Here is a 72,089-nt window from a genome sequence, read left to right on the forward strand (position 1 = left end):
CATCTGGTGGGTTTCTGCAGACAATACCCTGCCCAGTTACTGTGAATGGAGCATTGCTTGTTGGGGAAGAAAATCAATTATCAGTTTCTTTTTCTCTTTCAATTGGAGGCGGGATTGCTCTGTTCCATTCAAGAAACCTTCCAGTGGACTATGCTGTAGCTTCCATTATATAAAGCTTTTTATAAGACTTAAGCTCTAACGCCTCAGCTTTCCTCATTCGATGCTGTCTTCATTCTATTTGCTCCTCTTGTACACTGCTGTGCAATATTTCTTCAACATGTTAGGTGCTTTCCTTGTTTCTTTTTGTCTAGAAACACTAAATCATGTGTTAACATTTTATCACAAACTTCTCTTTTCTCCTTTGAAGCAATAACTACAAAAAATTCCTCCTCACCCCTACCCACACATACCAAGTTTTGTCAGGGTTTTTATGTGCATGGGTGGTAAGGGAGGTCTTAATGACCAAAGTGCACTATCCCATCGGAGTCTTATATCATGTTCTTAATGGTATTCTCTTTGTTCATGACAAGAATGAGTGTGTGTAACCAACTTGGTTCATTAAATTCCAGCTGTCAGTCTATGCCTATGGACTGACCAGAGAGAATGGTTTCTCTGATGGCTGCCTTTGATCTAAGGGCTGGATTTCAAGAGATAGTTCCACCCTGAACATTGCAGCAGAGGGAAGAAGCTGAATGACTGGGAAACTTGGAGATGGTCCTGATATTTTCTCAGCAGAAACCTTGCTATTTTACAGCTAAGTGCTTTTATCCCAGCCTGAACTGCTGCTCTCTAATTTGACTTTAAAAAGAAAGGAATCTATGCTTAATGGGTATGAATTTTTCTTTTAAGATGATGAAGCTCTAGAACTAGATAGTAGTGTTGGTTGCACAACATTGTGAATGTACTAAACACCATTGAATTTTACACTTTGAAATGGTGAATTTCATGTTGTATATTTCACAACAATTAAAAAAAAGAAAAGAATCTGGAAAACAAAAACAGGAGAAAAATTACAAAGTAGACCAAGTCATCCTTGGTGACTCACAATTGCCCTTTTCCAACTCATCTGCCAACTTCCAGTCTACCTTTCCCTAATTGTATGATGATTCTTGGTATGCTCTGTCTACCCAGAGCTACATTTTTCTGCCTCTTTTAGGTCTGGTCTTGCTGAGTCAGCGCTGCATGTCACTCAGTTGACACCTGCATTATCTCCTCAACCTTGCCAATAATCACGTAAGTCCTCATTCTGCTTACAGCTGGATGAAAATGTTCCTGCTGAAATTGTTCTGTGTTTCCCAGAAAGATATCAGTATGGAACACCATAGTGTAAATCAGCAGAATTAGGACACAGCATGCTGTAAAGAAGCATGGGGTTTAGGTGACTGGATAAAGATATATATATATATATATATATATATATATATATATGTCTTTATATTTATAGAAAGTATGTCTCATATATATGTCATATATATATGACATATATATAGAGACAAGTACTGTGGATTCTAAAAAACAAAACAACAAAACAAAATGAAAACAAACTCACAGGTACAGAGAACAAAAGCGTGGTTGCCAGAAGGGAGAGGGGTGGTGGGGTAAAATAGGTGAAGGGGATGAAGAAGTACAAACCTCCAGTTATAAAATAAATAAGCCACAGGGAGGTAATATACAGCATAAGGAATATGGTCAATAATATTGTAATAACTTTGTATAGGGGCAGATGGTTACTAGACTTATCATGGTGATCATTGCATAATGTATGTAAATGTTAAGTCACTATATAGTACACCTGAAACTCATGTAATATTGTGCATCAATTATATTTCAGTTTTAAAAATCATACAAATGTTAATTTTGTTAGCTTTTCAGCCTTTTTCATATAACTAATTATTTCTGGATATGTGATTTCTGGATAAGGGAGAATACTGTAATTATAATATAAATAGAGGTAACTTATTTTTGCCATTCTACCTGGTCTGTTACCTTAATTTGCCAAATAATCATAATTGTAAAATATTACTGGCTCTACAATGCAGCGCCTGGTTTATTTAGTTCTAGTTTTGCTATTTAATTGAAAATAAAGCATTGTGGGGAAGAAAACATGGGGTTTGAAATCAAATAGATCAACATTCCACAACTTACTATATGGCATAGGAAAAGTGCATTATCCTAAGCCTCAATATTTTGTCTATAAAAATGGGATAGCATCTATCATGTAGTGGAGTTGTGACATTTAAATAGAAATATGTGTAAAGTGTTGTCACATACAAGACACATTCGATAAATATTATCCCTAATTGTCTAGTTCTGGCACTAACTAAATGTAGAATTTTCATCAAGTCTTTTAATCCTTTTAGCTTCCATTTCTTCTGAGTAAAATGAGGAAGAAGATCAATGGAGCATTATTATTCAAAAGTAAGGCAGAAGATTGGGCAGATCTTGAACAAAAAAAGAACTTTATCTCTGTAAATTTCCTCTGGGTTATTTTTATTTTAGATAATGCAGGATGCAGTAGTGTACAGACCCAAATCCTTATGGTTTAATGGAGAGTGGGTTCATTATGTAATTTTGTTTTATTTTATAAAAAGGCAACCTGGAATTTCCAAAATTCACATAGAATCATATGCTATGACCTTGAATTATAAAAGCAAATCTATTGTGCACATACTTTTCTTACAATAACCAAACAGATAGATGGAGCTTCTAAAATGTTTGGAATTTTTCTTGTCCAAGTAAGCATACAAAAACTCATCTAAAGAGTCTTTCATCAAAACTAGTTTACTCAATTTTTTGTCCCACTAACTTGAGAGAAAATGCATAATTTTACCATTATGTATTATGAAATACTTGGAATAAAAATATGTACGGTTACCATTTAATCCTTCATATGTAAATATTTTTGTACCAGTAATATACACTACTAATCTTAATGAGTTACTGAAAAGTTCATTTTTCTTGTCTATTCAACCGCTCATGTAGAAAAATTGAATCAACTAAAAATGTACTGAGTTCCTATGATATTCCAGGTATCATGTTTCCCTGCCATCATGGACTTGGTGGTCTAATAGGGCACGTAGATATTAATCAAAGTGCCATTCAAATTAATATGAAATTACACTTTAAGACATGCTACAAGGAAAAGTACAGGGTGCTATGAAACTGTATAATAGGGAGATTAACCTAAAGTCACGGGTGTCAAGAAATGCTTTTTATTACGTTATCTCTTCATAATGACACATAAGTGACACATTAAGCATCACTTAATTTTTATATTCTAAGCTGGATAATGGTATTCCTGTTCATTCAGTCACCTAAACTTGAATTTCACAATCATCATTGATCTAACCTGCTTCCTGGACTTCTCTTACCCCCAATGGAGTCCCTATATCCTATCCTTCTTCAGAGCAATATCTCACACATCCTAGCTTTTCTTTACATTTCCATTGTTGCTGCCCAGTTATTGGCTATTGTCTTACAGCTGGACTATTACCTTGGTGTTCAATCTTTGGTCCTGTGTGTACCCTTTCCACTCTCCAATCCTTTCTAATCATTGAGGCCAGAGTAATGTTTCTTAAATTACCTCAGTGTCTACCTTTGCAATCTGTCCCTAACTCCGTGATTTCAACACAGTGGGCCTCGGATCACCTGGGAGACTTTTTCCAATAGAAAACTTTCTGGGATCCCCATCCCAGACCTCTTGAATCAAAAACTCTTAGGGTGGGGCCCAGGAATTTGATATTACCAAAAGCTCTCCAGAAGATTTTGATGTGCAGAGTTGTTTGAAAACCATCTTCTCAACACACCTTCCCAGTCCTATCTCCCTCTGCTGCACTACACATAAACAAGACTATAGCAATTCCTTAAATACCATCTGCCTTTCCTGTTTATTTGTATATACTGTACTGTTCTCTCTGCTTAGAATGCATTCGCCTCACACGTCTGCCAATTACAATCCTTGTTTTTGAAGGTTTTATTCCAAGGCCACTTCCTCCATTGGGCTTTGGGACTTCTCCTAAGCTGGAATTGATTTCCCACTCTCTTGAGAGCTCCAGAAACATTTTGTTTATAGCACTTATGCATTGTATTAGAATGTCTTGTCTCCCCTACTAGACCATAATTGCATAAAGTCTTTTTCTAAGACAATCTGTAACCACCATAATGCTTAGCTTAGTTCTTTGGGTAAAGCAAGTGATACAGGGTATATTTGCTGAAAAAATGAAACAACTTTTACTATTCTGCAAAGAGTAAGATTACCTGTGAATATACTGCTATCAGAACATCTCTCCTCCTTAACTACAAAAGCTATTAAAATATACATTGCCAACAAATGTTTTCCATAAAAGTAAATATAGCTATAGGTATTAGACATATGGATATATGAACTCATATAGCTTCAATATACACTATTTTCATTAATTAAAAAATCCCAAGTCCTTTTTGTCATTCACTCAATTTTACCTCACAGTCTGACTTCTAATTCATCCATTTTTCAAATAGCAAACGAGATGATATGCCTTCTCCAGAAGCAATGCTGCTGATGCCATGCTGTGAATCATTGAGAAAACAGGATTGGAGCAGAAACTTCTTGGCACTTCCTTCCAGAGGTCACAGCCAAAGTTTGGTTATTTTTAACTTGTGTTCTCATCCAACGAATTAATTCACATTGCGGACTAAAACTCAAAAAAGAGAAAATAAATGGCCCTGCTATACAATTAGTGGAATGATTATTAAAACTTCAGAAAGATTTTTATTTATACAAAGACATAGGTCTCATTGACTGGATGAAATCAAGTACCTTTTCATAAGTGGGCTCAAAGCCAATGGGTTTTCAGGAATAAGGCTTTTGAGTAGAATATGTCTTAGATTTATGTACCAGAAGTTATCAGGCATTTTATGCTTTGTAGGATGAACGTGAACTAATATGTAAATTTGCTCATGGTTCCAAGGCCTCTAGGATGTTTTACTAGCCTTGAAGAAATTGTTCTTTTGAACTGATAAAGATTTAAATAAAAATGAAAATTGTCCCTGTAGCACTTGGAGCACTCTGTCATTCTCACTGTTTTTTCTTTTTCTTTCTTCAGTTTACCAATTCTCTTTGTCCTGAAGGATACATTCCTTTAGGGGTTGGGAAATAGGTTGCATGTCCCTTCTGCAACCCTCTTTCTGTCTTCTCTCCTTGGTATTTGTCTTCCTGCTATCATCTGAATGTTCACTCCCTCTACTATGGTAATCATCTTCTTTCCTGCCCAGACTTGAACCACTTTCTCATCTCAAAAGGTATCCCATTTCTCCAGAAGTCATTCAGATAAGTGATTCTCAAACTTTAATGTGCATATGACTCACTGGTTTCTTGTTATAATGCTAATTCTTATACAGTAGGGCTGGGTTGGGGCCTACATTTCTAACGAGCTCCTTGGTGAAGCCCACACCTGCTAGTTTGGGGACGGCACTCTGAATATCAAGGTTTTAGGGGACAGAAAAAATTTTTCATCAACTTTTACTACCTAATAATGGCCTCAGAATTTTACCTTGTTCAGAAAAATGTACATTTTAAAATAAACCTTCAATAGCTTGTATGTAAATATAATATGGAAATTTTAAATACTAAGCCTATATCCATGGAAGAAATATTTAGGGATAATTATCATTGAATCCCTCAAATCATGTGACAAACTAGACAGATGCTTTACTTATAAAAAGAGCCAGGCCTACCACTCTCACCACTATTATTCAACATAGTTTTGGAAGTTTTAGCCACAGCAATCAGAGAAGAAAAAGAAATAAAAGGAATCCAAATTGTAAAAGAAGAAGTAAATGGTCACTGTTTGCAAATGACATGATACTATACATAGAGAATCCTAAAGAGGCTACCAGAAACCTACTAGAGCTAATCAATGAATTTGGTAAAGTAGCAGGAAACAAAATTAATGCACAGAAATATCTTGCATTCCTATATATTAATGATGAAAAATCTGAAAGAGAAATTAAGGAAACACCCCCATTTACCATTGCAAAAAAAAAAAAAAGAATAAAATACCTAGGAATAAACCTACCTAAGGAGACAAAAGACCTGTATGCAGAAAAGTGTAAGACACTGAAGAAAGAAATTAAAGATGATACAAACAGATGGAGAGATATACCATGTTCTTGGATTGGAAGAATCAACATTGTGGAAATGACTCTACTACCCAAAGCAATCTACAGGTTCAATGCAATCCCTATCAAACTACCAATGGCATTTTTCACAGAACTAGAACAAAAAAATTTCACAATTTGTATGGAGACACAAAAGACCCCAAATAGCCAAAGTAATCTTGAGAAAGACAAACAGAGCTGGAGGAATCAGGCTCCTGGACTTCAGACTATACTACAAAGCTACAGTAATCAAGACAGTATGGTACTGGCACAAAAACAGAAATATAGATCAGTGGAACAGGATAGAAAGCCCAGAGATAAACCCACACATATATGGTCACCTTATCTTTGATAAAGGAGGCAAGAATATACAGTGGAGAAAAGACAACCTCTTCAATAAGTGGTGCTAGGAAAACTGGACAGCTACATGTTAAAGAATGAAATTAGAACACTTCCTAACGCCATACACAAAAATAAATCCAAATAGATTAAAGACCTAAATGTAAGGCCAGACACTATTAAACTCTTAGAGGAAAACCTAGGCAGAACACTCTATGACATAAATCACAGCAAGATCCTTTTTGACCCACCTCCTAGAGAAATGGAAATAAAAACAAAAATAAACACATGGGACCTAATGAAACTTAAAAGCTTTTACACAGCAAAGGAAACCATAAACAAGATGAAAAGACAACCCTCAGAATGGGAGAAACTATTTGCAAACAAAGCAACTGGCAGGGCTTCCCTGGTGGCACAGTGGTTGAGAATCCACCTGCCAATGCAGGGGACACGGGTTCGAGCCCCAGTCCAGGAAGATCCCACATGCCGCGGAGCACCTGGGCCCATGAGCCACAACTACTGAGCCTGCGCGTCTGGAGCCCGTGCTCCGCAACGAGAGAGGCCGTGATAGTGAGAGGCCCGCGCACCGCGATGAAGAGTGGCCCCCGCTTGCCACAGCTAGAGAAAGCCCTCGTGCAGAAATGAAGACCCAACACAGCCAAACATAAATAAATAAATTTTAAAAAAAGCAACTGGCAAAGGATTAATCTTCAAAATATACAAGCAACTCATGCAACTCAATATCAAGAAAACAAACAACCTAATCCAAAAATGGGCAGAAGACCAAAACAGACATTTCTCCAAAGAAGATATACAGATTGCCAGCAAACACATGAAAGAATGCTCAACATCAGTAATCATTAGAGAAATGCAAATCCAAACTACATTAAGGTATCACCTCACACCAGTCAGAATGCCCATCATCAAAAAATCTAGAAACAATAAATGCTGGAGAGGGTGTGGAGAAAAGGGAACCCTCTTGCACTGTTGGTGGGAATGTGAATTGATACAGCCACTATGGAGAACAGTATGGAGCTTCCTTTAAAAACTAAAAACAGAACTACCATATGACCCAGCAATCCCACTACTGGGCATGTACCCAGAGAAAAACATAATTCAAAAAAAGTCATGTACCACAATGTTCATTGCAGCTCTATTTACAATAGCCAGGACATGGAAATAACCTAAGTGTTCATCGACAGATGAATGGATAAAGAAGATGTGGCACATATATACAATGGAATATTACTCAGCCATAAAAGGAAACGAAATAAAGTTATTTGTAGTGAGGTGGATGGACCTAGAGACTGTCATACAGAGTGAAGTAAGTCAGAAAGGGAATAACAAATACCATATGCTAACACATATATATGGAATCTGCAAAAAAAAAAAAAGGTTCTGAAGAACCTAAGGACAGGACAGGAATAAAGACGCAGACATAGAGAATGGGCTTGAGGACACAGGGAGGGGGAAGGGTAAGCTGGAACGAAGTGAGATAGTGGCATGTACATATATACACTACCAAATGTAAAATAGATAGCTAGTGGGAAGCAGCTGCATAGCACAAGGAGATCAGCTTGGTGCTTGGTGTCCACCTAGAGGGGTGGGAGGGAGATGCAAGAGGCAGGAGATATGGGAATATATGTATATGAATGTGTATAGTTGATTCACTATGTTATACAGCAGAAACTAACACACCATTGTAAAGCAATTATACTCCAATAAAGATGTTTTAAAAAAATGCCCAGGCCTAATTACAGGACTGTCAGCAGAAGTTAAAATTCTCCCACTTTATGGATGTGGAAATTGAGTTCTAGTGATATGAAATAATTGGCCTCAGGTTATGAAGATTATAATTGAAACAAAGAGGATTTGAATACTAATTTTCTGACTAGAAAAATCTATTCTCTTTCTACAATGTAACTGTTCCTACCTGAGAACTAGAGAAATATGTAGAGTCACAGATAGGCTGAAAAGTCCTTCAGGGAGGTTAAAATTTTTTAAATTTAACTATCAAGTCAATGAGACTAGATTCTGGGGGGAGGAGAAAGGGCATTTGTTATTTCTAATGTACACACAAGTGCACATAATATTACTAAAAGCAAAAACTTAAAATTGTATATTCAAATACATCTCTAAACTTTGGTAAAGTTGATTCAAAAAAGGTAGCAATTGGGCTTCCCTGGTGGCGCAGTGGTTGAGAATCTGCCTGCTAATGCAGGGGACACGGGTTCGAGCCTTGGTCTGGGAAGATCCCACATGCCACGGAGCAACTAGGTCCATGAGCCACAACTACTGAGCCTGCGTGTCTGGAGCCTGTGCTCTGCAACAAGAGGCTGCCATAGTGAGAGGCGCCTGCGCACCGCGATGAAGAGTGGCCCCCGCTTGCCACAACTAGAGAAAGCCCTCGCACAGAAACGAAGACGCAACACAGCAAAAATAAATAAATTAAATTAATAAAAACTCCTACCCCCAACATCTTCAAAAAAAAAAAAAAAGTAGCAATGAACAGTCAAATCTCATAGGTGAATTTAAGTAATAACCTGCTAAAAGGATAGTTTTGTTACTATCTTTGGAGGCTTATAGATTTTTGTTCAGCATTCAATCTCACCATATTTTCTTATCAATTTGTAGAATTTCATCCACTCTTTATTTCTTAAAACTTGACTACTCTTTTTTTTGAGTACAATTTTAATACACTTTCTACTGAATTATTACAATATAATTTAGAGTAAAATTCAAGGAACAAAAATAACAGTAGGATACCAAGTCCAGTGTACTATAGACTGATATTAAAATAGAGTCCAGAATAAAAGTCCCCATTACCAGCTTTAGTACTAAAAGAGACCAGGAAATAAATATGATGTAATGGGAAAGAAAAAGTCTAGCTTATTTTAAGGTGCAATTCCTATTTCTCTGTATACAGTTGGCCACAGTTATTTCCTGAAGCTGAATAAATAAAGCAAAACATAAGAACTGGCATCTAAAAACAGATATAAAATTCAGTAATAATCATAAGCAGGAATATTTTTTCAATAGAAATGACTTCAATTTAGTTGAAATAGTTTTTCAGGGCTTTCCTGGTGGTGCAGTGGTTAAGAATCTGCCTGCCAATGCAGGGGACACAGGTTTGATCCCTGGTCTGGGAAGATCCCACATGCCTCAGAGCAACTAGCCCGTGCACCACAACAACTGAGCCTGTGTGCCACAACTACTGAAGCTCTCATGCCTAGAGCCTGTGCTCCACAACAAGAGAAGCCACCGCAATGAGAAGCACGTGCACCGCAAAGAAGAGTAGCGCCCCACTCACTGCAATTAGAGAAAGCCCATGAGCAGCAACAAAGACCCAACACAGCCAAAAATAAATAAATAAATAAAGTCATAAAATTAAAAAAAAAAGAGTTTTTCTCCTCAGTCAAAAACTGTTGGTGGTGGGCCTCCCTGGTGGCGCAGTGGTTAAGAGTACGCCTGCCGATGCAGGGGATACGGGTTCGTGCCCCGGTCTGGGAGGATCCCATATGCCGCGGAGCGGCTGGGCCCGTGAGCCATGGCCACTGGGCCTGCGCATCCGGAGCCTGTGCTCCGCAACGGGAGAGGCCACAACAGTGAGAGGCCTGCATACCGCAAAAAGAAAAAAAAAAAAAAAAAAAAACTGTTGGTGGGAATGTAAATTGATACAGCCACTATGGAGAACAGTATGGAGGTTCCTTAAAAAACTAAAAATATGGGCTTCCCTGGTGGCGCAGTGGTTGAGAGTCCGCCTGCCAATGCAGGGGACACAGGTTCATGCCCCGGTCCGGGAAGATCCCACATGCCGCAGAGCGGCTGGGCCCATGAGCCATGGCCACTGAGCCTGCGCGTCCGGAGCCTGTGCTCCACAACAGGAGAGGCCACAACAGTGGCCGCACACCGCCAAAAAAAAAAAAAAAAAAAACTAAAAATAGAATTACCATATGACCCAGCAATCCCACTACTGGGCATGTACCCAGAGAAAACCATAATTCAAAAAGACACATGCACCCCAATGTTCATTGCAGCACTATTTACAATAGTAGCCAGGTCATGGAAGCAACCTAAATGCCCATCGACATAAGAATGGATAAAGAAGGTACATATATACAATGGAATATTACTCAGTCATAAAAAGAAATGAAATTGAATTATTTGTAGAGACGGGGATGGACCTAGAGACTGTCATACAGAGTGAAGTAAGTCAGAAAGGGAAAAACAAATATTGTATATTAACGCATATATTTGGAATCTAGAAAAATGGTACAGATGAACCGGTGTGCAAGGCAGAAATAGAGACACAGATGTAGAGAACAAACGTATGGACACCAAGGGGGGAAAGTGGGGTGGTGGTGGTGGTGGTGGTGGTGGGATGAATTGGGAGATTGGGATTGACATGTATACACTAATATGTGTAAAATAGATAACTAATAAGAACCTGCTGTATAAAACAAAATATTCTAAAAAAAATGGACAAAAAATCAAACAAAAAATACCTATATTTTAAACCACTTTTCACATTCAGTCTATCTTCCAATAGTTACCGGGCTAGATTAATGTGGAGACTAGAGGACAGCAGTTCCTTTCAAATTTATGTGTCTTCGGTCAGGGCTTTCACCATATCTTCATTGGATCCACCTTAACCTCTTCTGTCCAGAGCAGGCTTTCATGGAAAAAATAATGAACTGTGCAAAACCTGTAGAATGTATGTGTCTAAAGCATCATCTGACATTTTGTAGAGACTGTGCTTCCCAGACAATAGAAACAGTGGGCTCTGATCCTCATCTTAGAACCTAACTACTACACTAAGGCACCACAGAAAAAAAATGTGGCCCGACCCCTACCCATGATGGCAAAGGCCAAATGGGGAACCTAGACATCTATGCTCACAAGGCTGTAATAAGGCTCTCCAACACCCTTGATTAGGTGGCTCAGAGAAAGTCAAATAGAAAACAGGGACTTTCAACACCAATCCCTGCAACGAATCCCATCCCCATGGTGTCAGTGGATACTACATGGGGGTCCTGAGCTTACTTCCCGCCCACCATTAATGAGGCGCTGTATTCCCTCCCTGCTGAGGTTGTGTCAAAGGAGGTCTAGTGGAGAGTCAGGACTTTTACCATTACAGAGAGGCAGTGAAGTCACCCCTACCACGGTGTCAGTGGAGACCATGTGGGGAGCTGGAAGTCCACTCCTAACAGCAGAAATGAGTTCACCCTTCTTCAACACTCAGATGTCAATGGAAGCCAAGTTGGGAATCTTTACTTCTTCTCAAACTGACAGTAATGAGGCAGCATCTCTTCTTTCACTGCCAGAGCATTGTCAGAGAAAGGAGAAAATCAGCAAAAAATCCTGAAGGTTTCAGTGCTATCCAGAATCTCATAATATGAAAATGTCCAAATTTCAATAGAAAGTCACTCATCATACTAAGAAGCTGGATGATCCCAAACAGAACAAGAATAGACAATCAGTAAATGCCAAGTCCAAGAGGATAGACAGAGATGTTGAATTAACTAAAAGGAAAAAATTGGCAACCCCATAAATGTATATCCAGCAAAAATACCCTTCAGTAATAAAGGGAAAATCAAGACATTCTCAGATGAGAGAAAAACTAAGAGAATTTCTTGCCAACAAACATACTGTAAAAGAATGGCTAAAAGGGTTCCTCTAAACCAAAGGGAAATGATAAAAGAAAGAACCTTGGAATATCAGGAAGTAAGAAAGAGCATGGCAAGCAAAAATATTGGTGAATACAATGTGCTTTTCTTCTCCTGAGTTTTCTAAATTATATTTGATGGTTTAAAAAAAAAGTAAAACTGTTTGATGTGGTTATAAATGTATGTAGAAGAAATATTTAAGACAACTATATTAAAAAACAGGGAGAGAAAAGGGACATAAAGGGAGGTACTATTTCAATATTTCACTCAGAATGGTAAAATAAGGACACCAGTAGAAACCGCAATTAAGGGACATTCTACAAAATACCTGAGAGCCTAGAGGAGCGTAAGGAGACATGATAGCTAAATGTATTGTATTTCCTGGATGTGATTCTAGAATAGAAAAAGAACATTAGATTAAAAAAATTGAGGAAATCTGAATAAAGTATGGAGTTTAGTTTAAAATAATGTACCAATATTAGTTCATTGATTGTGGCAGATTTACCATACTAATGTAAGATGTTAATAATAGAGGTATGGATATATGTGAACTCTTTGTACTAGCTTTGCAATTTTTCTATGAATGTATAGCTATTCTAAAGTTTAAAGTTTCCTTTAAAAAATTACTATGCCATAAAGAAAACCTATGCTAAATGACTGATTTCATTCTCCAAACACAATACAGTAATAGAACAATAGAAAAGCGACTATAAATATCTAAAATGATTATAGAGATTATAGAAATAAATGAAAACCATGCTGAAAGCATGGATTTGTAAAAAAAAAAAGAACATTTTTTCTTAATCAGTGGTTCAAAGAAGAAATCATAAAGGAAATGGTTATATATTTAGAATTAAATAATCACAAAAATACTACATGTGAGAATTTACTCTACAACTATAGTAATTAAAACAGCATGATACTGATGGAGCCTTCAGACTAATGAAACTGAAATGAAGCCAAGTGTATATGCATACATTTGTACATATATGAAAATTTAGCATATAATAGAGATGATGTTAAAATTAGAATACAAGCTTTCCAATAAATGGTGTTGGTTCAATTGAGTATATATGAAGAAAAGTAAAATTGGAACCCAACATCACATAATAATAAAAATCAATTCCAAGTGGATGTAAAAACCAAATATGAAAAAAAAACTATTGGAGAAAATATAGAGGACTATCTGTATGACTTGTGGGTGTCAATGGCTTTCTCATACAAGAACCCAAAGCTAAAACTATACAGTAAAATATCAAAATTTGAGTATGCAATAATTTAAATTTTTCCATATGACAAAAGACAAGGTAAAATTAGAAGATACAACTGGGAGGAGACGTTTCCAACACGTATAACCAAAACCGGGTAGGCAGGGGTCAAGAATCCACAAAGAACTCCTATATATTTGTTTTTTTAAAAAACTTGTTAAAAGATGGTCAAAGAATATGGACAAGTAATTCACAGAGGAGGAATATGAATAGTCAATAAACATATGAAAGGATCATATAATACCTCTAGTCTTAATTTTTTGAGGACCCTCCATACTGTTTCCCATAGTGTCTGCACCAATTTACATTCTTATCAACAGTGCGTGAGGGTTCCCTTCTCTCCAATTCTTGCCAGTATTTGTTATTTGTTGTTTCTTTGATGATAGCCATTCTGACAGATATGAGGTGATATCTCATTGTGGGTTTGATTTGCAATATGCACCCCTATGTTTATTGCAGCATTATATACAATAGCCAAGATATGAAAACAACCATAATGGAAAAAGAAGAATGAGTATCCACATTTATCGTCGAGGATTAGTTTCTTTAAAATATTAGTCAAATATCAATATATACACCTCACTTTAACTTTTATTTCTTTGATTGCTAATTAGACTGAGCATTATTATTATTATAATTTTTTGTCAATTGTTTTACTTCTTTTTTTATGTTCTTACCAATTTTCTACTAGAATATTCATCTGTGTTCTGAGATTTCCAGTCTCTTTCCATGTCGAAATATTCCCGTTCTAACACCACATTGTTTCAAAAAGTGTTTCTTTAATACATTTTTATATAAGCAAGTATCTTCTCTTTATTTTTGTTCTTCAAAAATTTTTTGGCTGTCTTATATTTTAAAACTTCCAGATGAATGTTAAAAGCATTTTCTCAAGTTTCAAAAATCCTCTTGAGATCTTGATTTGAATTACAGTAAAATTACATCTGAATTTTTGAAAACTTGGCATGTTTATATTGTTTAGTCTTCCTATCCAGGAACATGTTATTATTCTACATTTATGTAAATCTTGTATCTCTCCCAGTAAAGTTTTGTAATTTTCTTCAGCCAATTTTTTTCTCTGGGTATTTTGGATATTATATTGTCATTGTAAGTGGTCTTGTTTTCCTACTATATTTTCTAACTCGTTATTACCAGTATATAAGAAAGCTCTTTAATCTGTTCATTTACTTTGCATCCAGGCACTTTACTAAACTCATTAGATCTAAGATTTTTTATGTAGAATCTTTTAGATTTTCTATGCAGATATTTCTTACTGCATTCACTGGAATTTCTATACCATTATTAAATGATTATAGTGATGGAGCACAGTTGTCTTTTTCTTCATGTTGATTATAATGTCTCCAGTGTGTCGCTGTTACAGATGTTGTTGGTTATTGCTTTCACCTCAATATCATAATATTAAGGACCTATTCTTTCATGCCCAGGCTTTTAAAAAAATAATGTTTAGTTTTGTTAATCCAGAAATGGGTGTTGAAATTTAGTAAATGCCTCTTTTGGACGTCTATTGAGATAGTCTTATAATATCATCTTTTTTTTTTTTACCTGTGGAAATGATATACTAAAAGATTTCCTAATGTTGTCATCCTAACATTCTGAAATAAATTATATTTGGTATATTTTTTAATATTGTCCATATTTTATTTGCTTAGTGCTTTATTTTAGATTTTTTTCATTTTAAGAGAATCAGTCTTTAAATTCTCTGTGCTATATTTGGCAAGATTTTATGTCAGGGTTATGTTAGCTTCAAAAAATGCTTTAGGGAGCCTTCCCTCTTTTGCCAAGATCTGACTTTTTAAATTACTGGCTAATTAAATATTACATGAAAATCTGAAAAAAAACCCATAAATAATCAGTCTGGGAGTTTGAATATAGCTTCCCAATAGAATATAAGTTGCAAGGAGGATTTTTGTCTGTTTTGTCCACAGCTGTATCTCTACTGTTCTAGAACAGTACCTGGTATTCAGTAAACGTTTGTTGAATAAATGGAAAGTAATGAATAGTCTCCTGGACCTTTGGTAGAGTTGTTTGGAAGGTTTCTTTTTCCTGATTTATCCCGTGTTTTGCTCTATAAAACTCTTCTAGGGCGTCACTTACACACACACACATACCACCCCTCAAAAAAAAACACTGGTTTATTTTAGACAACTCAAGTATATGTATTACTAGAAAAATCATGTATTGTACTTAAATTTCCCACTGACATTAAGAACAATGATCATATTTTCCATTATTACAAGTTATTAAAAAAGCTGCATATTATATTTTAATAAAATTTTCAGGTTGGCATTTCAAAGTTTCAGTGACAAACATAATGAATTGTTAAAATCTCAATTTGAGATGGACATTGTAGCTCATTCTCTTAGTAAAAAAGCTAAAAGCAATTTTTCTTCCAAGTCCCATAATACTTTCCAGAACATATTACAGCTCTAAAGGTCACTTAAAATAAGCTCTAAATGTCACTTAAAGTAAAACAGTGCTGGGCTTCCCTGGTGGTGCAGTGGTTGAGAGTCCGCCTGCTGATGCAGGGGACATGGGTTCGTGCCCCGATCCGGGAAGATCCCACGTGCCGTGGAGCGGCTGGGCCCGTGAGCCATGGCTGCTGAGCCTGCGCGTCCGGAGCAAAAGTAAAACAGTGCCACTGAAAATAAAATACCAGATTTAAGCATTATCATTCATTTAATATAATCTTTTTATTTTGCCTATATTATACAACATCAGATGTGATATGGGGGTAGAGGAACAAAAAATGTCTCAGGTTAGGGTTGATCATAACATACACAGTCTTTATCCTTTTTCTTTTCAAATAAAAGAAATATGGTCTAGTAATTTTAACTCAAATATGATTAATTTGAAAGGACGTGTTCTCAGCAAAATTCTATGGCAATTTATATGTAGTGAAGTCTGGATTATGGTGTCACAGATCAATGATCTGTGCTATATTTAACAAATACAACATATCACTTATTTATTTGGCCCTGGATAATATGGTGCAATTCCAAATGAAAGGAAGCTGTAATTGAAAAGTACAGAGCAACCAAAAAAATGAAATAAACCTACAATGCCCTCTGTTGATGAAATATGTGACTAGAGAATGCATGATCAGAAAGAAAAAATTCAGCATATGTTTCTTAGATTATTTTGGTTTAGTTTCTCTAAAATATGTCCTAATTGAATTTCATAAAATAAACATTTTATGTTCTTCTGTTTTTACAGCAATCAGCACAAAATTATGTCCGTTAATGGGAAAAAGTATCAACATATAAATGGTTAGTGCAGTAGGTCCAGTCACATGGCCTTGAATAGGTGTGATCTACTTGGCACTTGTTCTCGAAGAACAACAAATTGGAAGGGAAGAACCATTTTTAGACAATTTCAATTCAAGCAAGGTGGAAGACGTAGATGGGTGGAATTCTGAACAAGTCAGATTGCTGTCCTCCCCCCTTGTTTTCCCTAATCTTCAAATATCAGCCAAGTCCTTACAAATGATGGAGTTCATGTGTGTCTTATGGGTGCAAGGATGGTTGGTATCCTGAGATAAATTCTAAATCCCCTCCTCTAGAAGATGTCACAGAAATTCATAGCCATCCTTCAATAATTCCTCATCCTCTCTTTCTCAGTAGCATAACCATAAATTTTGATTGGGCTTATCAGTACCCAGAATAAATACTGTATTTCTTGGCCTCCTTTGCAGCTAAATTTGGCCATGTATCTACATTCTGGCCAGTAAAATGAGAGTGGTAGTATCATGTGCAACTTTGGGGAAATGTCCTTAAAAGAAAGGAGGCACGTCCTTCTTCACGTTTTCCACCAGCCTGGTAACGGAACAGTTCAGCAACAACTTGGACCACGAGGTGGAAGATGCACGTTGAAGATGACAAAGCGACAGAGTATAACAAACCAGGGTTCCCAATACGTTTATGAATCTCCCGTGCCCACACTGAATTGCTTGTCTTTTAATCAGTTCTTTTTGTTTAAGTTATTGTTGCAGTGAAATATTATTCAGCTTTAAGAGGAAGGAAATTCTGACAAGGGCTACAACATGGATGAACCTTGAAGACATTATGCTAAGTGAAATAAACCAGTCACAACACAACAAATATTGTGTAATTCCACTTATATAAGGTACGTAGTATAGTCAAATTCATAGAGACAGACAGTAGAATGGTGGTTTCCAGGGCATGTGTGGAGGGGAGAATAGGAAGCTAGTGTTTAATGAGTACAGATTTTCAGTTGGGAAAGATGAAAAAGTTTTGGAGATTGATGGTGGTGATGGCTGCACAACAATGTGAATGTACCTACTGCCACAGAACTGTACACTTAAAATTGGTTAAAATGTTAAGTTGTATATTTTATATACTTTATGACAATTTAAAAAATGCCAGAAAAAGTCAATGTTAGCAACAGTCAATGTGCATGATGAGAATATTTTCCAAAATCTTTGAGGTGCTCCCTTGGATACCAGTAAGATCAAAATTCAAAATGCTATTGTTAGAGACAATGTTACTGGGCTTCTCAATTTTATTTGATGAAATAAGAAATTAAATGTTAATATAACCACAATTACATGCCAAAGGAAGTGTTATCACCCAACTATTAAATATTTAAATCCTTCAATGCTCTATTCTTACTTCTCTTTCAGTTTGTACGCCCTACACTGACATGAGGGAATTTCTTACACATCTAGAGCTTCAATTGTCATTTATATGCAGATGCCTCCCAAATGTATGTTTTCACTTATTTCCCTGAGATCAATTATTTTATGTTTCAAAGTCAAACTCAACATGTCCAACACCAAATTCATGATCAGCACCCCCATACTTGGTTATTTCCCATCCATTCAATTGAGTAGGCCATAAAGCCAGGACCTTCACTCTCCTTTACATTTCATATCCTAGTATAAGCTACTGTGTCATCATGTACTTCTTGTTATCACTTATCTCATTAATACTTTTACATGATTTCTGTGAGTATTTGATTGATTAATGTCTATCTCTCACACTAGAGTGCACATTCCAGGTGAGCAGAGACTTTTTTTTTTTTTTTGGTACGCGGGCTTCTCACCGTTGTGGCATCTCCCGTTGCAGGGCACAGGCTCCGGATGCGCAGGCTCAGCGGCCATGGCTCACGGGCCCAGCCGCTCTGCGGCATCTGGGATCTTCCCGGACCGGGTCACGAACCCGTGTCCCCTGCATCAGCAGACAGACTCTCAACCACTGCGCCACCAGGGAAGCCCCGAGACTTTATTTTTGCTCAAAGTCATATTCCCAGAATACAGCACAGTGCCCACCCTTTATGTGGGTGTTCAATAAATACGTGTTAAATAAATCTTTAAGCTCTGCACTCATAATTGGGAAATAAGTTTGATATGAAAAATGTATAAATGTAATTCCTCTCCTTCCTGTCTATATGAAGATTTGAGTTATTCCCCAAGCAGGGTTAGTGGATTACACTTTGACACTCATCTTGAGATTACCCTGGCTATTGCTTTTAGTTCTGCATTTTAGTTCAGTGCCATTTTGTACATTTACCTGAATTTCTTGAATGCTTCTAACTTGTCTAGTACAATGATTCCTGTATCTATCCCCTCTCATTATCTAATCCAAATATACTGTTCAATTCCTTGGGTGGAGAATAGTATATACTTGAGGCTCACAAGTGTAGGTAGAAGTCCTGGGGACGGGGATGAGGGTAAGGGAATGGGAGAGTTTATCTCAGGACTCAAACTCTGTGGGTTCAAGTCGTGCTTTTGCTGCTAGTTTCAAATGAGTTTACTTAACATCTGAATCTGTTTCTGCATTTCCAAAAGTAGACACAGTATTAAAAATACCTATAGCACAAAATTATTGTGAGAACTATGTGGAGGAATGACCCTGGAATTACTTTTTAAACTGTACAGTGACACAAATGTACATTAACTATCCCAGTGTGAATAGGGTTGGAGTGAATCCTAAAATAGCAGTGGGGGTAAGGAGGAGGTATTTGGCCAAGACTCACAATTTGTAGGTAACTACTTTTACAGCATTTCTACTTTGTTTGTTTGTTTGTTTTGCGGTACGCAGGCCTCTCACTGTTGTGGCCTCTCCCGTTGCGGAACGGACGCACAGGCTCAGCGGCCATGGCTCACGGGCCGAGCTGTTCCGCGGCATGTGGGATCTTCCCGGACCGGGGCTCGAACCCGTGTCCCCTGCATCAGCAGGCGAACTCTCAACCACTGCACCACCAGGGAAGCCCTACTTCGTTTTTGAACTTGTTTTTGAAATGAATAATGGAGTGGTTGCAGCAAAGATAAATTTATCTTAACAAAAAAATGGGGGGGGAGCATTTTTAAAATCTAGTATTTAACCAGTCAATTTAGAGTCTGTACTTCTACCATGTTTCAGCTTCCCGAAAATCCCAAACTCTTCCGTCATCTCTAACACTGTAACCAGGTGGGCGGTTACTAGGCGTTGCCAGGTTTCCTGAAAGCTGGTGTTGCGTCATCAGGTTGTGAGTAGCGCCCCGCTGCGTGTGCTTAATTGTGAGGTCACAAGCCCTCTCCAGTATAAAAGGCTGGACGCTGCCGCGCGTCCCAGTCGCACCAGGCGGTGCGGCGCGCTTAGCATACTGGCCAGCAGCTTCCATGGTCTGGGCGGCTAGCAGCCCCCTGCTTCCCAAGTGCCAGCTGAGTGTTTTGGTGCCCAAGAAAAGTGAAGAGGCCGTAGAGGAGCCATGAGCGGAGTCCTGTTCCTGCTAATGAGCTACTTTCTGTTCACCTTCATGTTTGTCTTCTGGAAAACCCTGTTTCGGGTAAAGTGTACAAGAGCAATTGGAATTAGATGACGCTCGATGAATACATGGACTGGGGAGGGGCCGTGTTTAAGAGAGTAGAAAGATAGTAAAATAAGAGTAAGGGGGGGCTTCCCTGGTGGCGCAGTGGTTGAGAGTCCGCCTGCCGATGCAAGGGACACGGGTTCGTGCCCCGGTCCATGAAGATCCCACGTGCCGCGGAGCGGCTGGGCCCGTGAGTCATGGCCGCTGAGCCTGCGCGTCCGGAGCCTGTGCTCCATAACAGGAGAGACCACAACAGTGAGAGGCCCACGTACCACAAAAAAATAAATAAATAAATAAAATAAGAGTAAGGGGGAGGTCACCTCATTCCTTTTTCTTTTGAAAGAGCCCCAGATGTTGAGTTTTTACCTGCACACTTCTCTCATATTGACCAGTGGTTCCACAGCTGAAGTATGTTATAAAAAGCCCCAAGTCACTAAGTGATATGGTCAGCTTTTCACCCACTTGAAAAGTACAGCAGAAAGCACCCACTCCCCAGCACCACCTCCCATTTTAAGAATCTGTACTTTCTCTCTTCTTTGGCTTCTACTGCCACATGTGTTTCTGTTTGCCTCTTCCTCCCTTGTATTTGCCTTTTCAGCCATCTTTATAAGAGCTTTTGGGGGCATTCACAAGTAATTAAGGTCAAAATGTGGGTTTCCTGGTGATATTTAAAGTTCCAAGTGAAGTACCTTTAGATAGGAATCAGACAGTATCCAAGTATAGACCTACTGGAATGCCCAAGAAATGTAAGCCAAGGGTATGGCATTTGGGCATTAAAAGGCTACTTTAATTTTTTTTTCTCAGTCTGTGTTTGGGAAGGGCATATTTCCAAATCAGTGTATTCATTCAACAGATTTTTAATCTTGGGGGAGGACCATCAGTTCATTTTGGTAAACCAAGACTAAGGATGTTATTTGGTGGTATTTGGATATTACTAAACTCAATAAACTACATATGTATAATTTCCTTCCCTTACAGAGAAACACTGGTGGGGCTTCCCTTGTGGCGCAGGACACGGGTCCGCGCCGTCGTCCGCCGCCCCCTGTCCGCGAAGAGCCTGCATGCCGCAGACCAGAAGAAACAAAAAACAAAAAAAAGTGAAACACTGGTGAAATATCATCAAAATCGACTTCTCTTGTGCTTGTGAGATCATCCTCTTCCACTCAGTCAACTAAGAGCAATACTGGTGTCTTTCAGTCAACAGTCAATGGGATATTAATCTCCAAAACTCGATAGCCATGGAGAGGAAAGTATTTGTAAACCTCAGCATCGTGGAATACAATCTGGCTGAATTGGAACGATTCCTAGTTACTAAGGGTTTAAATCGTGCATTAAGTTAACCAGAAATCCAGTAACAAGCCTACAGAATGTAATGACACTGGAGGCAATCATTAAAGGCACTTTGAGTGGATTCATTTGATTATATGTGTTTAATTATAAATGAATTATTATTTAAAAAGGGGAGGGGAGGGCTTCCCTGGTGGCGCAGTGGTTGAGAGTCCGCCTGCCAATGCAGGGGACACGGGTTCATGACCCAGTCCAGGAAGATCCCACATGCTGTGGAGCAGCTGGGCCCGTGAGCCATGGCCGCTGAGCCTGCGCGTCCAGAGCCTGTGCTCCGCAATGGGAGAGGCCACAACAGTGAGAGGCCCACGTACCGCAAAAAAAAAAAAAAAAAAAAACGTATTTGGGCTTCCCTGGTGGCGCAGTGGTTGAGAGTCCGCCGGCCGATGCAGGGGACACGGGCTCGTGACCCGGTCCGGGAAGATCCCACATGCCGCAGAGTGGCTGGGCCCGTGAGCCATGGCCGCTGAGCCTGCGTGTCCGGAGCCTGTGCTCCGCAACGGGAGAGGCCACAACAGTGAGAGGCCCACGTACCGGAAAAAAAAAAAAAAAAAAAAGGGAGGGGATGCCAAGTCAGATACAAAATTCAGACATTTGTCAGTTTGCTCACTCACATTTAAAGAATTGATTATGTTGCTAACATATATTTCACTGGGAAAGGAATGAAAGCACAATAGAAAAAGAAACAGTTCGAGTTGTTTTCTTTTTAATAAGCTACACTAAAAAGAATATTGAGATACAGTGATTTTAATTTCACTCCAGTGTGAAAAAGTTTTTTCTAATGGTTTACAATACAATACTGTAAATGTCTCCAAGTTTGCATTAAAGTAAATGGGATTTGATGGAACTCTTTCTTACCACTGTTGAATCTGTGTAATAATAATACTAAGAGCTATCATTGAGCACCCTAAAATGTGCCAGGCACTCTGTTAAGGTCTGTACTTTACACAATTGTAAAGATAGTCACAGAAACTCTTAACTACTCTTTGTAGTCAGCTCTTGAAGTGGATTTCTTTTCCAGTACCAGCACTACCACCAATTAGATATTATCAGTATTTCATTAGAAGTGTGCCTGAACTGTAGAAATCTTCCCTGAACTGTAAGAGTCAACGTAGAAAATTACATGCATTTTTTTATTTGGTGAAAAATCCACACTTCAAATAACACCAAAATATAAGGGTAGAATGCATGTAATATAATATGGATTAAAGTTAACGTCTAAGCTGTAGTTATCTATTTCAAATAGTATTTTATAAAATCCAGTATAATTGAGGAATTAACAATCTGTTGACATTCACTAACAGCATTTGATCTACACTCAAAGAAAACCCTCAAAATATCTAACACGAGTTCATCTTATATATGTACATAATTCACTGAGGTTTTTCAGTTACAGGCCTACCTATTTACCTACCTTCATGCCCCCTCCCCCCAAAATAAGTTACCAGTGTAAATTAAAGAAACACCTTAATCCCTTACTCCTTTAATCTTCAACCAAAAGGAAGACGAAACGGAAATTAAAATGTATAAGAAATTAAGGCTTAAAATTATTCTTTTATTCCTCATTTGACAAGAACAAAAAGCCAGCAGTAGTATATGTGGTTCTTAAACTTTTCTGAGTCACAGATCACTTTTGATATTCTGGTGAAAACTATGTACTCTCACCCTAGAAAAATGCATACACACATACACGTAGAAAAATATTACATGTAATTTCAGCTTCCTACATTCTCTGAAGCCCAGGTTAAGAACCTTAATAAATGAAAAGTTTCTTACATAGTTAGGTAATATTCACCATCCTAGGCTGTGATAGTAAACCAGTTGTCAGTGATATATAATCAATGTATAAACCTATTAGTGGATGGATCTAGAGACTGTCATACAGAGTGAAGTAAGTCAGAAAGAGAAAAACAAATATCGTATATTAACGCATATTTGTGGAACCTAGAAAAACCTAGACACAGATGTGGAGGACAAACGTACAGACACCGAGGGGGGAAAGTGGTGGGGGTGGTGGTGGGATGAATTGTGAGACTGGGATTGACATGTATACACTAATATGTATAAAATGGATAACTAATAAGAACCTGCTGTATAAAAAATAAATAAAATTAAATTTAAAAAAAGGGGATGGAGCACTTTGAACTCCCATGAGTTGTCAAAAAAAATCTACGAGTGATATAATATGTTTTCATTATCTTTTGGAAGCAAACTGGGATATAGGACTTTCTAATTTGGCTGCCCTCATTCTTGACAAGTTTCACAGGTTTATCTCCTGTAAGTATGTAAATAAGTTACCACCCATAAGTAGTAACTTATTCAGAGAAGACAAAATCATTCTACTTGATCTATTAACTAGAAGTAATCAAAGCTTCTGGATTCCATTTTCTAGATTTATCACTTACTGGCCATAGGATCCTTAGTTTTCTGTCTTACTTCACTATTTGTAAATAAAGAATGTAACCACTAAGTTCACCTAGAAAAAGTGAGCCATGAATACATGAAGTTTTTAGACATATGAACCAAAAGTATTAAGCTACAGTCATCATATTATATACACAGTCCATGTTTTTCATATATATGGCATTTCTAAATAAGTGAGGCTTTCAATTTTAACACTGTCTTTTAAATATATTGATTTATTTTCCCCAGCTTTATGGAAAGGAAGGATTATGTACTAAGAAAACGTAAGCAAGTGATATTTAAAAACTTGTATAATAGAAAATATAACTATTTTCTAAATAACAGTTCAAAATAAAACCTTCAATATATTAGAAAAATATTATTTTTAATATTTTATTGTGAAATAGAGGCAGCTATGTGTGTGTTAAGATAATCTTAAAAGAAATATAATAATCACATTGCTAAACATTAGTAGATTCACATTTTTATATCACATTCCTGCTTAAATAGGAAAAAAAGCTCATCATACTATTACGAACCTAGTATATACGTTTTTCTACTCAACATTCAAATAAATAAAAATTTCCTCTATTCTAAAATAATCACGTTACACAACCACATATTTTTAAAAACTAGATCTCATTCTGGTTTTCTACTGCCACTAACAGTAGGTATTTCATGGTCAGTCTCTTTTTTAGGATCTACCATATTTTTATATCTTTCCCCACGATGTCTTTCCAGGTATGGCCCCCAGTTAGGAGCTGGTCTGCAGCAGCTTACAATGCGCTGAAAAGCAAAGAAAAAAAAAATGAAGTTTTAGAGTGTTAAGTCTCCTTGCTAACCAAAATGAAATAAGAACCATACAAAAGTAAAAAATGATCATCTAAATTCTTAATATACTGTCTACCAAAAAAAAGACACTCAAATGTAACCAATTGTTAATAGAATTGTATTAACTACAAAGCCAAAATAATTGAGTATGTAAATGATTTCAAAAGAAAGTGTTTTGTGAACCCATTCAAGCAACAATATCACTTCATATACATTCACTGAATTCTCAGACATTTCTATCCTGGCCTTAGGGTGAGGGTTAAGTGAGGATCTAAACCAGTGTATGCCTGGGAAGTTTCAAGAACCAAAAAGAGGGTCAAACCATTGATCTAGATCCACAAAGCACTCACCTAGATCTTGAACCCAATCTGCCTGCTGAGCCTACCCTGTCATTTTCCTATTGAGATGTCATAATCAACTCCCCCAGACCTCCATGGAAGAGGGATAACTCAGGGTCTAGACTGGGTTCAAGAAATTTACCAGAGTTTTTCCAGCTTTAACATGCTATTACAGTATGTATTATAACCAGATGAAGTTTTAAGGGTGAAAATTATAGATATAAAGGAAAAAGGTCATTTGCTTTGTGTCATCTCAGTAGAACTCAGTACGGGTATAGATACCATAACTTTTAAAGTATAAATAATATTAACATGCTTACTTGAAGGATGGTTCCTTCAGCTTGAATTATTTTTATAATAGCCATAATTGGAATCCAAATAATGCAGAAAATAATCATACACCAGCCTAGAGCAACTCCCCAGTCAGGGTATGGAATTTGGGCATAACTAGGTCTATGAAATTGTACCAATGACCAGATCAAGATTGCCTGTGAAAGTAAAATATGAAAAGAAAATGGTAAAGATTAAACTTTATTGCACTAATGATTTCATTTGCACTAAGTATTAGCAATTTGATTCCATTCCTTATCAAAAGCAATTAAAATGAAAATACATTCAAGCCAACTAAGATAATCAGGTAACTAGCCAGAAGATAAAATACTAAATGAACCAATCTAAATAACTTGTATTTGGCTCTGAATAGATTCTTCCAAAATTAGCACTTCCATATACTTATAAAAGATACAAATACTTGTACAACATGTATTTCAATAAAATACTGAAATACAACACGTATTTCACTTATAATAGCATGGTTTTATTCTGTTCTATAAGCTAGCCAGCATATCAATCAATTCAATGAGAATGTAAAGTACACTTGAGTGAACATGCTCTGCACCTTGCTTAGCAGTTGTTTCTATTATTTTCTACTACACAGAGTACCCCTTACTCCACACCCAAAACACACACGCATTCACACATTGGTACATAATTACCAAAGAACCCTTCACTTTCTTATTGAGAAAAAAACAAGCTCAATATATGTTTGGGCAAAACAGTGACTCTTCAAGATGAAAACTAAGGCCAAGTTTTTTAAAAAGTGTTAAAAAATACCCTACTAGAATGTTGCAGCATTAAAACTAATTATTTAGAAATCTATAAAGCAAACAAAACAAAATGAGCAAAAACTAAAAAATCATCTAGTAGTTCCTCTAAATTTACCTGTCTTGAATTTTATAGATATTCAAGTTTAATTTTAGAAATAAATAGATTAATTTCTTTCATTTCATTACAGTAATTTAAGTTTATTTCACAATTACCATAATTTTACATAACTACAAGAGAATGGCTGAGGGATAGTGGAATCTAATATATATGACTTTATACAAAATAAATGATAATGTATATCATTTAATATCTAATACTTTTGCATTTTAAAGTAAATCCAGTTGTCAAACCTAGTAATCAGTGAAAATTAGCTGGCTAAAAAGTCTAGCTAGAACTTCTAAGTTGGTAAAGCACTTATGTTATTATGGAGACTTGTGGAGACTTGTGAAGTAAGGAAAACAATATTTAGTAGCACTGTGAAAATCATTTAGCAAGAATATGGAGCATACAAATATTTTATTTCAGCACACCCAGTTCCCAACTGCTCACTACTTGAACCTGACCTTATAATGTTAAAAACACCCTCTAAAACAAATTCTAGATCAAGTTATGTAATGGCCTTTTCTAGGAAAACCTTTTTTTTTTTTTTTTTTTTTAGTGGTTCACGGGCCTCTCACTGTTGTGGCCTCTCCCGTTGCGGAGCACAGGCTCCGGACGCGCAGGCTCAGCGGCCACGGCCCACAGGCCCAGCCACTCCGCGGCACGTGGGATCCTCCCAGACCGGGGCACGAACCCGTGCCCCCTGCATCGGCAGGCAGACTCCCAACCACTGCGCCACCAGGGAAGCCCTAGGAAAACCTTTGAAGCATGGGGGCAATGAGAACCAAAGCATCCTCTCTAAGGCTTTGCCACTGCCCCACCCCCACCATTATCTCTAGTCCATAGAAATTCTCTGTCCCATTAAGTGTTTATTTTGGCATTCAGCCTTTTACTGTCCTGAGCTTTTATTTAAAGATATCATGTCTATATGTCATGTTTCTCCAAGAAGACATCTTTTGCTTTCCCCCAGCTCCTTAAATAGCACCAATTTTTAACATAAACTATTGCCTCTATTGACACACGTGAGTTTCTTTTAGTAATTTCAGATACTAAACACTTCCCATAAAAAAATATGCACTAACAACTGAGTGTTGTTTCTTAGCAATTAGTATGTTTAGATTGAATTCCTTGGAGGCAGAGACTGGGTCTTAAGCAGAGAGGTTAAGAACATTGTAGATGGCTCAGCATATTTTTTAGGGAATGAACAAATGACTGGCTTTTAAAAATGTATCCTATTGATAATTTTTAAGTATCTAGGACCTTTAAGTCTATAGGAGCCTGGTTATTTTCTCAAATGGTAACTGTTTAAGCCTATGGCCTCAAAAATAATACTACAAAGAAAGGCATTGTAATTTAGGCAACTTGGAGGCGCCAGTCATGAAGTAAAAGTTGAAAATCATTACTTTATGACATTAATTTGCCTTACTGTATTCAGTGTGAATAATTCAAGTTTACCTTAGAAGTGTTTAAATATATATATATATATTATTGATACCAAATTCATGGCATGTTAATACTTACCGTCAAAAGGACAGGCGTAATGAAAAACCAGCAAACTCTCCACCATAGCCAGAATATCCACCTTTTTGCTCCAATCATCATTTCTATATCTTCAATGAATCTGTTGCCTCCTAAAAACAACAAGGAGTGCATTCAGCCCTTATTTATACTTTCATTCATTAATCATTGTGGCCCCAAGTTAGCTTTCTATGTCTAAACCTTTTCCAATACTACAGCAATGAAGAATATATATACCTTTAACTACATTTTATTCATAATAAATTTTTGTCCAGTATATTACACTTAGCTATTACAGTAAACATAATGAGAAGGAATCAAACTAAGTCATTTTAGTAAAATGTGTAGATAATTCTATAGTCACTATTTACCATAAATCCAGATGATCCCTATTAGTTCCAGTATAGCTGCAATCAAAATGCCCCATCCAGCACAGAAGTGGTCAATCAGATGAACCCAGTAAATTCCAGCCTACCAAAAAAAAAAATCAGTTACTTTTAAGTGTATTTTTAATTATTTCTATGATTGATGAGGTACTCAAATTGAATCTACTAATTTGATTTTAACATATGCTCCTTGGTTTCACCTCTGCCAAAATGCGAAAAGGAATGTTTTCAAATGTAAACACAAACGTGGCTTTAAATATCTCAAACAGGATGTACCTTTTATTCTATACTGAGTCACTGTTAAAAAATAAGCATTTAGAATAGTTGATTATCAAAATGATATGCAGTGTGTGCTCTGTAGTAGCTGCCAAGAAATACAGCCTATGTTTAAAGTATATAACTTTATTGTAATTGGGGAAATTGTCCATTATTGGGCTTTTTCCCCCTCTGCAAAATATACTTACTATTGAAATTGTGTTATAATGGGGAAAAAACCTGGGCTAAAACTCAGAAAATCTTGATGCAAGTCAGACTTGGACTTGTCACTAAACATCCTCTTAAACCTTGGCTTCCTCATTTAGATTATAAAGTACATTCCAACTAATATTTTGTCTATGAAAAAATACTGTAGTATACCTGAGTCACACAGACGAGGCCAAGGAGAAACAAAATGAAGCAGCAACCCAAAGTGATGGGAACCCTCATTTTCTTCATCACTTTGGGAAATAAATCTTGAATCGTTGTTGTAATCGTTTCTTCAGAAGGGAAAAAATGACATGTCAACTCATTTGCCAATAATTTTAATCACAGAAATCAACTTCTATTAATCAAACTTACAAATATGTGTTGAGAATATACGCTGGGCCCTACTTCTTACTTTTAAAAATCCACAGGGTCCTTTCTCTTGGCAGTGACCGCTCATCAGTTCTGATAAAAATCAAATGGAGCTCTATTTGTTGTTTTTAGTCTGTTTTATAAGGTTTTTCATTGGTAGCAATTATAAGGTAACAGGTTCCCAAGGGCTGAGGTAGTTTGAAAGAGGGTTATAGGGAAGGAAGAATTCTAGTAGAACTTTTAAATAAGGTGAATATTTGAATAAATAACATGGAGACAGAAAGGCCTTCTAGGTTTAAGAAATAAATGTGTTCGTGAAACAGGGTACTGGCTAAAAGTAGAAGGATATATGAGTAAAAGGATTAAGAAACATAGTCGAGATTTTTGGAGGGCTTTGAAAGTCAACTAGAGGAAGCCGGACCTTATCCTGTAAACTATTAAAATGGTTTATGTAAGAGCACAATATGATGAAATTCAGAATCTTTAGGTGTGTACCCTAGGGGAAATCCCTATGTGTACACAGAACCATGTGCAAGAATAGTCACTGCAGCAGTGTGTGTAATTTTTAAAAATTGGAAATAATCCAAATGCCCATCACTATGGCAACAGATTGTGAATTAATTAGCACTATATGTCTATGTGTCAACATGGATTCATAATACATATAAAAAACAACTGTCAGAATGATATGTATGCTATGAAACTTCACATTTATGTGAAATTTTAAAAATTTATATGTTATTTATGGATACATATAAAATGTATACAAACATGGTCTGAATAACATACATAATCCATGGTGACAGTTGCTTCTAAGAAGGAAGAAATGTGAATTGTATTAGACAGAGAGACACAGGGGACTTCAAATTTATCTATAACAGTTTAGTTTTCTAAAAAATATCTGAAGCAAATATAAAATATTAATCTCTGCTCCTTTTGGGCGTCTGATACATGAGTACTTTGGATTTTTCCATATTTAAAACTTAGGTTAAAAAGAACTTTCAGAAAGATGATTCTGAGAGTAAAAGCTAGAGGGAGGCAACAAGGGTAAGAAAAGGATGTTTTTAAGTAGAGGAAACATGAGTAAAATATAAGAGGGATATGTTAACATTGAGAGTATTACTTACCAACGGAAGCAAACTGCGAGTCGAGACCCAAAGTCAAAAGCATGAAGAAAAATAATATGGACCAAAATGGCCCACCTGGGAGTTGAGCTAGAGCTTCTGGATAAGCAATGAATGCCAAATCAAAACCTAAGAAAAATGAATGGCATTTTAATTTAAAATTAGTTGCCAAGAAAACTCACATATTTGAAATTTTCAAAATAAGACACTAGAAAAATCTCATTTTCATTTGGCAACCCAATCCATAATATACATTCTTTAGCAACTGTTTCACTTTCACTTTTAAAAGCGTTTGACTGGGTTGTTCTACGATGTGATAATGTGAACATGTGATGTGAATTAAGCTAGTGAGATAAATTTTGTAAATGGTACATTTCTCACATAAGAAATCTTAACTATATCAATGATTTTGTTCAGCTGATTTTATTTATTTTTTAATTAATGAAGAACAATTGTCTTAAACTCCAGAAACCTAAATTAGGTCACCTTAGCCTAGAAATTCTAAAAAAATTACATTATCAAGAAAGATATGTTCATGGAATTAACTTTTTAGTCTTTAACTCTCTTTCCAAATGTTTACCCAAAATCACTATATGTAGTGCCATTTAATTATTTTTTTCACTGTACATTTCACAGCCGTGTAGTGCCATTTTATTTTTTTTATTGAAGTATAGTTGATTTACAATCTTATGTTAGTTTCAGATATACAGCATAGTGATTCAGTATTTTTTGCAGATTATACTCCATTATAGGTTATTACAAGGTAATGGGTGTAATTTTAGTGCCATTTTAATTATTATATGGATACCTGCAAAATTGTATGTAATGAAACTGTAAATTGAATCTTATTTTCTATTTGTTTTTGTTTGTTTGTTTTTATTTTTGACTTATTTTAAACATTTTATCAAGAAGGCACTTTTTTTTATACAGCAGGTTCTTATTAGTCATCAGTTTTATATACATCAGTGCATACATGTCAATCCCAATCGCCCAATTCATTCTATTTGATGTATGTTACCTTTAGAGACGCTCTATTAAAAAATTTCAGTCATGTTATATGATACTCAGTTTTAAGTATTTTAAGTTTCTCCAACCTCCCAGAGGACTGACCTAGGAGTCAGGAGAATTAGCTTCTAGCCTAGGCTCTGTCACTTCCTAATGATTCGATCTTCTGCAAGACATAACATTTCTGTGCATCAGTCCACTCCTCTGTAAATGAGGAGCTGGATACTAGATGATCTCCAAAGTCCTTTCTAGTCCTAACATTCTATTCTCATTCATCAATCTCTCCATCAAATGATACTAACCATAAATAGAAATTTAATAAGAAAGTCCTACTTAAAAGAACCCTAGAATTCTGTCCCTGAGAATCTTTAGCCAGAAAATTAAGCATCCCTAGTTAATGTCTTTAAAGTTAGGAAGTTCACTAATCAGATTCCTTTCAAGTTGGACACAGCTGTATACTCAGTCAGTTGTGTTTCTATCTGTATGAAATTTGTGCGTTTTAAAAATTCAGACCTAATAGTGTAATTTTACATGGATTGATTTTTATATATAGTCTCTCATATATTCATATATACATATTAACACACACATGTATATATATGTATGTGTATATAGATATACATACACACAAATGAAGATAATGCATGTAAAGTGCATAGCATGATGCCTGATACTTGCAATTGTGCAGTAAGTAGTTCCTATTAAGGACTAAACAAAATTTGGAAAAGATATTCTTAAACAAGTGTTCTGGAATGTACCGTTGTTTCTCAGATCATCTAAGAATTATTAAATCATTAAAACAATCAAGTTATATAAGATGAAATGAGAAAGAAAACACAATACCCTAAATCTTGAGTGCTTTAATTGCTGTAAAATATATCAGTGTTTCTTAAATGAGCTATATTGAGTTAATCAAAGTTAATAATATATAGCATTACATACCTGATTTTACAACTTGAGAGACTTCCTTTCCAGATATATGAGCCATGTGTCCCAATATAGAAAAAATAGCAAATCCAGCGAACACACTAGTGAGGCAATTTGTCAAACAAATTACAATGGCATCTGAGAAGCAGTTGTTATTGAACTTATTGTAAGATGACAGAGCAACTAAACCACCCCAAGCCACTGACAAGGAATAAAATATCTGTGTGGCGGCATCTTTCCAAACCTACAAGAGAAAATAATATTTAAAAACACACTCTTAATTTTTCATTTGTATAAAATATTTCGTATATACAAATGAATAAATATTCATACAAGAACAAAATAAATACCCAAGTACCCACTACTCAGCTTAAGAAATAAAATGTTATTAGTCTATTAAAGCTTCCCTGTGCCCCTTCCTGATCATATCACTCTTCCAACCTCAGTGGTAACTGCTATCCTGACTTCTGTGTTTATCATTTCTTCAATTTTCTTTATATTTTTACTAACCTAAACAATATGGCATTTAGTTTTACATGTTTCTGAGTTTATAGAAAAGTTTTCTTAAAGCATATAAACTTATACAACCTGCTTTTTCCATTCAGTAGTGTATGAGATTTATCCATTATCAATTTGAACCTTATGAAATTTCAATTCTGTAAGTCAAAAATGAAAGAATATAGGCAAATTCATATGGTTCAATTAAATGTATGTAGTTCTGAACATTTTTCCCACTGCTGTATTGCCCCACTAAATATTGCCAAATTATGCTCCAAAGTAGTTGCATCACTTTGCACTCCCACCAGCTGGTATGAGAGTTCCCATTCCCCTACATCCTTGCCAACACTGGTCAGAATTTTTAATACTGTCCAAACTAGTGGCTGTGAAATGAGTTTTGATAACCCTAAGTACTTTATAAGGTTTAGCATGTTTTTATGTGTATATATATATTCCATAGTCTTTTCCTGTGAAATTCCTGTTCATACTTTTTGCCAATTTTTTGTTTGGGTTATTCGCCTTATTTGAGCTCTAGGAATTCTTTATGTAGTTCGGATTCTAATCCCTTAGCTGTTATATATGTTAGCTTTTTTCTCCCAATTTGTGGCTTATATTTTTCACCTCTTAACATTGTGTCCTTTGACGAACCAAAGATTTTGTTTTAATGTAGCTGAAGGTATTCATCTTTGCTTTTATGTATTGTTCTTGATTTCTCTGACTTAAAAAAGAATCCTTAGCCCAAGGTCATAAAGCTACTATCCTATATTTTCTTCTAAAAGACTTAAAGTTTTGCTTATATCCTTAAGTTTTCAGTTCACCTGAAATTGATATTATGCATATTAAATTAGAAATCCCAACACACTGTTTTCTAAATGGAATATCAATGATCTGAAGATAATTGATATTATCAATTATGTCCAAAGATAATTGATATTTTCAATTATATCATTTGGATATCAATTTTATATCAATTGGATAGTCCATCCCTTTCCCACTGACCTGCATCCCCACCTCAGCCACATATCAAGTTCCATATGTTCATGAATCTGTTTCCGAGATTACTATTCTGTGCCACAGGTCTGTATGTCTATACCTAGGCTAACACCACATTGTTTTTATACCTATAGCATTATAATATTGTTTCATATCTGGTAGGACAAGTCTTCCTCACTTCCTCAGAAACACCTCGCTTTTTTGCCTTTTCTCCTTTGCATAAATTTTAGAATAAATTTTCAAGTTCCATGGAAACTGTGCTGGGAATTTGGTTGGAATTCTATTTACTCCACATATCAACTTGGGGACAATAAAAACATTAATTCTTAACAAGGGTGGTACTAGGCAGTTTTTGAAGAATGATGATACATTTAGGCATCCCCTCAGTCATCCAGTACCCTCATTCTATGTTTTGATTAGAGCCCCACGTGGCTGGCCTTATCTCTCCATCTAATTCGACCCCTTTATCATTCCCCCTTTCACAATTTACCCCTCCTATGTCTCTGCTAAAGGACAATAATAAATCTTAGAAACTAACCTAGGTAAATCAATTTTAATAGTAAAATTCTGTAGATATAACATTACCCCAAAGAACAATCTAACTGTGAAGACTTCACATAATAGGGCTGGCATATATGTAGGCAAAAGTGTGTTTTTAGTCCATCTGAAAACAGGACTGGTCAGTGGAAGGCAGGCCATATAACATGGTGACTAACTGTTCTTGCTCTGGAGTCAAAAAGAATGAAGCCTAAATCCAGTACATCTCACTTTCATTGAATTTGATTTATTTAACATCTTCAAGCCTGTTTCATCATCTATAAAGTGGAGATGATGATGATGATAATAATAGTAGTAATAATTATGTGTCCTAGGAAGGATGTGAGAATTAAATGAGATAACATACGTAAAGCAATTAGTAGGATACTCAGTGATAGCTATTATTGTTTTTATGGAAAAGAAACATAAACTGATACTCGGTTTATTTTGTGGAAGTTAAAAACAATAATTTTCTCCTTGAAAGATATGTAATCTATTTCCAATTTCAATTGAAATAAAGTTGTTAGGAGTGAAATAAATACTTACTAGGTCTTCAGAATACAGCTTGATGTTAGATTATTATTACATTTTATTTCTCACATGATTTTATTATATAGAAGTGAAATATATATATAATATATATACTGGCAGGAAGCCAGTAGGAAGTAAAATGGGTGGATAAATAGATGGATAGATAGACAGCTAGATCACAGTTATTTCACTTATGTATAACAAAATCATGTGAGAAAAAATGCTCTCTTATTTCTTAGGCGGTTGTACATATTAAGAAATGAACAACAGGCTTGTGTTGGTCTCTCAGCTGCTTTGACTTGATACATTATGTATGCATATGTGAGTGGGGGGAAGGAGGCTGGAGGTCGTGTGGCAGGTCTGGGTTGTATAAGAATGCTACTGCATACCATGATGTACCTAGGCTGCAAATAAAAGTGAAATATAGTTCCAAACATAGTTATAATCTCTGTATCTACCCATCTCATAGCTATATACAAGATTATTAGTTGAGTGATTAGGAAACCTTAATTCAAGATGCAAAAGCAGGCTAAGTAGATTTAATTAAATGTGACTCTTCTTGGGTCTCAACTTCATCACTGTAAAATGACGGAGTTAGTAAAACAGTCACTGGAGGCCCCTCTAGCTATAAATTTCTATGGTTCTCTACTCTCCTAGAGATATCAGTAGAGTTCAAATACTTAAAGAAAAGGAAAAAATATATACTTATGATTGCATGTTTAGAATATGGATTGGAGAGGAATAAAAAACATCTAAGAAAAAATTCTCATTGCCAGCAAACCCAAAGAAGGCATGAGGGTAGTGTTTGTGTTGGGGAGAGGAGGTAGGATGATTAAACTGTATGTTTCATAAGGAGCTTTAGGCTCAGCTCTGATGTTTTAAAGACAATAGAGACACCGAAACACAGACCAGTATAAAATAGTCATATAAAATTTTCTGGATCGTTTCATGGAGCTATAAAGCCCAGGTGATCTGAGGCTTGTAAAAGCCACTTAAAGGAATATCAAAGGGGCTTTTCAACTGTGCTCCAAGTTATGAGGTTTGAAGAAAATGGAGGGTCCACTTCTTAGGGAAAATGTTGCATCTACAATAATATAGTATTATATAACAGCAATAATTAAAATGCTTGTGTGCTCATATTTATATAACGGTTTACCATTTCAAAGAACATTAACATATTTTATCTTGTTTAATAACCTAACAGAGGGAAGATGGTGAGTCCCAACTTCCATTTTATTTGTTTCTCATCCATTACCAACAATGGTCTAGTTGGAAAGAGACTAACAGACAAGATTAAAAGATATGAGGCCCAAGATAAATGAAGAAATCAACAGTGGCCTACGGACACATCAAACTATGTTAATCTCCAGCACATAAACAATAAAAGTTCATGGTTCTAAGATAATTTAGGGTTATTTGGTTAATTACTGAGTGAAAATTATTTGGACACACAGAAGGTAACTGAAGGCCAGAGACTGACCTCTCAATTTTCAAAAAGGTAAAGGATGGATTTCCATGACTAAAAACTGATAAATTTGACTTGCTTACCAGAAATGTTCTACAACAAATAATTAAATATCCGGATTGTGAGTATTTAGAAAGTCACAATTGCTGGAAATTAGCATGAGTTCCACAAAGAATACCATAGCAAACTAAAACTAATATCCATTTTGGCTAACACTACTAATATGGTAGATATTATAGTGTTTCTTGATTTTAATGTAATATCGTGGGGTTTTACCTGACCAGAAGCTTAATGTGTTCCAAGAATGTGACATGACTACTAAAAAAGTGAAAGTGTTATTAGCCTGTATCAATAGAAGCATAGTATATAGAGTACACTTACTGACAGTGCTGTCTGCAGTCAAAATTGTAAAAGATTTTATGTACCTATGATACACACAGCCATTGTCTGGAGATGGACTAATATTATAAGGGGTTACCAATTCATATTCATGGCACATATTTATGTGTCTGGTACAAGTAACAGTTCTGTTTATGGAATGCTTCATCCATTTCAAATTTATGTTTTAACTTCATAATATTAACTTTTGATACTAACTTTTGAAGACAATTAAAATTTATATTAGACCATTAAACCATCAGCTATAATCTTTAAATCTACTACGAGTTTATCTGATAAGTCACATAGCCCTAGTCATCAATTTGTGGGTACTCATGCATGAAATATTCTTTTTCAGATTAATAAGCCCCAAATCCTTTTGGTCAAATAGAATCAGTTTGAATAAAATGACTTTGAAAATCCTATTGCTAAAAATGATTGTCTCACTTCCAATAAGAGAGCATTAGTGCCATGTTAAATAGTTAAATCAGACATCCTAGGGGACGGAAACACTAATAAACTTAAGTACATATTCTTTTGCAAGCTACTATATTATGACACTCAATGGCAATCAAAGATTTTCAATATTGGCTTTTAAGTTTTACCTCCTCAGATAATTTGAAATCCAAATTGTCTTACCTCAGCTTCCCTAAGTTTTGTAAAATTTGACTGTGCTCCAATATAGTATGAAATGCCTTTTGATGCACCATCCAGAGTTGCCCCTCGGATCAGCAGGATGAGCAAGACAACATAGGGGAAAATAGCTGTAAAATATACCACCTACCAAGAAGAACAACCAAAAGTTAATGTTATTTTTTTAAATCATGGTGTATAATTATATACAAATAAAGTTATTAGCCAGTTGAAATTAGTAAAATAAAGTATCAAAGATTTCATTAGGTTATTAATGTCTGATAATACTAATACCAATGTTGGCATAACTTTCTCTTTCTGTTCTCACCACTCTCAAATGTTCCACTTTCAAAACACTCTGATGTATGAAGCAATATTTACCAGGTTTGTGTTGTAAATACACAATACATTAGCAACGGTGACTTGGAATCTAGATCGAGTGCTTTCCTAAATGTATCCTAATAAATGTCTGAGGGGACTGAATAGCACCTCTTGGTAAATTACTGCATTGATGTGGGAAGGGAAATGATTTTAAACCCTGCAATGATACTCAATCCCCAAGGAGAAGGAAAATCTCCTAGTAGGTGTCCAAATCCCATGAAAGTTGATTAAGTGAATACTTAATCGACACTTGCTATTATTATCCTTAAAGCTACCATTAAGAGAGTTTGATAGCACAAATATATACGTGTGAACTGCTTGTGTCCTAGATAATACATGGTTCCAGATGAGCAGACTGCCTTTGAGGCTGGCTTTTCATTAATGTGGATGATTTCTTTGGTCCATAGATGTCCTATGTTTGATAATATGCCCAAGGAGATGATTTAAACAAGTCATCCAGAGACCAATAAAAATTAATTGCGTGGCTAAATGGCTTTTAATGGATTCTTTCAATATTAACATCAAAAAGGAGCCAAAGGTTTCAAAAATGTGCAACTGCAACATTATTTTGGAAAGTTTCCACTGACTTTGTGATGTTCGCTGTGTTTTTCTGATCTAACAGCATGTCTCGTTACAATGTAACATTAATTGACTGTGCTAGATATTGTACCAGAACACAAAGATAGTATCCACAGTTATTCCTGTCGTCTGTCTTTAAGGAAATTTCAGTCTAGTAGTTACAAACACATACACATTTACTTTTCTGAGTACTGTCCAACTGCTCACAGAGAAAATTTCATACTGTTCTCTGAAATTGCCACCATGTTCTCTGAAAGTTTAAAAAATAAAACAATGAAGTGGGAAATGTTTTTCAGAAGAGGACTCTGCTGAGACAAGGTTCTGAGTCAATTTTGGCAAGCTTTAAGAGAACAATGGTATAGCTTTTTTCCTTCTCTCTCTAACAAGGGGAATCCTGACACTGTCACCCTATATAACATATATAACAAGGATCTAAACTTTCCAAACCAAACATTGCAATATATAATTCCATTCAAGATGCTTCTTTATTATAGTAGGACAGAAATACTCCCAAGCCTCAGAGTGCTGTATCAGCTAGAAGGGCCCAAGTTTAGAGAAACTGCACACATCTAGTACTAATTTTTGCTTGCTTTGTTTTATTTTTAATAATAGCAGGGTTCTTATGTATTTTCTTAGAGCGAGGCTGCCTACTTAGAAAGCTTTTCACACATTTGAATGTTCCCATCATAGAAAAAACATGCATTTGGTACTACCTGGCATTGAACTACAATGAAATTGGAAAACAGCTACATCACTGTCTAATGTGTTTTCTAAATTACCTTCCCAGAAGACTTGATTCCTCTAAATAGTGCTGCTCCAACTATGAGCCAGGCCAGAAGAAGACAAAGTGCTAAATACCACACAATGACTCCAGTCTCATCCAATCCACTTGACCGTTGGAGCGCCACTTTACTGAAAACACATAAGCCCTTTGATGAACACACAATCACTTGTCTTGATACATTGAATTTTTAAATATCTTTCATCCAGGGAGAAGCTTCATGAGTACTTTATTAATACATCAACGTTGTGTGAGTCTTTTATTGATACAATTGTATGGAGGGGCAAACATAGTTCAGTGAAAAATTAGGCTCTGAACTTTCTGGTCAACTGCAGCCAATCCAAAGTTCCAAACCCCAGAATAAAAGACCCACTCATTCCTTTAGCTATGATTTTCCCCTAATATTTCAAAGCTCCTGTATGGAAAGAAATTAACCTTACATCAGATTATTTCATCTTACTCGTTACGGTAGTTTTTTCTCAAGTTCAAATGATGGAGAAAACATTTAAATTGTATTAAATATTTTCTTATTCATCATACTTGTAGTTATCAAACCTAAATGGTCCCATTATGTATACCTTTTTCAAAGGTATAATTCCATGATTTCCACTAGGGACATATATGGATCTAGGATTTTAATTCTTAGCTTGATATTTGGAACATTTCAAGGTCCAAATTTTAAAAGGGTCACAAAGAGCAACAACATGGAGCTGAGGAAGAGCTCATTACAGCAATAGTCAAAGAAGTTATGTAAGGGTAAAGGGTAGGTATACAGTAAGGAGATAACAGAGAGCTCATTTAAAATTAATAAAAGCAAATATAACCCCAAACATCTATTTTTACCATATGATGACAATTATAAGCAAAATGGATAATGAAGAATCTCAGCCTTAAATAGCAATTTTGCCCCCAATATTACTCATCACCCAACTGTTTATCATTAGAACTTGCTCATTAGAGTCTAAAAGTAGCATATTTTTCCTTCAAAGCAATGCCCTAGCTTATAGCTAATAAACACTGTATAAATCATCACTGAGAACATTGTGCCCACTTAGTAACTAACTTATAAATGACAATCTATTAACTATGAGCTAATTTTGCAGGCTACTACTACTCACACAGGCTGGGTAAACATTTGAGTCAAACGAAGTATAATTTGCTCTGACTTGACTCCCCTCTGCCTTTTTTTCTACTTATATGAGTTAAGAAAAGAGCGGATCAATATTTTATGGTTATAAACATTTTTAATAACATCCGTTTAAGATGTAGATAATTTACTGTACTCACTTCCAATATTGTTCACTGGGAAGCTGCCCTGGCTGATAAACTTCACTTCCATTGATGCAGGTAAAATTGTTGGCGTCTACCCAGCTTTTATTCACTTGGAAGATTTCACCTAGCTTTATACTCACATTACAATGTGTCACTAAAAATTAGAAAAAAGAATACATACACAGACACATACTTAGTTTTAGAAGAGTACTTACCTGGAAAAAAAAAGTTTTAATGATGAAATATTTAAAGTACTGTCTAAATTGTTACTTGGTGAAGGTGGAGTAGAAATCTTACAAATGGAATAAGCCATGCACATTCAGCATCTGAAATCCTCTCTACTACTAAGCTGGGGGTGAGTATGAAAATATCTGCCTTTTTAAGTTGTGGTTCTATTTAGAGTAATAACAGCTATAGAGTAACAATCATTTCAGTTGGGACTTAGTGCTCTAAGGAACTTTTCATATGTGGACTTATTTAACCTATATAGATAAATGACACCTTTAAATTCCTAAGAAGTGTTAAATCTTTATCACTTTATCCTCCAATATACACAGGCAATCCCAGTGGTAATAGTCTACAATATGGATGCTACATTGTCCCAAAGATTAGCAACACTCAACCATCAACTGAAACACTACTACTATCATAAATAGTGCTTTTCTCTCTTACCACTTTCCCATTTTCTTCCTTTTCTTGATGCCCACAACTTAGGCCTGCAAGAAGTACTCCAAGTAGTGGTTTAGCCTTGCTGGGTGCCCTCAGAAATTAACATATCGCATTAATCAATTTTCAGGTTATACATGCTTTATTCTGCTTTTATCAATAACCTATGGCTCGCTTAAAATTGAACCTAAATTGGTTAGAAAATGATTTAACCCTTTAATCTTCTTAGAAAATATAAAAGAATGATGCAGAGTTAATAATATTTTTTAAATAAATAAATGAATTTTACCTATAGGCGATCTGCTACAGGTTTTATCTGCCCAATAAGAACAAGTTTTCCATGGTAGTTCACGTTGAAAAGAAGCAAACATGTAGTAAAGACTATGGGCAATTATGACATTATAATAGATTGTCACAAAAATGGATATCAGGACCATTGTAATCCCCACACCTGGAAAAGAGAACAATTAAAATAAAAAACAAGTGAAATTTGTTTTCCTAATTCATAAAGCTGCATCTCAGTTTCCACAAAATCTATTTTAAAATGAGAAAACTGTTTCAAACAATGTTTTCTCTCTCTCTCTCTTTTTTTTTATGTGGGGAGGCAGTACTACTGTCTGAGTAGCTTTCTTCTCAAAATTATTTTGATGATTGACTTTCTGAGACAGTTTTTTAGTTGATCAGAAAAAGGTTCTAAGATCAAAGACCTGTATTAAGCCATCAAATTCACATAAGGGAAAACCATGTTTATTATTGTTTCTTATTAAGTCTGTAAATTCTGGTCAGAGTGGATACTACTAAAAAAAAAACTATTCAAAGCTCATATCCTATCGACTCACTGACCAATACTTCCCTCTTCATCTATAAACCAGCATTTTTTTAAACATCTTTATTATAATTGCTTTACAGTAGTGTAGTAGTCTCTGCTTTATAACAAAGTGAATCAGCTATACATATATATATATCCGCATGTTTCCTCCCTCTTGCATCTCCCTCCCTCCCACCCTCCCTATCCCACCCCTCTAGGTGGTCACAAAGCATGGAGCTGATCTCCCTGTGCTATGTGGCTGCTTCCCACTAGCTAGCTATTTTACATAAACTGGGACCAAGTGAGAGAGTGGCATGGACATATATAAACCAACATTTTGACAAGTAGAAGATAAATCCTCTGAATGAATGTCCTAAAAGGAGAGTGTACAGCATTTCTACAAGTGCATGTAAAGAAAATTCAATAGCTCAGTAACAATCCAAATTTAAACTTCTGAAATTTCTTTAACTCAGTAGTTTCAAAATACAGCAAGCATATTGAATGTAACTCCTATGTTTAGACTAGCTTTTGTGACAAAGCGAGAGAGTGGCATGGACATATATACACACATATATACACAACGTAAAATAGATAGCTAGTGGGAAGCAGCCACATAGCACACGGAGATCAGCTGGGTGCTTTGTGACCACCTAGTGGGGTGGGATAGGGAGGGTGGGAGGGAGGGAGACGCAAGAGGGAAGAGATATGGGAACATATGTATATGTATAACTGATTCACTTTGTTATAAAGCAGAAACTAACACACCATTGTAAAGCAATTACACTCCAATAAAGATGTTTTAAAAAAAGATCACATATATATGGAATTTAAGGAAAAAAATGTCATGAAGAACATAGGGGTAAGACAGGAATAAAGACACACCTACTAGAGAATGGACTTGAGGATATGGGGAAGGGGAAGGGTAAGCTGTGACAAAGCGAGAGAGGCAAGGACATATATACACTACCAAACGTAAGGTAGATAGCTAGTGGGAAGCAGCCGCATAGCACAGGGAGATCAGCTCGGTTCTTTGTGACCGCCTGGAGGGGTGGGATAGGGAGGGTGGGAGGGAGACGCAAAAGGGAGGGGATATGGGAACATATGTATATGTATAACTGATTAAATTTGTTATAAAGCAGAAAGAAAATAAAAAAATAAATACTTTGTCGCATACCACACGACCAATTAGTGGCAGAGTGGGGATTTGAACCCATTCCCTCTGAAAAAAAAAAAAAGATCTAAGAGACATATCAACAAAGAAAAAAAAAAGACTAGCTTTTGAGGTAGCTTCCTTAATATTCCAGCACTATATTCTATTCACCTCGCTATAAATACATTTTTGACGTTACACTGAAGCCTTTACAAGTAGTTTTCAACAGCTAGCACATACCAAAATGATATCTCATCTTCAAACAGAAAGGCTATTGGATGTTTAATAACAATGAAAGCACTTAAAAAAAAAACTCTCCTAGTGTCCTATTCCATTAGGAGCATCCAAGAAAAAATAGTGACCTGCCCTTCAACTTTTCTGAACGAGGCATTGTAAAGGATATGCAAAAGCAAGAAGACAAAGACTGCATAGGAAGTAGAAAAAAAGCCAGAGCCATAAAGTTAATGCACAAGACTGTGTGCCAAGAGCATTCAAAAGGTGAAAACAGGAAAATAATGACACCTTTACAACTCTCTCATATCCTTCTTAACCCCTACCGTATCTGCAGCCCAAGCTAAAGAGAAATATAAATTAACATTTGATTTCTAAATTCGACAGTGTCAAATAGTCAGAAAAGCAGCGTATGCCCTTTTGCCTTTCATATGAGGACAGCTATACGCAGGAATAGACCAATAAGCACAATAAGGAAAACATTTTAATACCAACCTTGAAACAATGGTAGAATCCTCCAAACTGAAACTGGACCTAAGCTAGCAAATTGTCCCAGTGAGCACTCTAGGAAGAACAAAGGTAAACCAGCCAGTGCTAGCATAATCGCATAAGGTATCAAGAAGGCACCTAGAAAACACAAGAAAAGAACAAAAGCACTCTTATATGCCCAAGTCTTGATGGCACTTTGACAACTAGCACAACATTTTGAAAGCATTGTGATATAGTGGAGTCAGAGAGTACTGGGTTTAGGCTCCAAATTTACTACTGTCTGTGAGAAAATAGTTGATTCTCTAAATCTTGGATTCCTCATCCATGAAATGGGGATGCTAGTATTACCTAATGAGGTTGCTGTGATTATTAAAAACAATAGCCCGGGGCTTCCCTGGTGGCGCAGTGGTTGAGAGTCCGCCTGCCGATTCAGGGGACACGAGTTCGTGCCCCGGTCTGGGAGGATCCCATGTGCCATGAAGCGGCTGGGCCCGTGAGCCGTGGCCGCTGAGCCTGCGCATCCGGAGCCTGTGCTCCGCAACGGGAGAGGCCACAACAGTGAGAGGCCCGCGTGCCGCAAAAAAAAAAACAAAACAAGAGTCCGTAAAAAGCAATCCAGAGAAGTTGAATGATCACAGGCTTTGGAGCCAGATAGCCCTAGCTTTATATCCTGGCTCCATCATCTACCAGTTATGTGATCTGGGGCAGTTTACCTAACCTCTTAACCTTGGGTTCCTCATAAATGGGAAGAACAATGCCAACTCATCAGTTTGTGGTAAGGGTTAAATCACAGAGCCTGTGTGAAAACACTTGGCGAAATGGGCAGGCACATAGTATATTTTTAAAGTTAAGTTCCCTCCTTTCTCCTTAAAAAATAAACAGTTTTTAAGACTTAGGGTTCAAATGTTAAATGTGGTTCAAAGTGGAAGTTACTGCAGCTAAGTTCAGTATTCTCCAAATAGTCATAAGGGTCTTCACTCAACGTTAATAAGAAACATTATTTTTGGTAGAAGAATCTGAACAATTGAGATGCATTCAGAATTAACTTTCAATTTCATAAGGACTAATTCTCCTACATTTAGATTATTCAGGCCCATTTTGGGGTTTTTGTTTTAAACCTTTTATTATTTTACTTTTTTTTCTGCCCGCTTTTAGGGCATAATACTATTCATTAGAACTATGACCCAATTTTTGGTAGAGGCAGGGACAGAATATTAAGCTTATTGTTCAAGTATTCTTGAAGTCTTAAAGTTTAATAAGAAAATGTGGAGATAAGGGAATAAAAATAGGCTTTGGATTATGTACATTTCATATAGCCATGTTACATTTTTTCCCTCATATGTTTTTCCCATTATGGTACTATAACATCATACCTGGGAATTACATTTTTTCTAACCCTAAAACTATACTCTACTAAAAATGGGAGACAATCGGGCTTCCCTGGTGGCGCAGTGGTTAAGAATCCGCCTGCCAGTGCAGGGGACACAGGTTTGAGCCCTGGTCCAGGAAGATACTACGTGCCGGGAGCAACTAAGCCCGTGCGCCGCAACTACTGAGCCTGTGTGCCACAACTACCGAGCCCGCATGCCACAACTACTGAAGCCTGCACGCCTAGAGCCCGTGCTCCGCAACAAAGAGAAGCCACCACAATGAGAAGCCCACGCACCACGATGAAGAGTAGCCCCTGCTCGCCGCAACTAGAGAAAGCCCGAGCACAGCAACGAAGACCCAACACAGCCAAAAATTAATTAATTAATTAATATTAATTTTAAAAAATTAGGAGACAATAAAGTACTTGTTACATACAAGTCACTAGTCACCAGAACATAGGGACAAATATGTTTTTAAAGATGCTGCAATGTACATAACATCATTACTATGACTACTAGAAGTTTAATTCCCACCAATGATAAATATGAAGAAAAAGTAATACAAAATATCCCTGTTTAAACACAACAATAAGCAACGCTTTGCTAGCCCCATGTAAATAGGTTTTTAGACACACACAGAAAAGGATTTTCCTCAATGCTGTATAAGGCTTTTCACCCATTATATTATTTCATTATTAATAACAACCATAACTGGTAAATTATCACTCCAATATAGTGGTCACCAATTGTTAGTCCTGTTGACCTAGACCCTAAGGTAGTCTGATACTTCTCTTTCATAAACTGTTAAAAAGCTCCTACAGATAAAAATGACTCCAGATCTTAACAAGTCTTTCAAGCCTGACCATAATTTTAAATCGAATCTATTAACATTTGACAAAGTTGAATTTCATGTTCCTCTTTTACCCTTGGGTAAAAGAGAAAGAAGCAATTGAGAGAGACTAGATCATCTATTACCCAAATGATGTGATCTTTAAAACCTGAGAGCCAATATGATATATTAATTTTTAGAGGAAGTGGTGAAGGAGGTAATAGCATACAATAAATAATGCCATTTTATTTCAGCTAAGTTTAAGAATTCTCTATTAAATCTAGTTTAATATGGTTCCTGGAAATTTATAGTAAGTACTGGGCCTATGTATGATGTCAACTCACAGGGAATTTCCTGTTCTAAACTTGAACATAATAAGCTGGAAAGGAGCCTGAATGCTTCTCTCCGCCACACGGACCTTAGGACATAGACACCAAAAAGATCGTGATTCCTGAGTCATCTTCCAGCTCATATTTATACCAAACCCATGATTAAACAATGTATGCTCTAGATAGGGTAATTTATGTCTCCAACACTTAAAGTGTTTGATAAACAGAGCCCCTTTCTTGACTCTCTGAAGGCCAGTGTGAATGTTTAATATAACCAATTAATAAGGAATATAAGATTGAAATATCGCCACACAAAATCCTATTGTACCAAGAAGAATACTTATAGTGGCATTGTTTCACTGGTAACCAATTATGAAATATAAGGGGATGTCACCTTTACACTTCTAACAGAACCTGTAATTACAAGTAAATAAAATATGGTAAGTGAAAAGTGGTTTCAACATTACTAGAAGATTGTGCAATTCATTTTGTTTCCTTTTGTGTGTCACTTCGGAATTATTTTTTTCTCCTTGTTCTAATGGAGTCTTCCTTAGTGATCTATGAGGTATAAACTGCATTATTTTGCAGAAATTAAACACCTAGCCTTGATCTACATTCTATCGCATTTTCAAAGGACCTTCTACATGGTCAATCCAATTTGAAATACATGTAACTGAATATTGCAGCTTAAAGTACAAAACCTTCAATTACTTTTTAATCAACTCCTTCTACACTTAAATTTCCAAAATGTAATGCCTTATTTTATTTAAGCAAACAATTTATTTGAGCTTCTTATGAGAACGAGAATTCCCTGCCTTTTGCTTAGGTTCAGCTATAAATTAGGCAAAACACAACTTGAGTGTGAACAGATTATCATAGGAAAGTGTAAATTAAGAAGACTAAGTCATAGTTGAAGATGACATGGGATTTCAGATCAGAAGCTCAGAAGTGCTAAATATACAACTTTTATCAAGTTTATATCTGAACATCTTGTGAAGCCAGCTTTCCAACGTGAGCTAGAAACTCATAGTCTAAAATAAAACGCAGTATGCTCATTTCCCATCCTCCCACTAACCCATATTATCATATACCTTTCCTCAGTTGCTATAATATCCTCAGAGGCCATAAAACACCGCACTTAAAACTGAAGAGGAAATAAATTGGGGGGGGGGGGGGAGAGATACCTCCGCCATTGTTGTAGGTCAAATATGGGAATCTCCACACATTCCCCAATCCCACTGCATATCCAACCATAGATAAAAGGTAATCCGATTTTTTGGACCAGTTGCCACGGTCCTGATTCTCATCATTTTCACCAATATGGAAATTCTCAGATGAAGCCGTCACTTTCTAGAAAAGGGAAAATATCAAGAGCTTGTTTTTTTACTATTAAACAATCCACAGACGCATAATTTCACAAATCCACAGAGTGACAGTGAGACAGAGACAGAGAGAGAGACAGAGAGAGATTGAGAGAATGAACCCTGAAAACCATAGCCAAGGAGGACACTTTCCAAGGCTGGGGAGATTTCTGAGGATGGCTGCTTTTACTTTACAACGTTTATCCCATGAAATGAAAAAAGCTCTGTAGGTGGATATTTTTACTACTTCTTCGGGTTAGATCATCCAAATTTTGGTGGAAAGGGTACATGTGGCACCCAGCATGAAGGGCAAATGAAGGTGGGAAAATAAAATTTCAAATACAAAAGTCTTAAAGATGAATTAGGTAAAATCAACGCTCTTGAAATCAGAGGAGATATTTGAGAAAAAGGATGAAATATAGTTTCTACTAAAAAAAAATTCATAGACTCTTTTTCATACTGGCTGGTAGTTTTGATGTTTGGAGTTGTCAGGGAAGTTTAACTTCCCTCCATATCCTGGAGAGTAAAACCAGTGCTTTTCTGAAAGCCACAAAATAATATTCAGAGACAAATTCTCCTGTCCCACCAGGTGGAGCAGTGCTCGCTCCACTTCAGAGGACAGGGGAGAGTTCCTCAGGTCAGATAAGGACAGTACATTTTCTCATTTCCCTCCCGCATATGGACACAGTCTGGAGAGGGACAGAAAACACAACAAGGTGGTGGGCACACCCAAGGCAGAGGATGAGGTGACCCTAAGACTTCTAGCCACCAGAGTAAGAACTGCTCTATGTTTCCTCTACTCTATGGGGACATCTTGGGCACACATGAAGGCAGTTGAACAGAAATGTGGAAAACAGGGAACAGCTGCAGAGAGCAAAATCTGAGACTTGCCTCCCCTTGTGTTCCCTTCCCAAGCCCTCCACACCTCCCATAGCTCCCAGACTCCTACCTCCTTCCCTCTGCACTTGAAGAAGCTCGGGCACTTCAACTTGTCCATGGTTCACTGGCTGCCTGGGCTGCTCTGCCGGTCTCGCAGTCTGGCGGAGCTTGACTGGTGGCAGGTGCACACTCCCCCGTCGCTACCTGCCAGAGTGAGCCACGATGCCCAGGGGTGGGACCATTTATGGAGGTAAGCTCTCTCCTCCCCCGCCTGAGCACCCTGTCGTGTCAATTACTGGAAGGGACTAAAGTGAGGCTCCAGTTTTTCCCCAGGTAAGCTGGCATGTAGCAATCCCCTGCCCCGGGCCCCGGGAAAGGGCTGGGCTGTGAGAGAACAGAGCAGTCAGAGCCGAGATGACTGACAGCCATTGACTCAGAGCCGTGCGGTACCTTCGCAATCTTACCTCCTTTCTGGGGTTCCCTGCTTCTTCGTAACCTCCTCTCTTAGTCTGGTCTCTGTCCTGAGGCCAAGTGCTGATCTCCACTGGGGCTGGAGGTGGGGAGGGCATGGTCTGTGGGGTCCATTCCGGTCCCAAGATTCTCCTGAACAGACTGTACTTTCCTGGGCTCCGGGATTTCCCAGAGTTTTGCCCCTCACTAGAAAGCACTTGATCCCCTGGGGCAAACACTGCTCCCAGAGGGAAAGCTCCAGAACTGGGCACCTTGAAAAGCAGCAGGTTGAGATAAGATTACTCACCTGGCTCTACCTGAAAAGAGCAACTCTGAGCCCAAGTCTCAAGCACTTTTTTCAGCCTTCAGGACAACGTTGTCTTTTACAGGGATTGATTTCAAAGAGGCCAAACAAAAGAAATTATTGAGCAGGTTTACGGGAAATTTTAACCCTAACCAAAGACTTCACTTTGCAAGAAAGGCAAGGCCTAGAAAGTAAACTATGAGGAAGCATCCCAGCTTGGCCAGGGAGGAAAGTAGTATTATAATGCTATTTACCAGTGTAGCACCTTTTCATCAGAAAACTCAAAGGATTTAAACTCTATCAGACAGATAAAAGATGATGGCAGTTCTATGAAGCACAGTACAAATCACTGCACACGGAAGAACCAGCCTCGAGCCAAATCCTGTATCCTATGTTGCAGGTCCTTTGTTCTTCCATTTGCAATACAAATATACCCTGGGGAATCTGAGCAGGTGAGGCAGAGGAAAGTCCACGAGTGAAGTGGGAAGGTAGTAAGGAGAAAGTATCAGTAAGTTTCATCTAATTTTGTCCTGGACACAGCACAGGCTGGTGTGTGTGTGTCTGTGTGTGCGTCTGTGTGCATGTGCGCATGTGCACGTGCATGGACCGATTAGCGTTATATGCTACTGGTGTGACCTAAAGGCTAAAACGAAGGAATGACATTAGCCTGTCTTGGACATAGAAGAGAAGAGAGGAAGGAAGACTTATAAACCTCTTTATGAAAGAATGAGCTAAAAAGCAAATCTAATAGCATTTACCAAACTATCAAAGTCCCATATCAAAGTTCTGTTTGCATGGGGCACTGGAAACAGAGGGTAACCGTGGGAATAGAGACTAGGAATTTATCTATGCCAGGGGCAGGTGGTAAGCAGAGGAAACGACCAGCAATTTTCCCCGCCTGTTATACAGTAGAGAAGCTTCTAACAACTTTGAAAGTTTAAAGGTGTAAAATTTAAGATAGAAGATATTTTAGAGAATGTATTGTTTGTTTACTTGCTTGCTTCAGGTATATTATTCCCATTGCCATGCGTGGATTTCCATGACATGGCTTCTTCCTACCTTTTCAGTATCATCTCTTGCCATTCTCTGCCTCAAACTCTTGAGCTTGTGTGTCCTTTCCTGTGCATGCACATACATGTTGTTACTCACCTCTGTGCCTTTGCTCATGCTGTTTCTTCTTCTAGAAATTCCTGCCTTCCTCATTTGGCTAACTACTACTCATCCTTTAAGACTCTGCTTAGGTGTTACCTCCTCCAGATCTTTCCACAATGGTTGCGCCTCTATTACTACAAACTGGGTTTAGATGCCTCTCCTCTGGATTCCTATGCTACTCAATACTCATTTTACATTGTGTGAAATTATTTGTTTACAGTCCTCTAGACTGCAAATTCTCTGAGGGCAGGGAAACCGTCTTAATCATTCCTGTATTTCCAACGCCTAACACAAAACCTAACAGACACAGAGCAGGCACTCAGGAAATGTTTATTAGAAAATTTGACTCAGAAAAGGCCATTTAATAACTTTGTGGTCAAAGAAGGGAAAAGACAACTGGTCTAAAATCCATCCCCAAAAGATCATAAAATACCAGGAGCTCATTTTCTCTTCTTTGGGGGTCTGACTTATTCACTGATGAACAAACCGTGTTTGTGAATTCTTTTATTTATTTGGGACTTGAAAGAAGTGTAGAAATTGAGTGGGAATGTTAGCACAAGTTCGTGTGCCCAAAGCACAGTGAGGCCAAGCAAACCGAAACATCAGAGTTTGGAGTAGAGAAAGGTTTATTGCAAGGCCATGCAAGGAGATGGGTGATTCATGCCCCCAAAAGCCCCCGAGCTCCCCGAAGGGTTTCAGCAAAGCATTTTTAAAAGCCAGGTGAGGGAGGGGGGTCACGGGGTATGTGATCAGCTGATGCACAATTCTCTGACTGGTTGATGGTGAGGTAACAGGACTGTGTCACAAGGGTTAACATTATCAGTCCTTAGGCCTGGGCCCATGTGCTCATGGTCATCAAATAGTTGACATCTTCCATTTGGTGGGGGGTTTTCACATCTGTAAAACAACTCAGGAAATGTGCATTAAATACTGTTTTCTAGGTATTTCAGAGAGGAGCTAAAGCAGAGGATATGGGGGAAAAACCTGTCCCAGGAAGGCCCTGTAGGGTCCTGCTCGGTTACAGGCATGAGAGAGAGGAAACTACATAAACTCAGTCACAGGGTAGGAATGAGCACAGTATGGGAGAACATGAAATGAATCTGTTTGTTGGGGTTAGAAATAAAGTTGGAGAGAGAAGGTGTGACCACTCACGTGCCTTTAAACGCAGGCCTAAACCATGGTCTGGTAAGCTATAGTAAAGTGATTGTAAACTTGGGAATCACACATAGCACACTCTATTTTTGTTGTGCAAAAACACCTCAAAATTATGACGAATGACCTTCAAGCATCAAGTTGTGCAATGCTGGACTTTAAACTATGGGCTGTCTCCTCCAGGACACACATACCTCAGCCATGAATCTGCTTAGCCTAAAAAAAAAAAATCATTGACAGAATTTTAAAGATTTATTTAGTAGTAAGTCATTAGCAACTAAAAATCAGCTCCTAACTATGACTTTGTCCAGGAAAAGAAACATTAAAATAAAAACTGATCCAGTAGTTATATCCCACATTCTTTCCTCTTCTTACTGAGATTAAATTTATGTCACTATCCATGGAAGTCCCTTCAATCTTATTTTTAGTCACTAAGTATAAAAGGGTATCATTATCTAAGGCTTTCTTCTAGCTATTTGGATGTGAAAATTTTGCACAAATCAGAAGGCAGTTGAACAATCTCACAAACCCAGTGCCTTACTGAGTAACCACACTGTCTTCTAGACTTCATCTGGAAGAACCCTATTAAATTTCACCAGCTGAAAGTATAAGAGAAGGAACCCTACTAGTCTACCTACAGGAAAAAGAAATATATTTCTGGTCTTCCCTGGTGGCACAATGGTTGAGAGTCCGCCTGCCAATGCAGGGGACACGGGTTCGTGCCCCGATCCGGGAAGATCCCACATGCCGCGGAGCGGCTGGGCCCGTGAGCCATGGCCGCTGAGCCTGCGCGTCCGGAGCCTGTGCTCCGCAACGGGAGAGGCCACAACAGGGAGAGGCCACAACAGTGAGAGGCCCGCGTACCGCAAAAAAAAAAAAAAAGAAATATATTTCTGGAAAAATCCTCTCATAGTAAATGTGTGTTTATGAATTATCCCTTTAAAGTTTATAGTTTCAGACAACCACTTTATTCAAAAAAATCTGACACCCATAGTCAAAATATTAATAATTTCTGAAAAAGTTTCATTCAATCCTAGGAAGTAAAACATACTTAGGAAAGACAATCACATAGATTTCCTTGCTGCCAGCCAAAGAGGTAATGATTCTCTAGCTATGTCAACTAGTGAAAGGACAGAGAAAACGCTTACTAGTTTCCTACAGAATACTAAAGGATAACATGCCAGAGACCCTTGAAAGGAAACAAAGGCGCCTGAGGCATAATTTCATACTGGTGCTTTCTAAACAGGAAAAGTGAATCTGTTAAATTTCATGATTACTTTTTTAACATTCGCCATAGCATATCATACAGCTTTTCTTAGTATTATGTGTACAAATCATAGGTGTACAACTTGATGAGTTTTCACAAATATAACACTCCCATGCACAAAGTTCAAGAAACAACAGTGCCAGAAGCCCAGAAGACCCCTCCTTACCTTCCTCCCGTTTAACTGCTATCTTGAATTTTAACGCAGTAAATTAGTTTTGCCAGTTTTTGAACTTTTCATAAGTGGAATATTATGGCATACACACCCTATGCTTGACTTTGTTTGGTTCAACATTATATTTTGGAGACCCAACTGTACCATAACACAGATCTGTAGTTCATCTATTGTAATTCTGTATAGTATTCCAATGTGTGAATATACCACAATTTATTTATCTGTTTTACTGATGACATTTGGTCTGTTTCTGGATTGGGGCTGTTTTGAAGTGTGCAGCTATGAACTTTCCTGCAACATTGTCTTCTGTACGTGTTTCTATTAGGTATAGAGCTAGAGTGAATTTTCTGGATCACAAGGTATACCCTGTTCAGCTTCAGTAGATGTTGCCAAGCAGTTTTCCTAAGTGATTTTCCAATTTACATTCCTACCAGCACTACCCATAGATTTTTTTTAACATGTTTATTGGAGTATAATTGCTTTACAATGGTGTGTTAGTTGCTGCTGTATAACAAAGTGAATCAGCTATATGTATACATATATCCCCATATCTCCTCCCTCTTGCGTCTCCCTCCCTCCCACCCTCCCTATCCCACCCCTCTAGGTGGTCACAAAGCAATGAGCCGATCTCCCTGTGCTATGTGGCTGCTTCCCACTAGCTATCGATTTTTACATTTTACCCATAGATTTTTAAAGGTCACATGGAATAGAATGGGCTGCGGAAGGAGCAGAAGGAAGATGGAAGGAAGAGGGTGCTTGGTGGGAACAGAGAAGAAATAATTATTTACCGAGTGGAGTACTGTGTTAAGTGATCTATATTTATGATCTCATTTAATTCTCATAGAACCCCTTTGAGGTAGAAACGAGTATAACCCCCATTTTACAAATGAAGAAACAGAGGCTTAAAGAAGTTACACAACTAGTAAATGACAAGTCTGCTATTTGAACCCAGACTTTGTGACTCTAAATGCTGTGCTCTCGGACCACTTTACTATGAGAACATGAGGACAAGATGTTAGAAAATGCTTTATCTGTGGCATTCCTGCTGCATAGGGCTTGGTATTCCATCAGCATTAATGGCGATATGGAGTAATTAGGCACCAATAGACCCTCCATATCCAGTAGAACAGTACACATAGGTGAAACTCTGCTTAATTTCATCTTCAGTGAGACTGAGTAAGCTTATCTGTATTCCCTCCCTGAAGGAGAAGTCACAACTTAGACAACATCTCTGCTTCCTTCCCAGCGGAGTCTCACATTGTCAATTTTCAAGGGTCATCACTGAGAGATTCGGATTCAACTGACTCCCAGTGGGGATGATCAGTACTGGGTGTTCAAGGTGAGGGCTGGATTTCAGTAGTGAGAACTTCAAAACAAAGAGAGACACACATTGTTCTCTAAGGTGTAACAAACACATAGGATGTAGAGCCTACGGAACACTTAGGTGCGTCACTAACCATGCCATACAATGCAGATTTTTCTTCAAAATATCATTTACCAAAGCACTTTTTAATGTAAGAGATATCTGAATCACACTAGGCAATGGAGCTAATGTGGATTTTTTAAAAAATAAATCAAGAATGTTCTCTCCCAGGACAGAGAGGGTCTTCCTTCAGGACACCAATATTTACTTTTTCTATCACCCTGAAACTTTGATTATGTACCCACTAGAGGTACTCTTTAAATTGTTAGTAACAATGAATAAACCTTTTAATTTGACTTAGTTATCTGATACTATTGTAATGAGGCATTAAAGGAGAGAAATATTTAGTTTTCACACTTGATACACTGGTACTTCTCCTTTTAAAATCATTGCTGTAAAGCATGCATACTGCTAGTTTGCATTTACAATAATAAACTGTATCAGAACTATGTGCTATAGCACTTAAATATCAAGTCCTTTAGAAATCCAGGTGCCTAATCTTTTGCTTTCCCACCTAAGGAAATCATTTATTTCATATGAACCACAGAATAACTAATCTTGTTAACTTCTTAAATAAAAGCAAGCATTAAAAAAATCGTTTCAGTATGAAACTTAACTGAAATCCACCTGCTAGGGTCCTTTAAGAAGATAAAATCAGGGGCTTCCCTGGTGGCACAGTGGTTGAGAGTCCGCCTGCCGATGCAGGGGACACGGGTTCGGGCCCCAGTCCAGGAGGATCCCACATGCCGCAGAGCGGCTGGGCCCGTGAGCCATGGCTGCTGAGCCTGCACGTCCGGAGCCTGTGCTCTGCAAAGGGAGAGGCCACAGCAGTGAGGGCCCGCATACCGCAAAAAAAAAAAAAAAAAAGATAAAATCAACTAAAGAACAGTTATGATAACACTATCTATTTTGATGTGCAGGAATTCTCAATCTTTTATTCTAATTAATAAAGGTCAAATTGGGAGTTGACATTACAACATATTCTAAAGAACTGGAAAAAGAAGGGCTATGAACAAAACCAATCATGTGTATATAGTATAGGATTTATTTCTTCTTGCTTGGCTGAAGTTCTTTAATTTAAAAGTGATGTGCAGTAGAATGTCTAATATGTGAATAATATAATGCAATTCTTTCTTCCTTCACCAGGCACAGCGATGTTCTAGCTTCTTTTGCTAAAACTGACATCTGAGGCCTCCTTCATCTTGCACTTTCTTTTATTGCTGAATTTCATGGCAACTGATTTGTTTGTGTTTTATTACTGTCAAACAGTACTGTTACTGACAACAATAATGTTATTGCCTCTTACAACAATAACAATAACCAGAACAACAGTAATAATATCAGCTACTCTTTGAATAGCTGCCATACGCCACACACTTTATGCTATTTTCAATCCTCACAACAACTCTACCAAATAGGTACTATTCTTATCTTTATTTTTACAGATTAATAAACAGGCACAGAGAGATGAAATAACTTGTCCAAGGTCATAGGGCTTGAAAATGTAGGGGCTGATATTCAAACCCAGTTCTGTTAACAAAACCTAAGTAACAAAACCAGTAATCATACTATGAGGCTTCTCCTTCCCACCTCAGCCTTTCTTGATTATTCTATAACTTCTTTTCCTCCTCTCAGCATTCCACTCTTTTGTTGTTTATTTTTATTTCTCCTTCCTTTACACTGTATCATGCCTAACCCAGTCCTTCTTACAAATTGTTTTCCCTTTCTTGGCAGTCTCCCCTCCTTCTATCCCTCCCCTTTCAGTCAGTCTCTCTCTTTTTTTTTTTATTAGTTTCTGCTTTATAACAAAGTGAATCAGTCATACATATACATCCGTTCCCACATCCCTTCCCTCATGCATCTCCCTCCCTCCCACCCTCCCCATCCCACCCCTCCAGGCGGTCACAAAGCACCGAGCTGATCTCCCTGTGCTCTGCAGCTGCTTCCCACTATCTATCTACCTCACGTTTGGTAGTGTATACAGTCTCTCTTTAAAACACAACAAAGGGTAATTAGTATTCATCACCAGCCTGAACAGATAATGCCTTAAACCTGCCAGATATCTCACTTCTCCAAGCTCGGGATCTCTTTTGGGAGAGGAGTGGTTATTCAGTGTATAAGCCAGTTGGATCAGTTCCATGAACTTCCTACAACCAGAGATCAGTTATGTAACCAGTACCAAGACCTCTGCCAATACACATAGGAGGAAAGGCTTGTAAATAAAATGGAGTTCAGCTCCATAATCGGTACTCTTATAGTTATTAACAACTGTGGGGTACTGCAACCAGTCACTGGTGGTCAGGATTTCAGGCTGCCCATGACCCCGTGTTATTGGGATGCTGTTGTTTTCAGGCTTAGGAGTGCTGATACACCTGTCTTGTAATTACATGACACCAGTTAATGCCTCACTGTGGGTTACAGACTGACTCATTTGTTTAGACCTTTTGTGTCTAGAAATGAAAGAGCTATATGATTAAGACTTACTGGGAAATATTATTGAAAATGCAGGAAAAATTAAAATACCACCTCTTATGTAATACCTTTTCATTGAATCATTTTACCAATTTGAGTTGCTTATTCCAATGAGGTATGCTAAGTGAAATAGGTGCAAAGTGTATTAGTCCTATTTTTCTGAATTGTTAAGAGAAAATCACTCACGCTGCTGTCTCATAAATTCTTGATGTGCAAAAAAAAAACTCTATGGAGCTAGAAAAAATGGCAGCATTCTATGATATAAGTATTAAATCTTATTACCTATTCTGACTAGGATGTCCTTTAGGAAATAGAAAAAATACTTATATTGATACCCAGTATATTGAACAGTGGTGGGTACACATGTAACTTTTTTCTGATTATTGCCTTTAACCACAGTGTGTTGAATCTGTGTGTCCTGACCCTTAAAAACACCTCAGGAATAAAACTGTCACTATTTGCAGACGACATGCTATTTTCTCTTATCATCAGGGAAAGGCAAATTAAAACCACAATGAGATATCACCTCGCACCTGTTAGAATGTCTATTATCAAAAAGACAAGAAATAACAAGTGTTGGCAAAGATGTGGAGAAAAGGGAGCCCTTGTACACTGTTGATGCAACCACCATGGAGAACAATATGGAGGCTCCTCATGAAATTAAAAATAGAACTACCATATGATCCAGCAATTCTTCTGGGTATTGATCTGAAAAAAATAAAAACATTAACTTGAGAAGATATATGCACCCCTATATTCATTGCAGCACTATTTACAATAGCCAAGATATGAAAACAACCTAAGTGTCCATCGATGGATGAATGAATAAAGAATATTATATGTGTATATATATATATACATGGAATATTATTCAGCCATATAAAAGAATGAAATCTTGCCACTTGCAATAATATGGATGGACCTTAAAGGCATTATGCTAAGTGAAATAAGGCAAGCAGAGAAAGACAAATACCACATAATATCACTTATATGGGGAATCTAAAACAAAAACAAACAAACACAATAAGCTCATGGATACAGAGAACAAATTGGTGGTTGCCAGAGGCAGGGGTTGAGGATGGTGGGCAAAGTGGGTGGTCAAAAGTTATAAATGTCCAGCTATAAAATGAATAAGTTATGGGGATGTAATGTACAACATGGTGACTATAGTTAATAATAGTGTATTGCACATTTGAAAGTGGTTAAGAGTAGATCTTAAAAGTATTCACCACAAGAAAAAGTTGGTAACTATGCCAGGTGACAGGTGTTAGGTAGACCTATTGTGGTGATCATTTTGCAATATATACAAATATTGGATCATTATGTTGCACACCTGAAACTAACATAATGTTATATGTCAATTATATCTCAAAAAATAAATTAAAAAAGAGGAAAACTATAACACTTAGCACATATAACTTTTTACATATAACTTCTCGTATGATCCTCCCAATAACACTATGAAATAGGTAGCAAATGTATCAGTGACCCCATTTTACAAAAGAATCGAAAACACAAAGGAGCATAGGATTCTCCCAAGATACTGTGTTTTCAAAGGACACCTATGTGAGTGGCAGAGCCAGGAATGAACTCTGGTTCCCTGCTTCCCAGACCTGTGCTCTTTGCTGGAGCCCCACTCTAACCCTCACTTTAGGAGCTCTGCCTTATCCTTGCAACTAAACTGACCTTTGGGACCTAAGTAATGAAATCTTCTTGGACAGGGTTGGTCCAAGACAGAGAAGCCTTATTCAGTGTGCCATCCTACTATATTAAAGCAACATTCCGGTAAAGAAAGGACAACTTGGCACATATACTACACTAGGTGCTTTGGGGCAGCTGTGGGTAAGGAGCTTGCAGTCTTTCTCAGGAGGGTGTTAGAGAGTTGAACAAGAAAATGACTAATCAAGTGCTAAATTGTGAGTACAGACTTAAGTGCTTAGATGATTGGACTAGCTGGAGAGAGTGTCACAAGAGACTTAGGATAAGCCTTGACTGAAAGGCTTAGGGTTTATGGGAAAAGATAACTAATCAGGCAGGAATGAGCATAAAGCAGCATAATACAGGTCTGACTAAAGCAAACAATTTTGTGTGGCTCAATGTAGTGGGATTACCAGACTGCAAGGTTCATGAAGAGGGGACCTCATCTTGTTCATCGCTGTATCCCTGGTGCCTTGAAGAAGGCTTGGAGCATAGCAGGCTCAATAAATATGTTTTGCTTGCTGAGCCTGAGAATAGAGATGCCTGAATCTGGATTCCACCTTGCAGGTAAGAGGGAGCCTTTGGAGTTATCAGTAATAGAATCACTTGAGCATTTCACAAAGTGCCTCTAGAAGTACTTCAAATTTTAGTTTGTATCCAGGCTTCATCCTACATTCTCATTCTATCTAAAGATATCTCAAAGTAGATAAGGGCAAAACAGCAGTCCCAGTTCATGAAATGAGGCTAAGGAATGACCAAAGTAGTATTCATTTTTATTTCTTTGGCTGTCGTCAGAATCAAATTTATTTTAATAGTTGTGTAATTTCTTGTGGCTTGAAAATCTAGATTTAAATTTATTTGCACAGTTGATAAGACTATAAATTGGTATAAATTTTCAGAGGGCAGTTTGGCAACATGTATCAAAAATTTGAAAAATGTTCATACCCTTTGACCTGGTACTTCTTAATGCTAGGAATGTAGTCTAAGGAAACAAAGATATGAACAAAAATTTAGCATAATCGAGAAAAACTAGTAATGCACCAAATAACTAAATATTTTGTGAATGTTTCAGTTAATTTTATATAATTCAACCAAGAAAATTTCTGTTGTAGAATAATTACATACAAAAATGTAAACATTTACTCAAATAGACTGGAAAAAGTCTGGAAGAAATTATGCTAAAATATTAGGGAGGGGGTTCTCCAGGTGATGAGATAATAATTTATATTGCCAATTATCACATATATTTTTTATAATCAGAGAAAAACTATACTTTCTGTATTTATTTTTTAATCTATCTTCTCATCCTTTCTGCAGAGGCAAAAGAAAAATAAATGAAAGGGGACAGAGAAATGGAAGTGACAATAAATTCAATGTAATTGAGGAACATATCAGTAGGTATTATGAACTATGCCTAGGTACCCTAAGCCCATTGTTGGAGTAATCCTGCAAATTACTCCCTTATCTTAATGTTCTTGCCCCAGTATGACTGTTCATGCAAATAACAACAGAAAAAAGGTTAAAAAAAAAAGAGCTCAATTCAGATGGTTGTCTGCTTTCTAATGTCCCAGGGAGGGGAGAGTGGTATATGTAGCTCTAAGCCTGGGAATCTCTTCGAATTCTAGTCTAAACCTCTATTCTTCTGCTTCCTGCCCTTAAAGTTGGTGTAAAATTTAAAACAAAAAATGAAGGAAATGGAATCTAGCAACTTTGACAGTGTTTACTTCCTCCCAACTTTGCAGTAACTGGGAGTATTAAAAAATATGACTACTAACCTCAAACAGGCAGTTCCCTGAGCTCACGGGCTCTAGAGCCCAGGCTCAGTAGTTGTGGCACGTGGGCTTAGTTGCTCCGCAGCATGTGGGATACTCCCGGACCAGGGCTCAAACCCGTGTCTCCTGCATTGGCAGGCGGATTCTTAACCACTGTGCCACCAGGAAAGTCCCTGAAAAATCACTTTTTAATATGACCTTGAAGTCAAATTAGTGGTGGTTTTGTTATCTATCTCTTAGTTACATTTCTCTGTGAATTCCATTTGCATCCCAAATCTCATCAGAATGTAATAAAAATTGCAGGACAAATGTCCATGTGAAAATCTTACTGGCAGCTAATGTGATTTCAGATGACCAAACAAGCCACTAAATAAATATAAAGTGTAATTCCCTAATGTTTCGTGTATTGATTTTAAGTAACTTCAGTCAATTCCTGTGAACGTATAGGAGAGAAGCCTAACATTTCATGAGGGGTATCATGTGGCAGGGGGTGAGTGCGCTTCTCACCTTACATGAATAATCTCTTTTAATCTTCACAAAGCTCTTAGGTGAAGTTCTCACTGTGCTGTTTTACCGATAAGAAAACTGAGGCTTAGAGAGTCTAAGTAACTCTATTCCAACCACTAGAAAATGGCAGAACCACATATGAGGCCCAGGTCTATCTGACACCACAGCTGGAACTCTTTCCACTCCCCCATGTGAAAGGTAAGTTGAAACAGAGATATCACCTCCTATGATCAATAATGTTCACCTTTTTGCTACTTTTTACATTACTTTTACTATGTTTGATTCTATTTCCATCCAAAACCCTTCTACCGTCAACTAGTACTACCCCAGGAATATTCTGAAAATGAATCAATAAGTGATTGCAGAGCCCATTAGAAGGCTAAATACAGCCACCCAATAACACAACACACCTGTATAAAGTATATGACCTTGAAGCTGCTGTAAGAATGACTTTGTCTCCAATTTTAATGTTGTCTATTAGTTTATCTGTAGATGTGCACTTTCTTATTTCACAATATTGGGAGAGAATATTTATCCTCAGATACCTTCATTGTAAGTCTTGCAGACGTCTACAAATGCCACACAGAATTTAATCTGTACGTCAAAGTACAAGTTACTAAATATGAGGTCAGAACTAATCTAATGTATGAATCAACTTCTTTCAGAGCATCTCTGTCCCTCCTCTTCCCTTAAAAGGAATGGCTTACATTTCAAGTGTTTGTTTCTTGTTTCTTTGAATAAATTATTAACCACTTGTATGAGAATCCTATAAATGTTTGGGAAACAATCTCTGAGACGATTCTTTTGTCCACAGGAGCCATCCTGAGTACGCTAAAGCTGTTGGAATTTACAAGATAGCGCCTAGTTACAGAACTGGTATTGTCCTAGATAAGCTCATACTAACAAGCCTTGTAAGGCAATTTATGATTATCCCTCCAAGTCAGGGTTTCTCAATCTCAACACTATTGACATTTTGGGCCAGATGGTTCTCTTTTGTTGGGAGGGATTCCTGTGCTCATAGTATGTTCAGCCGCATCCCTGACCTCTACCCAGTAGGTGCCAGAAGCAACACTTCCCCCCGCTCCAAGTTGTGATCATCAAAAATGTCTCCAGACACTTTCAAAAGTGCCTGAGGGTTGGGCTTCCCTGGTGGCGCAGTGGTTGAGAGTCCGCCTGCCGATGCAGGGGACACGGGTTCGTGCCCCGGTCCGGGAAGATCCCACGTGCCGCGGAGCAGCTGGCCCCGTGAGCCATGGCCGCTGAGCCTGCGCGTCCGGAGCCTGTGCTCCGCAACGGGAGAGGCCACAGCAGTGAGAGGCCCGCGTACCGCAAAAAAAAAAAAAAAAAAAAAAAAAAAGTGCCTGAGGGTGGAAGGTAGTAGACAAAGTCTCTCCCAGTTGAGACTGGCTGCTCTCACAACAATGTCCTTAAGTGAGGTGCTACTTCTGATTTCCACTCAGAGCTTGAGATTAAGGTAAAGAAAAAAGAAATGGCTATAGAGAGGAAAATGCTTGACTTGGGAAGATGTGGTCAAGAGGGTAGGGTAGGGTCTATCTACAAGGACATAAAATATTAACCTCTTCCCTACTGGATTGTTTTAAAAAAGAATCAAGAGAGTTATATTTGCCCTAATAGATAACATATATATTTTGGAAATATATTGGAATGGTTAAGAATTTAGTCTGTACAGCAGTATGAATCTTTATGGGAAACCCAGCTCTGCCACTTCCTATCTGAATGACCTTGGACAAGTTTCTTAAGCATCCTATGTCTCAGTCCCCTCATTTGTAAAATGGGGACAATAATATAGCACTTTTTTCACTGGATCGTTGTGATGATTCAATAATAGATTGAAATAAAGTGCCTATTAGGGCAAAACAAGGAAAGCACCCCAAAAAGATAACTCCTTTTAGGTAAGCAACATAAAAAGACTCTTGGAAAGTTGTTTGGGGACTTCCCTGGTGGTACAGTGGCTAAGACTCTGCGCTTCCACTGCAGGGGGCACGGGTTTGATCCCTGCTTGGGGAACTAAGATCCCACATGCCACGGCCAAGAAAAAAAAAAAAAAGAAAGTTGTTTGACTAGTTCTTTTTCCACCTTGATATTTTGATTTTGGAAATACAAAAAAAAAAGGTACTATACCTATTTTAGTGAGCTAACCCATAGAAACTTTCCTGAACAATTTCTCTAATAATCTTCCTGCTTAAATGGAATTTTAGCTTTCTTATTTTTAACAAGGAAATTATTTCCTGAATTTTTAATCCACGTATGATTATTAAAGAATAGGCTAGAACAACAGCAGAACCACCAAAACTGCCCAAAGGACCTGCACTTCTTATGCACACATGCACCCGGAACTAGAGAGTCCCAGCCACTCTGGAAACACTACAAGGATTATTCAAAGTTTGTGAAATAAGAGACAGTGCAGCAGAGGCTGGCTGGATTTTGGCCAGTAAAATCATGTTAGACCTGTTTGGTTCATGTGTGATTGAATTGGCTTGTGACAAGACATTTAACTATGAGGCCAAAACTTTGACCTTTTCTGGATGACTATGAAAAATTTACCAGTTGAATCGAAAACATCGAAGACCAAGCTCATGTACCTCTCCCTTAAATCACAATAAATTTAATATCTAAGGTCCAACTACAAAGTAGGCAGCTATGCCTTTGAAGAGAAAATGAAGAGGGAAATTGATTTCAATGCACATAGAGATTTAGCAGTCAGAAGTTCTGTTATAAATATCTATATCTTTCAACTCCCCCTTAGCTACCAAGTTTAAGATCCCTTAAGAGCCATGAAAATAATGTGAAAAATGTTCTGTTCTTGTCAGCCTCCCTAAATCTCCTTTAAGTTTCAGAGTCAATATTAACTCAGCCAACTACCTCAGTGCTTCAAGAAAGAGAACTGTTTACCAGCAGAGAGAGATCTACACTGAGACTTTGACAATGGCCTCTTGCACAGACCTTGAAACCTAAACGCTTCTGCTGACTGGTGTCATGATTGTAACTAAGGAGAACCTGAGATATTTCTCTAGCATTTGCCTCTCTTGTCAGCCTGATTCAAATCTGTTCAACTTCAAGACATAGTATAGACATAGTATAGACATAGTATAGAAACTCAGGGTCTGGACCATACTTTCCCAATGTCCCTGTGTTTCTTTCTACATTACTCCTACCCCTGATAAATAAAAGTGCAAAGCAGAAAATCAAAATCATCAATAATCCCATCCACCAAAATGTAACATTTGGTACATAAATAATTTGAAACTTTTTCTATGGAGATAACATATTTTTTAGAAAAGCAAACAAAATCACTTGATAAATTCTTTTAACGACTGTTTTTCCTTATCTATTATATATATATCATTTTGAAGAGCAACATACTTACAGACAAATGAACAAATTGTAAGTATACAGTTACCTGATTTTTCACAAAGTGAACATTCCCCATGTAATCATCACCAGGGAAACAAAATATTACTGGTTTCCCAGTGCTTTGTGCCTCCTCCCAGCCACACTACCCATGCCAAAGGTAAAACACTATCCTGACCTCTTCCACCGTTCACTACTTTTATGTTTCTGAACTCTTTATAAATGGAATTATAGACTATGCACTTGTTTTTGTATCTAGCTTCCTTCATGTTTTATTATAAGATTCATCCAAGTGGTTGCATGTGGCAATAATCACTCACCCTTATTATTGTATAGAAGTCGATTGTGTGAGTGTACAACATTATTTATTCATTCCATACTTGATGAACATTTGGAATGTTTCCAATTCTTGGTTATTATGAATAGTGCTACTTCAGAGTATTCTTGTACATACCTTTGGTGCATTTTATGTTCACATTTCTCTAAACATAATTAAAAGTGCAATTGCTGGGTCATAGGCTATGTTAGCCGTTTTCCAAAGTTGTGTAAGTTTACACTCCCACGAGCAGTTCATGGGCATCCTAGTTGCTTTACATCCTTACCAAAACTTGTTATTATCTGTCTTTTCCATTTTAGCTGTGCAAATGGATGCCTATTTGTGTCTCAACCTGTTTTCAATTTGCAATTCTCTGATGATTGATGATGCTGAGTAGCTTTTCATAAATTTATTGGATATCCCATTTTGTGAAGTCTGGTCAAGTATTTTACCCTTTTGTCTATTGAGTTGTCTGCCATTGTTGATATGTAGAATCTTTAGATATTCTGGTTACACCAATTTTGTTGGTTATATGTATTATAAACATCTCCTAAACTGTAGCTTGTTTTTTCATTCTCTTAATGATGCTTTCGATTAACACAAGTTCTTAATTTAGTGTCCAATTTTACAGCATCATCTTTTGTTAATAGCATTTTTGTGTCCTGTTTAAGAAATCTTTGCCTAAAGTCAGTAAGATATTGTCCTGTTTTTGCTAGAAACTTTATTGTTTTATCTTTCTCATTTAGATTGGCAGTCCATCTGGAATTGATTTGTATATGGCGATATATGGAGGTGAGATTTCCTTTTTTTCTATATCTAACCAAATAGGCTATGAATCTAACACAATTTATTGAGAAGGTCATCTTTCCCTGATGCACTGCAGTACCACTTTTGTCATACATGGAGTAACCATATATGTGCAAATGGGTTTCTGAACTCTCTATTCTGCTCCATTGCTCTATTTATGTAATTTTGTGCCAACATCATGCTTTCTTAACGCTTGTAACTTTATAATGTCTTACTATCTGGCAGTACATGTCCTCCATCTTTATTCTCTTTGTCTTGATTATTCTTGGTCCTTTCCATTTCCATAAAAACTTTAGAATAAGCATTTCAATTCCCACAAAACACCTGCTGCAGTTTTAATTGAGCCTGCTACAGAATTTATAGATCAATTTGGAAAAACAGATATCTTTACAATAGTGAGTCTTCGAAACTATGTGCCTGGTATATACCTCCATTTATTTAGGTCTTTTTAATATCTTTCAGTGAATCTTTGTAGTTTACTGTGCATTGATCTGACATAGATTTCATTTGATTTCTCCTAGATATTTGCTATTTTTATGGTATTTTAAATGCTATATTTTAAATGTTCATTTTCTATGATTGTTTCTGGCATATAAATACAGTTGTATATTTGATCTTGTAGTCAATGACCTTAATAATTCACTTATTAATTGCAATAGCTTTTTAATAGAGTCTTTTGGATTTTCTACATACACAGTTTCATCTGTGAATAATGACAGCTTTATTTCTTTCTTTCCAATACTTACACCATTTTTTCCCTATCTTGTTGCATTGGCTAAGACCTCTGGTACAATGATAGATGTGCATCCGTATCGCATCCCCAATCTTGGTGTGTACTAGGGGGAGAGCCTTTCAATATTTTATTGTTAAACATGTTTCCTGTAGGCTTTTGATATATACTCCTTATCAGACTAAACAATTTCTCCTCTCTTCCTAGTTTTCTATGTTTTATTTTTTAATCTTGAATGGATTTTATCAAACATCTAGTGAGATAAAATATGAATTTCTCCTTGATTCTGTTACAGCAAATTACATCCATTGATTTGAAAATGTTAAACCACTCTTGCATTTCTGAAATAAAAATCTATTGGGGATATATTATCTTTTTAAATATAACGCTGCATTTTATTGGATAATATGTTAGGATTTTCCATTATACAAAATTTTATGGGGCTTCCCTGGTGGCGCAGTGGTTAAGAATCCACCTGCCAATGCAGGGGACACAGCTTTGAGCCCTGGTCCAGGAAGATCCCACATGCCACGGAGCAACTAAGCCTGTGCGCCACAACTACTGAGCCTGCGCTCTAGAGCCCGCAAGCCACAATTACTGAGCCTGTGTTCCTAGAGCCTGTGCACCGCAACAAAGAGTAGCCCCCGCTTGCCACAACTAGTGTGCAGCAACTAAGACCTAATGCAGCCAAAAATAAATAAATATTTTTTTAAAAAAAAGAATATACCTTGCTAAAAAAAATTTTTTTGTGTGTGTTGTGAGTATATGACCATGTCAATAAATATGGGTCTATTTTATCAATTTGAATGACTGAATTTGTTCTCATATTGATGTACCATAATGCAGATTGTTTTCAAATTTTGCCATCATAAACAGCATTGTGCTGAACACCCTTGTCCGTACATATGTTACTTGTACCTGTTTTCCAGAGGACTAAGTAGCACTACCTTCTTGGTGTCATTTGAACTCAGCAGTAGCTTTGTAAGTATCAATCGCCAAGAGTCAGAACCCAGATTTCCTGGTTGCTTTCTACAGGTTTCCTGGGTAGCAAAAGCTCCCTAATGGAATCTTGAGCTTGCTGCTATTGGCCCTGCTAAAGATTGATATCTATCCAAAGGACCAAAGACCTGGGAAGTGAAAAATCAAAACACCTTAGTGTTAAAATGGAAGACCGGGCTTCCCTGGTGGCGCAGTGGTTGAGAGTCCGCCTGCCGATGCAGGGGACACGGGTTCGTGCCCCAGTCCAGGAAGATACCACATGCCGCGGAGCGGCTGGGCCCGTGAGCCATGGCTGCTGAGCCTGCGCGTCCGGAGCCTGTGCTTCGCAACGGGAGAGGCCACAACAATGAGAGGCCCACATACCGCAAAAAAAAAAAAAAAAATGGAAGACCACCTGGGAAAATACTTTATGACACAATTGAATACGGTCTCAGGAAAACTCAAATAAGTAATGGCAAGAGCAAGGCAAATGACATCAGAAACACTGGATTCACATACCAATTACCAGCTATGTAATCTTAGGCAAATTAGTGCTTGCTGTAACCAGGAGTTTCTTCACCAATAAAATAGAAATATATTAATATTCGAGGATTGTTAAGAGGATAAAATGAGAAGCACATACTACAGCATTTTTTTTACAGAGTAGGCATTCAGTAAATGTCAGTTCCTTTAGTTTCTCTTTAGTTAAGAGGCTGTTTTAAAAAATAAAAGAAATACTCTAGAAAAGATTTGCTAGTTTTTCTTTGAAAAGGCTCAGAAAAAAAATGTCTTTTCCTACACCAGGATCTTCCCTTAAACTTTAATACGTGTAAACAAATAGAACACTTCCTATTCTTTTTTTTAATAAATTTATTTGTTTTATTTATTTATTTTTGGCTGCGTTGGGTCTTCGTTGCTGCGTGCAGGCTTTCTCTAGTTGTGGTGAGTCAGGGCTACTCTTCATTGCAGCATACAGGCTTCTCGTTGCGGTGGCTTCTCTTGTTGTGGAGCATGGGCTCTAAGTGAGGGGTTTCAGTAGTTGTGGCATGTGGGCTCAGTAGTTGTGGCTTGCGGGCTCTAGGGTGCAGGCTCAGTAGTTGTGGCACACAGGCTTAGTTGTTCCGTGGCATGTGGGATCTTCCCCAACCAGGGATCAAACCCATGTCCGCTGCACTGGCAGGCGGATTCTTAACCACTGCACCACCAGGGAAGTCCCAACACTTCCTAGTCTTGAAAACTGCCTGGTGAAAAAAAAAAAGGATCTACATTATTAATGACATCATTTATTTTGTATGGTCATCAAGATGTCCATTTAAATATCTTTTCTATGTGACTTAACTTGTCTTGCAAGGCTAAAAAGCCAGGGTGAAGTCCTAGTTCAGAAATGACTAATTAGGATCAGATTAGGTACTTCTTAGTTATGAAATAATTGAGTCATGTTCTCAGTCTACACCTTTTGATCTGAGAGTGGTGACATAAAATTAGCAGAAAGCACTTGGGGTATGATGCATTGGTTAACTATTTAAACTCACTGACACTTATGCCAGAGATACCTGATCCTTACTGGCCACCATAAGTCTGTAAGGCAATGTCCAGACTCTTCGCACTTCCACTCCTGTTCCTACTTTTATCCTCTGGAGCTCCTACAAGAGTTACTGTAAACCTTATTTATGTGACAGTCTTTCAACTATTTAAAGTCAGTGCTTGGGTGGGGGAGATAAATTAGGAGTGTTAGATTAGCAGATAGAAACTACTATATGCAAAATACATAGGCAACAAGGACTTACTATATAGCACAGGAAACTATATTCAATATCTTGTAATAACTTATAATGGAAAAGAATCAAAAAAAGAATATATATCTGAATCACTTTGCTGTATACCTGAAACTAACACAATATAGTAAATCAACTATACTTCAATTTAAAAAAGCCCTGAGGAAACCTGAATAAAGTATTTAGTTAATAATAATGTAGGGCTTCCCTGGTGGTGCAGTGGTTGAGAGTCCGCCTGCCGATGCAGGGGACACGGGTTCGTGCCCCGGTCCGAGAAGATCCCACATGCCACGGAGTGGCTGGGCCCGTGAGCCATGGCCGCTGAGCCATGGTCGCTGGGCCTGCGCATCCGGAGCCTGTGCTCCGCAACGGGCGAGGCCACAACAGTGAGAGGCCCGCGTACCACAAAAACAAACAAACAAATAATAATAATGTAAAAAAAATAAAGTCAGTGCTCATTTCACAGTGCACTTTTCAATAAGGATTATTATATAAATCCAGTTTACAAAAGAACAATAAACTTATAAAAGCACAAGTAGAATCCATTTTCAAGAAATAATTCATGATATCTGGTCCTACAGGATGGGTCATTCCCATATTTGTCAAACAACCCAAATCAATATTACTGTAAAATAAGTAGTCAGTTTTTAAAAATCATGATAAAGATGAATGCTTGCTAATATCTTTTTGTATAGTACCAACACTTGAATATCTGTACAATTTTTAAATTTCTTAATAAATGCTGATTTGTCAAAATGTTGAACTGACGATTTCAGGAAAGGAAAGGAGAGGTTATAAGTGTCCTTCTCCCTTTTTAAGTTATTTTTGCTACAGAGTAAAGAGTAGTCCAGGCTGTAGGAAAACTGCTGAAGTACCACTGATGCTGGGAATTACTCTTCTCCAAGCCAAAAGTGTTAGAGCTCAAAGCGACCTTTAAAATCACTAGTGCAACCCCCTTATTTTACAGATGAGGAAGCCTAGCCACGGAGAAAGGAAATGGATTTAAGGTCATTCAACCAGTCAGAAGTGAGACTGACTTCCCAATCTGAATTTAATGCTGTTTCCACCATTCTTCGCTACTTTCTGTTGAAGGCAGAAGAGCTGTTGTGAGATCCATAAGAATCTGAAGGTTTTATATCTCAGTAAAGAAACACAATAGCCAGACTTGGCTTGTATGGTCTGGATTTTGGTGACAAGTATACAATGGACATGCTTCCTGAGAAACCTAACCAAGGAGATCATCCTATCTACCATACTCAGCAGCCAAGTAGCTTGGACTTCAAGATTCTTGGGTTAAGAACTGTAGGGAAGGACAGAGTTTGTGAACTTCCAGATCATCATTCAAGGCTGACTACAATGTTAACTCACGCATGCTTCCCTTGCAAGGCTGCCTGGGGTATGAAAAACCACTTTCCCAGAGAATTGATTTACAAATGTATTGGTTATTCTCCTTCTGCACCATCTTCCCAGCTCCCTTAAACTCCCTTCTCTGCCCCATGGGATTGCACCAGCTCCTGCCTGGTGCTCCTCAAGCCCCTCTGCAGATCCCAGCTCTCCCTGGACTGAGGGTGAGAGCTTCCCACTGCTGTTAGCCACTGGGTACCTTATCATCGCTTCTTGGTTCCCTTAACCCTGCCTACACCTCTGTAAATAGACCTTTCATTAAATTTTATTCAGAATCCAAGTTGAGTATATGTCCCATTTCCTGCTGGAATCCTAGCTGATAGACAAAACTCTGTACATCTTTCCCATATAATACCTCAAACTGTAATGAGGTTTTGGGTTGCATCCCTTAGGAAGATAAAAACAGGTACACTGTGACCCATACAGAGAGTTGGCCTCTCAAGATTCCTTCTTTAGAAATCACTAGCTATCCCTATTTGCATATCCTTACCTCCAGTATACTGCTGTTGGCAGAAAATAAACATCAAATATCAGCTTTATATAAATAGATTAAAAAAATCTGTAAACAACTGAGAGCACCAGTTCCGCACATTGCAACAACAGGCTTCCATTTTAATAAGGCTTGACTACAATGCAACCATTTAAATGTCTCATCAAAACTCATTAAAGTAGAATGCATCTGTGTAGCTACTTCCATCAAGAACCATTTTTAGGCAGTAGCTGGCAAAATCGTTTTTTATGAAAACTGTCCATTGTATTCCCAGAAGGTGCTCCTGCATCTCTAGGAACTTTGCTGTATCTCCCCCATGCTTTAGTGTCATGGAGAGATAGGGAGAGGCCTCAGTATGAACCCAAAGTTAACCAAGACCAAGGAGTGAATAATTTGCTTCTTCTGGACATTAGGGACTTAATAGAGCTATTTTGCCACAAGAGCTAAAGCAACAACTACACACACGTACAGACACACACACCCACCAAGTTCCATTAGGGATCCTCTACACCCTCCCTGTCTACTTTGAAGGTTTTTTTAGTGACATGTCTCAGCAAAAGCCCTTGTCACACGATCATGGAATTTCTGACTTGGGTATTATATATTGTGGAGACTAGCTCTCTAATCAATTCATAGATACTACCGCCAAATCACTCCTGACCCCCTCAACACCTTGTAATTACTCCAAATCTTCTACATGGGCTTTCTTCCAAACCATTGTAACCGTTTCTTAACCCATAAAGTCCCTTTCCTGAGTTTAAAAAGTAAACAAACAAACAAACAAAAATCCCTTCACTTCGGGGTCAGACTGAACTAATGCTACAGATACATTTCTGAGTGTATTCAAATCCCAGGGAATTAATACCTTCATTCATTCAACAAATATTTATTCAGTACTTTATATATAAGACACTGTTCTAGGCATTGAAGACACAGTACAGTTAATAAGATAGACAACAATCCTTGCCCTCATGGGGCTTATATTCTAGGCAGGGGAAGATAGGCATAAAACAAAATGAATAAGCTATATCAGTCATTAGAATGTGATGAGTGCTGGAGATATAAATAGAGCAGGGGAGAGGCAGAGGGAAAGCCAAGAGGGGATAAAATTTTAAAAGACAGAATGAGCCAGGCAGATATCACAGTGCTCTAAACACAGAGAACAGTAAGTGCAAAGATTCTAAAGCAAAACTATTCCTGGGGAATTCAAAGAACAGCACAGAGGCCAGTGTGGCTGGGCAAAATGAGCAAGGAAGGGACTAGAGGAGATGCAATTACAGAAGTAGGGAAGTTGGAAGATGTATGTAAGGCATTGTAGACCATTATAAAGACTTTGACTTTGACTCTAAGTGAGATGAGGAGCTTCTAGAGGGTTGTGAGAAGTGACATGGTCTGCTTTAATGTTTTAAAAAGATCACTCAGGGGGGCTTCCCTGGTGGCGCAGTGGTTGAGAGTCTGCCTGCCGATGCAGGGGACATGGGTTCGTGCCCCGGTCCGGGAAGATCCCACATGCCGCGGAGAGGCTAGGCCCGT

At 37.4% G+C, this 72,089-nt stretch overlaps 1 protein-coding gene across 1 annotated transcript; it reads right to left on the reverse strand.

Annotated features, from left to right (window-relative positions):
- Positions 1-24,625: 24,625 nt before the first annotated feature.
- Positions 24,626-48,433, reverse strand: LOC132482046 (sodium- and chloride-dependent neutral and basic amino acid transporter B(0+)). The gene is made up of 14 exons (XM_060087066.1): positions 48,386-48,433; positions 47,260-47,425; positions 43,554-43,685; positions 41,159-41,320; positions 40,219-40,357; positions 38,930-39,062; positions 37,197-37,337; positions 32,171-32,399; positions 30,227-30,352; positions 28,902-29,020; positions 28,251-28,350; positions 27,883-27,992; positions 25,476-25,643; positions 24,626-24,772 (listed from the first exon to the last, which is right to left on the reverse strand). Exons 1-14 carry the CDS (start codon positions 48,431-48,433, stop codon positions 24,626-24,628), a joined length of 1,920 nt encoding a protein of 639 aa, XP_059943049.1.
- Positions 48,434-72,089: the final 23,656 nt, after the last annotated feature.

This window comes from Mesoplodon densirostris, chromosome X (genome assembly GCF_025265405.1).
Source record: "Mesoplodon densirostris isolate mMesDen1 chromosome X, mMesDen1 primary haplotype, whole genome shotgun sequence".
NCBI classification, from domain to species: Eukaryota; Metazoa; Chordata; class Mammalia; order Artiodactyla; family Ziphiidae; genus Mesoplodon; species Mesoplodon densirostris.

Coding starts and splice junctions, on each gene's coding strand:
- LOC132482046 (XM_060087066.1), bottom strand. CDS start 48,433: ATGGACAAGTTGAAGTGCCCGAGCTTCTTCAAGTGCAGAGGGAAGGAG. Junction 47,426..48,385: donor TCAAGTGCAGAGGGAAGGAG/GTAGGAGTCTGG, acceptor TCCCTTTTCTAG/AAAGTGACGGCTTCATCTGA. Junction 41,321..43,553: donor GATTCTACCATTGTTTCAAG/GTTGGTATTAAA, acceptor TCTCTTTTCCAG/GTGTGGGGATTACAATGGTC.